The following is a 71633-nucleotide window of genomic DNA, read 5'->3' as shown; positions in this document are numbered from 1 at the left end:
GTGCAAAATCACTTTAAATAAAAACTCAAATTGGTTTTATTCAATTTTGGCATATATGGATCATCCTTTGCCACCACTTGGTTTGTTTTTGCAAATCAAACTCAAATCTCTATCTCTAAGTCAAACACACATGTTGAAGTATAAAGAGAGTCATTCCAAAAGAGATTGATCAAAGATTTCAAAAACTCCCCCTTTTTCCCATAATCAACACTTCTCCCCACAAGAAGCCAACTTTTGAAAATAGAGACAATAAGAGACAATAAAAGCTTTTGACAAAACAAAAACTCTATTCTACTATTTTCAAAATCTCTCAAGTGGTAGCTGATCCATTTATCACTTTGGCCTTTATTTTCTCCCCCTTTGGCATCAAGCACCAAAACGGGATCAATCTTGGCCCGTTAACCCCATTGCCTCACCAAAGTCTTCAATTAAGAGCAAATGGCAATAAGATTTCATGAGATGAACTTGGAATTAGTTACCCTCTCATCGGAGTGCAGTGGAAGTCTTTCATGGTCCAAGTCCACCTTTTCCCTTTCAATCCTCCTTCGAGACTAAATTATCAAACTCAAGCACATGGTTAGTCTCAAAGGGTCAAGTTGTAACACATCTCCCCCTACACATGTGCATCACTTTGCAACGGACTTGTGAGGTCCAGGGAGTGTTTGTACAACTTGAGCACCATAATAAGCAACATAATGCAAAAAGGAACATGATCAAAAGCATAACTACATGTATGCTACAATTCAATCCAGGTTCCGCGAATCTAAGACATTTAGCTCACTACGCAACCTGCAAAAGGTCTTCTCATCTAGAGGCTTAGTGAAGATATCGGCTAGCTGGTTCTCGGTGCTAACATGAAACACTTCGATATCTCCCTTTTGCTGGTGGTCTCTCAAAAAGTGATGCCGGATGTCTATGTGCTTTGTGCGGCTGTGTTCAACAGGATTTTCCGCCATGCGGATAGCACTCTCATTATCACATAGGAGTGGGACTTTGCTCAGATTGTAGCCAAAGTCCCTGAGGGTTTGCCTCATCCAAAGTAGTTGCGCGCAACACTGTCCTGCGGCAACATACTCGGCCTCAGCGGTGGATAGGGCAACGGAAGTTTGTTTCTTAGAGTTCCATGACACCAGGGACCTTCCTAAGAATTGGCACGTCCCTGATGTACTCTTCCTATCGACCTTACATCCAGCATAGTCGGAGTCTGAGTATCCAACTAAGTCAAAGGTAGACCCCTTTGGATACCAGAGCCCGAAGCAAGGCGTAGCAACCAAATATCTAAGAATTCGCTTCACCGCCACTAAGTGACACTCCTTAGGATCGGATTGAAATCTAGCACACATGCATACGCTAAGCATAATATCCGGTCTACTAGCACATAAGTAAAGCAAAGAACCTATCATTGACCGGTATGCTTTTTGATCAACGGACTTACCTCCTTTGTTGAGGTCGGTGTGTCCGTCGGTCCCCATCGGAGTCTTTGCGGGCTTGGCGTCCTTCATCCCAAACCGCTTTAGCAGATCTTGCGTGTACTTCGTTTGGGAGATGAAGGTGCCGTCCTTGAGTTGCTTCACTTGGAACCCAAGGAAGTAGTTCAACTCGCCCATCATCGACATCTCGAATTTCTGCGTCATCACCCTGCTAAACTCTTCACAAGACTTTTGGTTAGTAGAACCAAATATTATGTCATCGACATAAATTTGGCACACAAACAAATCACCATTACAAGTCTTAGTAAAAAGAGTTGGATCGGCTTTCCCAACCTTGAAAGCATTAGCAATTAAGAAATCTCTAAGGCATTCATACCATGCTCTTGGGGCTTGCTTAAGTCCATAGAGCGCCTTAGAGAGCTTACACACATGGTCGGGGTACCGTTCATCCTCGAAGCCAGGGGGTTGCTCCACGTACACCTCCTCCTTGATTGGCCCGTTGAGGAAGGCGCTCTTCACATCCATTTGAAACAACCTGAAAGAATGGTGAGCGGCATATGCTAGCAAGATACGAATTGATTCTAGCCTAGCCACAGGAGCAAAAGTCTCCTCGAAATCCAAACCTGCGACTTGGGCATAACCTTTTGCCACAAGTCGAGCCTTGTTCCTCGTCACCACCCCGTGCTCGTCCTGTTTGTTGCGGAACACCCACTTGGTTCCCACAACATTTTGCTTCGGACGAGGCACCAGTGTCCAAACTTCATTGCGCTTGAAGTTGTTTAACTCCTCTTGCATGGCCAACACCCAGTCCGGATCTAGCAAGGCCTCTTCTACCCTGAAAGGCTCAATAGAAGAGACAAAGGAGTAATGCTCACAAAAATTAACTAATCGAGATCGAGTAGTTACTCCCTTGCTAATGTCACCCAGAATTTGGTCGACGGGATGATCCCTTTGAATCATCGCTCGAACTTGAGTTGGAGGTGCCGGTTGCGCTTCTTCCTCTATCACTTGATCATCTTGTGCTCCCCCTTGATCAAGCGCCTCCACTTGAGGTACCTGTTCATCATCTTTGGTTGGGGGTTGCACCATAGTTGAGGAAGAAGGTTGATCTCGTTCATCTTGTTCCTGTGGCCGTACTTCTCCAATCGCCATGGTCCGTATAGCGGCCGTCGGAACATCTTCTTCATCTACATCATCACAATCAACAACTTGCTCTCTTGGAGAGCCATTAGTCTCATCAAATACAACGTCGCTAGAGACTTCAACCAAACCCGATGATTTGTTGAAGACTCTATACGCCTTTGTATTTGAGTCATAACCTAATAAAAACCCTTCTACAGCTTTGGGAGCAAACTTAGAATTTCTACCCTTCTTTACTAGAATGTAGCATTTACTCCCAAATACACGAAAGTACGATACATTGGGTTTGTTACCGGTTAGTAGCTCATACGACGTCTTCTTGAGGAGGCGATGAAGGTAGACCCTGTTGATGGCGTGGCACGCCGTGTTCACGGCTTCCGTCCAAAAGCACTCGGGGGTCTTGAACTCTCCTAGCATCGTCCTCGCCATGTCGATGAGCGTCCTGTTCTTCCTCTCTACCACACCATTTTGCTGTGGTGTGTAGGGAGCGGAGAACTCGTGCTTGATCCCTTCCTCTTCAAGGAACTCCTCCACTTGAAGGTTCTTGAACTCGGACCCGTTGTCGCTTCTTATCTTTTTCACTTTGAGCTCAAACTCATTTTGAGCTCTCCTGAGGAAGCGTTTGAGGGTCCCTTGGGTTTCAGACTTATCCTGCAAAAAGAACACCCAAGTGAAGCGGGAAAAATCATCAACAATAACTAAACCATACTTACTTCCCCCTATGCTTAGATAGGCGACGGGTCCGAAGAGGTCCATATGCAGCAGCTCCAGGGGTCTTGAAGTGGTCATCACATTCTTGCTGTGATGCGCTCCTCCCACCTGTTTCCCTGCTTGACAAGCTGCACAAGGTCTATCTTTTTCGAATTGAACATTGGTTAGACCTATCACGTGTTCTCCCTTTAGAAGCTTGTGAAGGTTCTTCATCCCCACATGTGCTAAGCGGCGATGCCACAGCCAGCCCATGCAAGTCTTAGCCATTAAGCATGCATCTAGACCGGCCTCTTCTTTTGCAAAATCAACTAAATAAAGTTTGCCGTCTAATACACCCTTAAAAGCTAGTGAACCATCACTTCTTCTAAAGACAGACACATCTATATTTGTAAACAGACAGTTATATCCCATATTGCACAATTGACTAACAGATAGTAAATTATATCCTAGTGACTCTACTAAAAGCACATTAGAGATAGAGTGCTCATTAGAAATTGCAATTTTACCTAACCCTTTTACCTTGCCTTGATTCCCATCACCGAATATGATTGAATCTTGGGAATCCTTATTCTTGACGTAGGAGGTGAACATCTTCTTCTCCCCCGTCATATGGTTTGTGCATCCGCTATCAATAATCCAGCTTGAACCCCCGGATGCATAAACCTGCAAGGCAAATTTAGGCTTGGGTCTTAGGTACCCAACTCATGTTGGGTCCTACAAGGTTAGTGCAAATATCCTTAGGGACCCAAATGCAAGTTTTGTCTCCCTTGCATTTTGCCCCTAACTTCCTAGCAACAATTTTCTTATCCTTTCTACAAATAGCAAAGGAAGCATTTAAAGCATAATAAATTGTGGAAGGTTCATTTGCTATTTTCCTAGGAGCATGAATAACATTCCTTCTAGGCACATGATGAATAGCATTTCTTTTAGGAACAACATTTCTCCTAGTAACATTTCTATCATACACATAAGAGGAACTAGGAGCAAACATGGTATGAGAATCATAAACATATGAATCATAAGCATCATGACTTACATTTCTAGTTTGTCTTCTATCATGATACAAAAATGCATGGTTCCTTTTAGCACTAGTAGCCATAGGGGCCTTCCCTTTCTCCTTGGCGGGAATGGGAGCCTTATGGCTTGTTAAGTTCTTAGCTTCTCTCTTGAAGCCAAGTCCATCCTTAATTGAGGGGTGTCTACCAATTGTGTAGGCATCCCTTGCAAATTTTAGCTTATCGAAATCATTCTTGCTAGTCTTAAGTTGAGCATTAAGACTAGCCAGTTCATCATTAAGCTTGGAAATTGAAACTAGGTGTTCACTACAAGCATTAATGTCAAAGTCTTTACACCTAGTACAAATTTCAACATGTTCTACACAAGAATTGGATTTGTTTGCTACTTCTAATTTAGCATTTAAATCATTGTTGACACCTTTCAAAGTAGAAATGGTTTCATGACAAGTAGATAGTTCAAAAGAAAGCATTTCATTTCTCTTAACTTCTAAAGCATAGGATTTTTGTGCCTCAACAAATTTATCATGCTCTTCATACAACAAATCCTCTTGCTTTTCTAAAAGTATATTCTTTTCATTCAAGGCATCAATTAATTCATTAATTTTGTCTATCTTAGATCTATCTAAGCCCTTGAACAAACATGAATAATCTACTTCATCCTCATCACTAGATTCGTCCTCACTTGAAGAAGCATAGGTAGAGTTGCGAGTACATACCTTCTTCTCTCTTGCCATAAGGCATGTGTGACGCTCGTTGGGGAAGAGGGTTGATTTGTTGAAGGCGGTGGCGGCGAGTCTTTCATTGTCGGAGTCGGACGAGGAGCAATCCGAGTCCCACTCCTTGCCTAGATGCGCCTCGCCCTTTGCCTTCTTGTAATGCTTCTTCTTTTCCCTCTTGTTCCCCTTTTCCTGGTCACTATCATTATCAGGACAGTTAGCAATAAAATGACCAAGCTTACCGCATTTGAAGCATGATCGCTTCCCCTTGGTCTTAGTCTTGCTCGGCTGTCCATTGCGACCCTTTAGCACCGTCTTGAATCTCTTGATAATGAGGGCCATTTCTTCTTCATTAAGACCGGCCGCCTCAATTTGCGCCACCTTGCTGGGTAGCGCCTCCTTGTTCCCTGTGGCTTTGAGAGCAAAAGGTTGCGGCTCGTTGATCGGTCCATTCAAGGCGTCGTCCACATACCTTGCCTCCTTGATCATCATTCGCCCGCTGACGAATTTTCCTAGTACTTCTTCGGGCGACATTTTGGTGTACCTGGGATTCTCACGAATATTATTCACCAAATGAGGATCAAGAACGGTAAAGGACCTGAGCATTAGTCGGACGACGTCGTGGTCCGTCCATCGCGTGCTTCCGTAGCTCCTTATTTTGTTGACAAGGGTCTTGAGCCGGTTGTATGTTTGAGTTGGCTCCTCGCCCCTTATCATCGCGAACCGTCCAAGCTCGCCCTCCACCAACTCCATTTTGGTGAGCAAGGTAGCGTCATTTCCCTCATGAGAGATCTTGAGGGTATCCCAGATTTGCTTGGCGTTATCCAAGCCACTCACTTTATTATATTCATCCCTGCACAATGAGGCTAGAAGAACAGTAGTAGCTTGTGCATTCTTATGGATTTGCTCATTAACGAATATAGGACTATCCGAACTATTAAAGTGCATTCCACTATCTACAATCTCCCATATGCTAGGATGGAGAGAGAATAGGTGACTACGCATTTTGTGGCTCCAAAATCCGTAGTCCTCCCCATCAAAGTGTGGGGGCTTGCCGAGTGGAATGGAAAGCAAATGTGAATTTGAACTATGCGGAATACGAGAGTAGTCAAAAGAAAAGTTAGAATTAACCGGTTTCCTTTGTTTGTCGTAGTCGTCGTCCTTTTGGGAAGAAGAGGACTCATCGCTGTCGTAGTAGACGATCTCCTTGATGCGTCTTGTCTTCTTCTTCTTCCCATCTCTTCGCTTGTGGCCCGAGCCCGAGTCATTGGACTTGTCATCCCTTGGCTCGTTGACGAAGGACTCCTTCTCCTTGTCGTTGATCACAATTCCCTTCCCCTTAGGATCCATCTCTTCGGGCGGTTAGTCCCTTTCTTGAAGAGAACGGCTCTGATACCAATTGAGAGCACCTAGAGGGGGGGGTGAATAGGTGATCCTGTAAAAACTTAAACTTATAGCCACAAAAACTTGATTAGGTGTTAGCACAGTTTATGCCAAGTGGCTAGAGAGGAGTCAAAACACAATAACCACAAGAATCCAATCACAGAGATGACACAGTGGTTATCCCGTGGTTCGGCCAAGTACAAAACTTGCCTACTCCACGTTGTGGCGTCCCAACGGACGAGAGTTGCACTCAACTCCTCTCAAGTGATCCAATGATCAACTTGAATACCACGGTGTTCTTGCTTTTCTTTTCTCAATCCCGTTTGCGAGGAATCTCCACAACTTGGAGCCTCTCGCCCTTACAAAAGATGTTCACAGAGAATCACAGAGCAAAGGAGGGATTAGCAACTCACACACGACACAAAGATCACAGCGAATACGCACACACAAGACCCAGACTTGAGCTCAAAAGACTAGCACACTAGAACGGAGCTCAAATCACTAGAATGTCGAACAAGTGCGCGAGATTGATGTGTGAGTGATCAAGAGTGCTCAAGGAATGCTTGGTGTACTCCTCCATGCGCCAAGGGGTCCCTTTTATAGCCCCAAGGCAGCTAGGAGCCGTTGGGAACAAATCTGGAAGGCCATCTTTGCCTTCTGTCTCGTGGCGCACCGGACAGTCCGGTGCACACCGGACACTGTCCGGTGCCCGATTTGTTTCCATAGAAAGCGAAGCCGACCGTTGCAGATCTGGCGCACCGGACAGTCCGGTGCACACCGGATAGTCCGGTGCTCCCTTCCGACCGTTGGCTCGGCCACGTGTCGCGCGCCGATCGCGCGGCCGACCGTTGGCCCGGCCGACCGTTGGCTCACCGGACAGTCCGGTGCACACCGGACAGTCCGGTGAATTTTAGCCGAAGTCGCCGGAGAAAAACCCGAGAGCGGCTGGTTTGCGCTGCGCTGATCTGGCGCACCGGACACTGTCCGGTGCACAGCGGACAGTCCGGTGCCCCAGCCCGAAGCAGCCTTTGGCTGTACACAGCCACTCTCCACTTCTTTTCTTTTCTTCTTTCTCCTGTTTCTAACACTTAGACAAGATGTTAGTACACAAAACTAATGTACTAAGGCTTAGAAACATACCTTTACTTGTGATTTACACTTTGTTCATCCATGAGCATATTTTCACATTTAGGCCCTTGTGTTTGCACTCAATCACCAAAATACTTAGAAATGGCCCAAGGGCACATTTCCCTTTCAACATGTCCGGTGCACCAGGGGGACTCAGGCTCAAACTCTCCACCTTCGGGAATTTCCAGAGGCACTCGCGCTATAATTCACCGGACTGTCCGGTGTACACTGGACAGTGTCCGGTGCGCCATGGAGAAGAGGCCTCAGGAACTCGCCAGCTTCGGGAAATTCCAAAGGCTAGTCCGCTAAAATTCACCGGACTGTCCGGTGTGCACCGGACTGTCCGGTGCGACTCCAGTGCAACGGCTATCTCCGCGCCAACGGCTCTCTGCCGCGCATTTAATGCGCGCTCTGCGCGCGCAGAAGTCAGGCGCGCCCATACTGGCACACCGGACAGCAAACAGTACCTGTCCGGTGTGCACCGGACACCCAGGCGGGCCCACAAGTCAGAAGCTCCAACGGTCAGAATCCAACGGCAGTGATGACGTGGCAGGGGGCACCGGACTGTCCGGTGTGCACCGGACTGTCCGGTGCGCCATCGAGCAGACAGCCTCCCAACGGCCACATTTGGTGGTTGGGGCTATAAATACCCCAACCACCCCACCATTCATTGCATCCAAGTTTTTCCACTTCCCAACTACTACAAGAGCTCTAGCATTCAATTCTAGACACACCAAAGAGATCAAATCCTCTCCAAATTCCACACACGCCATAGTGACTAGAGAGAGTGATTTGCTTGTGTTCTTTTGAGCTCTTGCGCTTGGATTGCTTCTTTTCTTTCTCACTTGTTCTTGTGATCAAAACTCCATTGTAATCAAGGCAAGAGGCACCAATTGTGTGGTGGCCCTTGCGGGGAAGTTTTGTTCCCGGCTTTGATTTGAGAAGAGAAGCTCACTCGGTCCGAGGGACCGTTTGAGAGAGGGAAGGGTTGAAAGAGACCCGGCCTTTGTGGCCTCCTCAACGGGGAGTAGGTTTGCAAGAACCGAACCTCGGTAAAACAAATCCGTGTGTCACACTCTTCATTAGCTTACGCCCTCTCTCGCGGACTCGTTTATATTTCTAACGCTAACCCGGCTTGTAGTTGTGTTTATATTTGTAAATTTCAGTTTCGCCCTATTCACCCCCCCTCTAGGCGACTTTCAATTGGTATCAAAGCCCGGTGCTTCATTAGAGCCTAACCGCTCGAAGTGATGTCGGGAGATCACGCCAAGAAGGAGATGGAGACCGGCGAAAAGCCCACTACAAGCCATGGGAGCACTTCATCGGAAGAGTCCCGCACCAAGAGGAAGGAGAAGAAGAAAGATCCCTCCAAACGGAAGGAGAAAAAGTCTTCCTCTTCTCACCACAAAGAGAAGAAGGAAAAATCTTCTTCCCACAAGCCGCATCGGAAAGGCGACAAGCACAAGAGGATGAGGAAAGTGGTCTACTACGAGACCGACACTTCATCAACATCGACCTCCGACTCCGATGCGCCCTCCGTCACTTCTAAGCGCCAAGAGCGCAAGAAGTATAGTAAGATCCCCCTACGCTACCCTCGCATTTCCAAACATACACCTTTACTTTCCGTCCCATTAGGCAAACCACCAACTTTTGATGGTGAAGATTACGCTAGGTGGAGCGATTTAATGCGATTTCATCTAACCTCGCTCCACAAAGGTATATGGGATGTTGTTGAGTTTGGTGCACAGGTACCATCGGTAGGGGATGAGAACTATGATGAGGATGAGGTGGCCCAAATCGAGCACTTCAACTCTCAAGCAACAACAATACTCCTCGCCTCTCTAAGTAGAGAGGAGTATAACAAAGTACAAGGGTTGAAGAGCGCCAAGGAGATTTGGGATGTGCTCAAAACCGCGCACGAGGGAGACGAGCTCACTAAGATCACCAAGCGGGAAACGATCGAGGGGGAGCTCGGTCGGTTCCGGCTTCGCAAAGGGGAGGAGCCACAACACATGTACAACCGGCTCAAGACCTTGGTGAATCAAGTGCGCAACCTCGGGAGCGTAAAATGGGATGACCACGAGATGGTTAAGGTTATTCTAAGATCTCTTATTTTCCTTAACCCTACTCAAGTTCAATTAATCCGTGGTAATCCTAGATATACTAAAATGACCCCCGAGGAAGTTATCAGGAATTTTGTGAGTTTTGAGTGCATGATTGAAGGCTCGAGGAAGATCAACGAGCTTGATGATCCCACCACATCCGAAGCTCAACCCGTTGCATTCAAGGCAACGGAGGAGAAGAAGGAGGAGGCTACACCAAGTCGACAACCAATAGACGCCTCCAAGCTCGACAATGAGGAAATGACACTCGTCATCAAGAGCTTCCGCCAAATCCTCAAGCAAAGGAGGGGGAAGGATTACAAGTCCCGCTCCAAGAAGGTTTGCTACAAGTGTGGTAAGCCCGGTCATTTTATTGCTAAATGTCCTATATCTAGTGACAGTGACCGAGGCGACGACAAGAAGGGGAGAAGAAAGGAGAAGAAGAGGTATTACAAGAAGAAGGGCGGCGATGCCCATGTTTGTCGCGAGTGGGACTCCGACGAGAGCTCAAGCGACTCCTCCGACGACGAGGACGCCGCCAACATCGCCGTCACCAAGGGACTCCTCTTCCCCAACGTCGGCCACAAGTGCCTCATGGCAAAGGACGACAAAAAGAAGGTTAAATCTAAATCCTCCACTAAATATGAATCCTCTAGTGATGGCAATGCTAGTGATGAGGAAGATAATTTGCGTTCCCTTTTTGCCAACCTTAACATAGCTCAAAAGGAAAAATTGAATGAATTGGTTAGTGCTATTCATGAAAAGGATGACCTTTTGGATTCCCAAGAGGACCTCCTTATTAAGGAAAACAAGAAACATGTTAAGGTTAAAAATGCTTACGCTCTACAAGTTGAAAAATGTGAAAAATTGTCTAGTGAGCTAAGCACTTGTCGTGAGATTATTGACAACCTTTGAAATGAAAATGCTAGTTTAAATACTAAGGTTGATTCACATGTTTGTGATGTTTCAATTCCCAATCTTAGAGATGATAATGTTGATTTGCTTGCTAAGATTGATGAATTGAATGTATCTCTTGCTAGCCTTAGATTAGAGAATGAAAATTTAATTGCTAAGGCTAAAGATTTTGATGTTTGCAAAATTACAATTTCCGATCTTAGAGATAAGAATGATATACTTCGTGCTAAGATTGTTGAACTTAATTCTTGCAAACCATCTACATCTACCATTGAGCATGTCACTGTTTGCACTAGATGTAGAAATGTTGATGTTGATGCTATTCATGATCATATGGCTTTAATTAAACAACAAAATGATCATATAGCAAAACTAGATGCTAAAATTGCCGAGCACAACCTAGAGAATGAGAAATTTAAATTTGCTCGTAGCATGCTTTATAATGGGAGACGCCCCGGCATTAAGGATGGCATTGGCTACCAAAGGGGAGACAATGTCAAACTTAATGCCCCTCCTAAGAACTTGTCTAACTTTGTTAAGGGCAAGGCTCCCATGCCTCAGGATAACGAGGGTTACATTTTGTACCCTGCCGGTTATCCTGAGAGCAAAATTAGGAGAACTCATTCTAGGAAGTCTCACTCTGGCCCTAACCATGCTTTTATGTCTAAGGGTGAGACATCTAGTTCTAGGCAACCAACCCGTGCTAAGTTGCCTAGAAAGAAAACTCCTAATGCATCAAATGATCATGCTATTTCATTTAAAACTTTTGATGCATCCTATGTTTTGACTAACAAATCCGGCAAAGTAGTTGCCAAGTTTGTTGGGGGCAAACACAAGGGTTCCAAGACTTGTGTTTGGGTACCCAAAGTTCTTGTGTCTAATGCCAAAGGACCCAAAACCGTTTGGGTACCTAAAGTCAAGAACTAAAATTGTTTTGTAGGTTTATGCATCCGGGGGCTCAAGTTGGATACTCGACAGCGGGTGCACAAATCACATGACAGGGGAGAAAAAGATGTTCTCCTCATATGAGAAAAACCAAGATCCCCAACGAGCGATTACATTCGGGGATGGAAATCAAGGTTTGGTCAAAGGTTTGGGTAAAATTGCTATTTCACCTGACCATTCCATTTCCAATGTTTTTCTTGTTGATTCATTAGATTACAATTTGCTTTCCGTTTCTCAATTATGTCAAATGGGCTACAACTGTCTATTCACTGATGTAGGTGTTACTGTCTTTAGAAGAAGTGATGATTCAATAGCATTTAAGGGAGTGTTAGAGGGTCAGCTATACTTGGTAGATTTTGATAAAGCTGAACTCAACACTTGCTTAATTGCTAAGACTAACATGGGTTGGCTCTGGCACCGCCGACTAGCCCATGTTGGAATGAAGAATCTTCATAAGCTTCTAAAGGGAGAACACATTTTAGGATTAACAAATGTTCATTTTGAGAAAGACAGGATTTGTAGCGCGTGCCAAGCAGGGAAGCAAGTTGGAGCTCATCATCCACACAAGAACATCATGACGACCGACAGGCCACTGGAGCTCCTACACATGGATCTATTCGGCCCAATTGCTTACATAAGCATCGGCGGGAGTAAGAACTGTCTAGTTATTGTGGATGATTATTCTCGCTTCACTTGGGTATTCTTTTTACAGGAAAAATCTCAAACCCAAGAGACCTTAAAGGGATTCTTGAGACGGGCTCAAAATGAGTTCGGCTTAAGGATCAAGAAAATAAGAAGCGACAACGGGACGGAGTTCAAGAACTCACAAATTGAAGGCTTTCTTGAGGAGGAGGGCATCAAGCATGAGTTCTCTTCTCCCTACACCCCACAACAAAATGGTGTAGTGGAGAGGAAGAATCGAACTCTATTGGACATGGCAAGAACCATGCTTGATGAGTACAAGACACCGGACCGGTTTTGGGCCGAAGCAGTCAACACCGCCTGTTACGCCATCAACCGGTTATATCTTCACCGAATCCTCAAGAAGACATCATATGAACTCCTAACCGGTAAAAAGCCCAACATTTCATACTTTAGAGTTTTTGGTAGCAAATGCTTTATTCTTGTTAAAAGAGGTAGAAAATCTAAATTTGCTCCTAAAACTGTAGAAGGCTTTTTACTTGGTTATGACTTAAACACAAGGGCATATAGGGTCTTTAACAAGTCCACTGGACTAGTTGAAGTCTCATGTGACGTTGTGTTTGATGAAACTAACGGCTCTCAAGTAGAGCAAGTTGATCTTGATGAGATAGGTAATGAAGAGGCTCCATGCATAGCGCTAAGGAACATGTCCATTGGGGATGTGTGTCCTAAGGAATCCAAAGAGCCTCCAAATGCACAAGATCAACCGTCCTCCTCCACGCAAGCATCTCCACCAACTCAAAATGAGGATGAAGCTCAAGTTGATGAAGTAGAAGATCAAGCAAATGAGCCACCTCAAGATGACGACAATGATCAAGGGGGAGATGCAAATGATCAAGACAAGGAGGATGAAGAGCAAAGGCCGCCGCACCCAAGAGTCCACCAAGCAATCCAACGAGATCACCCCGTCGACACCATCCTCGGCGACATTCATAAGGGGGTAACTACTCGATCTCGTGTTGCCCATTTTTGTGAGCATTACTCTTTTGTTTCCTCCATTGAGCCACACAGCCACACAGGATAGAGGAAGCACTTCAAGATTCGGATTGGGTGGTGGCGATGCAAGAGGAGCTCAACAATTTCACGAGGAACGAGGTATGGCATTTAGTTCCACGTCCTAACCAAAATGTTGTAGGAACCAAATGGGTCTTCCGCAACAAGCAAGATGAGCATGGTGTGGTGACAAGGAACAAAGCTCGACTCGTAGCCAAAGGGTATTCACAAGTCGAAGGTTTGGATTTCGGTGAAACCTATGCACCCGTAGCTAGGCTTGAGTCAATTCGCATATTATTGGCCTATGCTACTTACCATGGCTTTAAGCTTTATCAAATGGACGTAAAAAGTGCCTTCCTCAATGGACCAATCAAGGAAGAGGTCTATGTTGAGCAACCTCCCGGCTTTGAAGACAGTGAGTATCCTAACCATGTTTATAGGCTCTCTAAGGCGCTTTATGGGCTCAAGCAAGCCCCAAGAGCATGGTATGAATGCCTTAGAGATTTCCTTATTGCTAATGGTTTCAAAGTCGGCAAGGCCGATCCTACACTCTTTACTAAAACTCTTGAAAATGACTTGTTTGTATGCCAAATTTATGTTGATGATATTATATTTGGGTCTACTAACGAGTCTACATGTGAAGAGTTTAGTAGGATCATGACACAGAAATTCGAGATGTCGATGATGGGGGAGTTGAAGTATTTTCTAGGATTCCAAGTCAAGCAACTCCAAGAGGGCACCTTCATTTGTCAAACCAAATACACTCAAGACATTCTAACCAAGTTTGGAATGAAGGATGCCAAGCCCATCAAGACTCCCATGGGAACAAATGGGCATCTCGATCTCGACACGGGAGGTAAGTCCGTGGATCAAAAGGTATACCGGTCGATGATTGGTTCATTGCTTTATTTATGTGCATCTCGACCGGACATTATGCTCTCCGTTTGTATGTGTGCAAGATTCCAATCCGACCCTAAGGAATCCCACCTTACGACCGTAAAACGAATCTTGAGATATTTGGCTTATACTCCTAAGTTTGGGCTTTGGTACCCTCGGGGATCCACTTTTGATTTGATTGGTTATTCGGATGCCGATTGGGCGGGGTGTAAGATTAATAGGAAGAGCACATCGGGGACTTGCCAATTCTTGGGAAGATCCTTGGTGTCTTGGGCTTCAAAGAAGCAAAATTCGGTCGCTCTTTCCACCGCCGAAGCCGAGTACATTGCCGCAGGTCATTGTTGCGCGCAATTGCTTTGGATGAGGCAAACCCTGCGGGACTACGGTTACAAATTAACCAAGGTCCCTTTGCTATGTGATAATGAGAGTGCAATCAAGATGGCCGACAATCTCGTCGAGCATAGCCGCACTAAGCACATAGCCATTCGGTATCATTTTCTTAGGGATCACCAACAAAAGGGAGATATCGAGATTTCTTACATTAACACTAAAGATCAATTAGCCGATATCTTTACCAAGCCTCTTGATGAACAATCCTTTACCAGACTTAGGCATGAGCTCAATATTCTTGATTCTAGAAATTTCTATTGCTAGCTTGCACACATAGCTCATTTGAATACCTTTGATCATATCTCTTTTATATGCTATGACTAATGTGTTTTCAAGTCTATTTCAAACCAAGTCATAGGTATATTGAAAGGGAATTGGAGTCTTCGGCGAAGACAAAGGCTCCCACTCCGTAACTCATCCTTCGCCATCGCTCCAAGAAAAGGACCTTGTCTTTGGGGGAGAGAGTAAAAGCCCAAAGCAAAAGGACCGGACTTCGTCTTTGGTATAATCTTAACTCATTTACTTATGACCAAAGGGGAAGATAGTACTTCGATGGGCTCTAATGATTCCGTTTTTGGCGATTCATGCCAAAGGGGGAGAAAGTATGAGCCCAAAGCAAAAGGACCGCACCACCACCAATTTCAAAAACTTAGTGCTTTCCAAGAGTATTTATCAATTGGTATCCTATTGTGTTCAAAAGGAGGAGAAAATTAGTTTTTCAAAAATGTATATCAAAACCCTCTTGAACACTAAGAGGTGGATCTCATTTAGGGGGAGTTTTGTTTAGTCAAAGGAAAAGCATTTGAAACAGGGGGAGTAAATTTCAAATCTTGAAAATGCTTTGAAAACTCTTATTCATTTACCTTTGACTATTTGCAAAAGATCTTTGAAATGGATTCACAAAAAGAATTTGCAAAAACAAAACATGTGGTGCAAACGTGGTCCAAAATGTTATATAAGAAAGAAACAATCCATGCATATCTTGTAAGTATTTATATTGGCTCAATTCCAAGCAACCTTTACTCTTACATTATGCAAACTAGTTCAATTATGCACTTCTATATTTGCTTTGGTTTGTGTTGGCATCAATCACCAAAAAGGGGGAGATTGAAAGGGAATTAGGCTTACACCTAGTCCCCATTTAATTTTGGTGGTTGAATTGACCAACACAAATTATTTGGACTAACTAGTTTGCCCAAGTGTATAGATTATACAGGTGTAAAAGGTTCACACTCAGCCAATAAAAAGACCAAGTTTTGGATTCAACAAAGGAGCAAAGGGGCAACCGAAGGCACCCCTGGTCTGGCGCACCGGACTGTCCGGTGTGCCACCGGACATGTCCGGTGCACCAGGGGGACTCAGGCTCAAACTCTCCACCTTCGGGAATTTCCAGAGGCACTCGCGCTATAATTCACCGGACTGTCCAGTGTACACCGGACAGTGTCCGGTGCGCCATGGAGAAGAGGCCTCAGGAACTCGCCAGCTTCGGGAAATTCCAAAGGCTAGTCCGCTAAAATTCACCGGACTGTCCGGTGTGCACCGGACTGTCCGGTGCGACTCCAGTGCAATGGCTATCTCCGCGCCAACGGCTCTCTGCCGCGCATTTAATGCGCGCTCTGCGCGCGCAGAAGTCAGGCGCGCCCATACTGGCACACCGGACAGCAAACAGTACCTGTCCGGTGTGCACCGGACACCCAGGCGGGCCCACAAGTCAGAAGCTCCAACGGTCAGAATCCAACGGCAGTGATGACGTGGCAGGGGGCACCGGACTGTCCGGTGTGCACCGGACTGTCCGGTGCGCCATCGAGCAGACAGCCTCCCAACGGCCACATTTGGTGGTTGGGGCTATAAATACCCCAACCACCCCACCATTCATTGCATCCAAGTTTTTCCACTTCCCAACTACTACAAGAGCTCTAGCATTCAATTCTAGACACACCAAAGAGATCAAATCCTCTCCAAATTCCACACACGCCATAGTGACTAGAGAGAGTGATTTGCTTGTGTTCTTTTGAGCTCTTGCGCTTGGATTGCTTCTTTTCTTTCTCACTTGTTCTTGTGATCAAAACTCCATTGTAATCAAGGCAAGAGGCACCAATTGTGTGGTGGCCCTTGCGGGGAAGTTTTGTTCCCGGCTTTGATTTGAGAAGAGAAGCTCACTCGGTCCGAGGGACCGTTTGAGAGAGGGAAGGGTTGAAAGAGACCCGGCCTTTGTGGCCTCCTCAACGGGGAGTAGGTTTGCAAGAACCGAACCTCGGTAAAACAAATCCGTGTGTCACACTCTTCATTTGCTTACGCCCTCTCTCGCGGACTCGTTTATATTTCTAACGCTAACCCGGCTTGTAGTTGTGTTTATATTTGTAAATTTCAGTTTCGCCCTATTCACCCCCCCCCTCTAGGCGACTTTCAGCGGGCCAACCCCCAGCCGGAGAAATACGTCATCTGCCCCAGGGTTTCCAGCACCGCGTCGCCGACGACGCCAGGGTCAGGCCGCCATCCGCATCTAGTGGCGTCGGCCAGAACCTGGCTGCAGCAGCGATGCTCCTCCGCGCGATGCCGGAGCCATCCACCACCGAGGGTCGGCGAATCCAGAGGGAGCTCAAGAATCTCCTGGAAGGTGCCGCGGTCCGATGGGCCGAGAGCTCTGCCTCCCGACGGCAGGGATACCCCTCGGAACCTCACGCCGCGACTTCCCGATTCATGCGGGAAGCCTCAATCTACACCGGGCGCACGCGCAACACCGCGCCTGCGGCCCCGGGCCGCCTCGGCAACGAGCACCATCATCGCGACCGTCGGGCCCACCTCGACGAGAGGGTGCGCCGAGGCTACCACCCCAGGCGTGGGGGACGCTACGACAGCGGGGAGGATCGGAGTCCCTCGCCCGAACCGCCCGGTCCGCAGGCCTTCAGCCGGGCCATCCGATGGGCACCGTTCCCGACCCGGTTCCGACCCCCGACTACTATCACAAAGTACTCGGGGGAGACGAGACCTGAACTATGGCTCGCGGACTACCGTCTGGCCTGCCAACTGGGTGGAACAGACGACGACAACCTCATCATCCGCAACCTCCCCCTGTTCCTCTCCGACACCGCTCGCGCCTGGTTGGAACACCTGCCTCCGGGGCAGATCTCCAACTGGGACGACCTAGTCCAAGCCTTCGCCGGCAATTTCCAGGGCACGTACGTGCGCCCCAAGAACTCCTGGGACCTCCGAAGCTGCCGGCAGCAGCCGGGAGAGTCTCTCCGGGACTACATCCGGCGATTTTCGAAACAGCGCACCGAGCTGCCCAACATCACCGACTCGGATGTCATCGGCGCGTTCCTCGCCGGCACCACTTGCCGCGACCTGGTGAGCAAGTTGGGTCGCAAGACCCCCACCAGGGCGAGCGAGCTGATGGACATCGCCACCAAGTTCGCCTCTGGCCAGGAGGCGGTCGAGGCCATCTTCCGAAAGGACAAGCAGCCCCAGGGCCGCCCATCGGAAGATGCTCCCGAGGCGTCAACTCAGCGCGGCACCAAGAAGAAAGGCAAGAAGAAGTCGCAAGCGAAACGCGCCGCCGCCGACGCGGACCTTGTCGCCGCCGCCGAGTACAAGAACCCTCGGAAGCCCCCCGGAGGTGCCAACCTCTATGACAAGATGCTCAAGAAGCCGTGCCCCTATCATCAGTGGCCCGTCAAGCACACCCTTGAGGAGTGCGTCATGCTTCGGCGCCACTTCCACAGGGCCGGGCCACCCGCGGAGGGTGGCAGGGCCCGCGACGATGACAAGAAGGAAGATCACCAAGCAGGAGAGTTCCCCGAGGTCCGCGACTGCTTCATGATCTACGGCGGGCAAGCGGCGAATGTCTCGGCTCGGCACCGCAAACAAGAGCGCCGGGAGGTCTGCTCGGTGAAGGTGGCGACGCCAGTCTACCTAGACTGGTCCGACAAGCCCATCACCTTCGACCAAGCTGACCACCCCGACCATGTGCCGAGCCCGGGGAAATACCCGCTCATCGTCGACCCCGTCATCGGCGACGTCAGGCTCACCAAGGTCCTTATGGACGGAGGCAGTAGCCTCAACATCATCTACGCTGAGACCCTTGGGCTCCTGCGCGTCGATCTGTCCTTCATCCGAGCAGGCGCTGCGCCCTTCCACGGGATCATTCCCGGGAAGCGCGTTCAGCCCCTCAGACGACTCGACCTTCCCGTCTGCTTCGGAACGCCCTCCAACTTCCGAAGGGAGACTCTGACGTTCGAGGTGGTCGGGTTCCGAGGAACCTACCACTCGGTACTGGGAAGGCCATGCTACGCGAAGTTCATGGCCGTCCCCAACTACACCTACCTGAAGCTCAAGATGTCGGGCCCCGACGGGGTCATCACCGTCGGCCCCACGTACAAGCACGCGTTCGAATGCGACGTGGAGTGCGTGGAGTACGCCGAGGCCCGCGCCGAGTCCGAGGCCCTCATCGCCGACCTGGAAAGCCTCTCCAAAGAGGTGCCAGACGTGAAGCGTCATGTCGGCGACTTCGAGCCAGTGGAGACGGTCAAGGCCGTCCCCCTCGACCCCAGCGGCGACGCCTCCAAGCAGATCCGGATCGGCTCTGGGCTCGACCCCAAATAGGAAGCAGTGCTCGTCGACTTTCTCCGCGCGAACGCCGACGTCTTTGCGTGGAGTCCCTCGGACATGCCCGGCATACCGAGGGATGTCGCTGAGCACTCGCTGGATATTCGGGCCGGAGCCCGACCCGTCAAATAGTCTCTGCGCCGATTCAACGAGGAGAAGCGCAGAGCGATAGGCGAGGAGATCCACAAGCTGATGGCGGCGAAGTCCATAAAAGAGGCGAAAGGCATCAAGCTCAACCCCGAAAGGTGGGTCCTTGGGGTGCCCCAGGGCATGGTCTTGGGGTTCATCATCTCCAAGCGGGGCATCGAAGCCAACCCGGAGAAGACCGCGACCATCGCACAGCACCCCGAGCCCTTGCTGGGGGCACCCGGGGGCTACACGCACCCCCGGGAAAGGCCGCTTGTCATCGCCAAAGTTCTGGAGCTCAGAACGCACAAGCTGGCCGGCGGTCAGGGCGAGGTCTATGGCAACGCTTGGAACATCCGACGGCTACGTCGCTTCTACCCTTAAGATGTTTTCAAGCTGTTCGTATACCTCGCTCCCACAAAAGTCTCAGTCGTCAAGGAAGGGTCAACCTCGCCTCGGCAGAGCCCGACCCTCCCTCGGGGGCTAAAAAGGGGGGAACCCCTCTGCGTCAAAATTGGGTGTACCTCTCCGTGTCCAAAATTTTCGGTCAAAAAGGCTTTTGCGTTCTCCTGGCTATGTCAGTGACAGGGCCCCAAGGAGCGAACGTGGGTGCATGTAAGTGGCAAGGCCGACTGAGCCGATGAATTCCTATGCCTCCGGGTTAGGGACACCTTCACTCATCACCCGCCACGAAAAATGACCCCTACTCGGGAAGCCACCCTGTTATTGACAGGCAAAGCCGGACACGCAAAATAAAAGGAAGAGGAGTACGACTTCATGCAATGGAAACAAAGTGTTCAGGCCTCAGCGGCCGCAGAAAGACACACGTGCATCCAACAGAAACTGTTCCAACGGAGTCAGGCGTCGCCTCGGGAAGGAGCCGCGCCTTCAGCTCCGTCCCCGCCTTCGGTAAAGTCCATCTCGGCTTCCGGCGACGGCGCAGGAGGGAGGATCTCCGCCTCGAAGGTGGTCGCCAGCACTGCGCTCGGACCCGCGGCGACCGTGTCGAGCCGCTGAACTTCTGCCAGGGCAGCTTCGTCTTCATCAGGAAGACAATACCCCTCACTAACTCGCTCCAGGTCCACAACGTAGTGGGAAGCGAGCACGACGAAGGCCCGCCTGACGCCGTGGTGTAGCGCCTCGCGGAGTCTGCCGCGCACGTGATCACCCAAGGCTTGAAGGCGACTTTGAGGGGAGCTTCCTGAGGGGACGTCGCCGAAGTCAAGGATCCGATAAACGTCCGAGACGGCTTCGGACATGGCCGCATGGTCGGCCTCCCTCTGCTCGGCCGCCCCGGCAAGCGCCTCGGCAAGCGCCTTGGCGGACTCATCAAGGGCGGACTCGAGCTCTGCGAACAGCCAGAAGAAAGATCTCAAACACAAGCAAAGGGAACAAACGGGAACGAGAACCAAGGATGGCCAAGGCGTACCTCCGGCTCGGGCACGCTGCTCCGAGGCCGCGACCTGGGCTACGGCTAAGTCGGCTGCAAGGGTTTCAGCCCGGCTTTCGGCCTCGGCAGCCCGGCCCCGAGATTGGTCCCGCTCCTCGACGACCCGGTCGAACTCCGACCGTTGCCGTTGCGCTTCTGCGCGCGCCGCGGCCGCCTCCACGCGCGCCGCGGCCGCCTCCGCGCGCGCCGCTGCCGCCTCGGCCCTCAGGTCAGTACAGAGCAACTGGAGGTCCGCTACCTCGGCACCCTGCTGAGAAAGGCGCGCAGTAGCCCCAGCGAGCGAGGTCCTCAGGGATCGCAGCAAGCCCCAGACGTCGACCTCGCGGCGGATGAACGACGACTTGGCGGCGCTCCGATCCGTCAGATCCTGAGGGAAGGAAGCGGGGCATCACGAAGAACGCCTCGGTCACGGAAGAGAGAAGGTATGCCTGAAACCGTTACCTGGAGGATTTTGGGGACGTCCCTGCAGAAAACCTCCAGCGACGACCGGAGCGACCCCACCGTTGCTTCAGCACACTCGCGGAGCTCATCCCAGGACTGGTCCTTCCGTTCATCGTCGAGAACGAAGACGGGGTCCAAGGCCTCGCGGGTCCGGAACCGGAGCAACTGGCGCCGGCCCTCGGAGCTCTGCCGCGGAGCGACGAGGCTGCCGCCCGGCAGGACGGATCACGCCTCCATGCCCTCCTCTTCCGAGGCACCAAGCGCCGACACATCCGCCGTCTCGACGTCGGCAGCAACCGATCGCTCTCCGGCTGGGACGGCGGCGACTTCGGTAGCGGCAGGCGCCGGCATGGCCGGCACGACCGGTGGGCTCGGGACCACGTCAGCGTCAGCCGCCTCCCCTATCACAATGGCCGCCTCGGCAGAGGAGCCAGCCTCGGGAACCTGCTCCACGGCGACCGGTGCCGCCCGAGCCCCCTGAGGTGGAACGCCTTGTGAGAGGGTCGGCTGAACGGCAAGGCCCGGAGCGGCGCTGGCCGCACAGGCCGACGTCGTCTTAAGGGCCTTCCGGGGTGCCAGGTCAGTCAGGCCATGGCTTCGCTTGCTGAGGAGAAAAGAAAAATCACGACCGGGACATATGAATGGAAAGCCAGGACGAAGACATTCCGAGATACTTACCCGCTCCGGGCCATGATCCACCGTGCCTGGGGGGAAGTCTCTTGGATCCCGGCCCCCGGAACCGCCGTCGAGGTCCGCTCCGCCGGCAACTTCGGCACCACCCTCGCTTTGGACGGCCGGGGGGCAGATTGACCAGGCACTGTCACGGTGACCTGAGGGTCGCCTCCCTGCGCTGCCGGCGCGAGCGGCGGCTCTCGGGGAGCAGACGCCCTGGCCTGGCCCCCTGGGGTCACCTCAGCTCCTCCAGCCGAGGGGTCAGGTGCCCTCTCGGGTTGCCCCCGCCCCTCAGGCCGAGACCCCGACGTCCCGACTCCGGGGACTGACAGCGTCAGCCCGCTCGGGGGCTGGCTTGACGGCTCCTGGCCAAACCCCAAGCCGGGGCTGAGGCCAAGGCGGGCGGCCATGTCGTCCTCCTCGTCATCATCTTCATCATCATCGTCGTCGTCGGGCGTTTTCGGCGATGGCTCCCTTGGGAGCCCCTCCCTCTCCTGCTGGCGACGGAGCTTTTCCAAGGCGTCTCGAGCCCGCCTCCGCTCGCGGGCCCGGGCCTTCTCCGCGTCCTTCTTCTTCTTCTTCTCCTCCGCAGCGACCCGCCGCGCTGCTCGGTCCACCGCGTCCTGCGGGACCCGTGGCAGGGAAGGCTTGTGCCACCCCACCTCCTGAAGAAGGGGGGAAAACCCCGATCGTAAGAACCAGGAGCAACCTGATGTATGAAGAAGGAAGAAGCGGACACTCACCAGAGTCACGCACCCTCGGTCGGGGCGCATCAAAAGCTGGGAGAAGGCGTGGGGGTCCGGCTTTCCCAACGCAACGGACACCCGCCATTGGAGGGCGTCGAAGGGAAGAGGATCAGGGGACATCCGCGAGCCCTCCCAGTCAGCCTCCGGGGTCATCTCCCAAAGCGACAGCCGTCGCTCCGCCAAGGGAAACACCCTCCGACGGTGGATGGCGGCAATCACTCCCGCAGCGGTGAGTCCCCCCTTCCGCAACGCCTCCAAGGCCTAGAGAAGGGGCTCGAGGTTCTTCTGTCTTTCGTGCGGGGTCCCGTGGTGCCAAGCGTCGGTGGCAGCGGTGACTACTCGCTGGGAGAACGGCGGGAGCAACTCGCCGTCGTTCCGGAGGTAGAACCACCGGCGCTGCCACCCCTTGTTCGAGGACGCGAGGATGGCAGGAATATACAGCGACGCCCGCGACTGCCTCAGCAGGAGGGTGCAGCCGCCGGCCCGCACCGCTGCGCGGACTTTCCTCTCCCCCGTCGGCGAGGCAAAAAGCTCCGCGAAAAAGAGATGGGTCCACAAATCCCAATGGGGGGCGATCCCCAAGTACCCCTCGCACACCGCTACGAAGATGGCGGCCTGCGAGATGGAGTTAGGGGTGAGGTTGTGCAACTCCACCCCATAGTGGTACAGGATCGCTCGCATGAAGCGGCCCGCCGGCACACCAAATCCCCGCTCGTGGAAGGAGACGAAGCTCACGATGTACCCCGGCGGTGGGGACGGAGCGGCTCCGCCCACGGGAGGAATCCACTCCGATCGCTGCTCATCGGTGAGAGGACGAAGCAAACCCTCGCCGACCAGATCCTCCAGGTCACTCGCCGTCACCGTGGAAAAGGGCCATGGATCGCGCGGCGAGATGATGGTCACCCGGTCAGCCATCACCGAGCGGAAGGGATGGCGGCGCAAGGGGCAGGAAGGGCGGTTTCCTCTTCTCTGGCTAAGTCTCTCGGGTTGCGAAAACCTAAGAGGGAGGCAGGAAGCGGAGCAAAGAACCGTCACCAGACCCTCTCCCGGGTATATAAAGACCAAGGCGAGACAGGTTCCAACGCTCCGCCCGGACCGGACGCGGGATTCAAAAACGCGAAGCGAAACAGCCGTTCCTCGAACGGCTCGCGCACGCGCAACGGCCGCCCTGCCAACCACTCGCCCCGTCGCATTAACTCCGCGGCGGGACAGGCGGCGCTTCTGGCAGGAAAAGCGGGCGACGCTTCGCCTTCGCCGAAATAACCGCGCCAAAAAAGGTACGCCGCGTCGTTCGATTTCGTATCCTTTTCCTTTTTTTCCTCTTTCTCTCTCTCTTGCAACAGGGACCGGGAAAGGGGGATACCCCGAAAAGGATCCTTCCCCGTGAAGGAACCAGGCTCCGAGCCTCCCTACTGATCAGAGGTTCGAAGGTTGGCCCCCCGAAGGGTTCGACAGCCGCCTCAGATCGCGTGGGCCCTACACCCACTACTGGTTAGAGGTTCGAAGGCCGGCCCCCCGAAGGGTTCCACGGGCGCCTCAGGCTACTCGGGCTCCGCGCCCATTACTGATCAGGGGTTCGAAGGCTGGCCCCCGAAAGGTTCACAGCCGCCTCAGACGCCGAGCGAGGGATGACCATGGGTACGTTCGATACATAACCAAGGCTCGGGCTGCGCTCCCGAGGTACCCTAGGACATTTCCGAGACCAGCGGGAGCGATCTTGTAACGGAATCCCATTAGAGGGAGGCATCGAGACCTCGGACCCCGTCGCCAGGGGACCGGGTCCGGCAGATCACCTGCAGGTACTTTTGGGCGTGCCTCTGGGCCCCTAGCCGACCCCTAATGAACGGGGCACGAACGTCCACTCGGATTACCCGCTTGCAGCTCACCGGAGACACCATGTTCGGCGCCCATCGAGGGCAACATGGCGCTTCCCCCCCTCCTCCTTGTGAAAAGGCGACGCAGGGGCGTATGTAAAAAAGCCGAGTTTGTCCCTGATCGCCCTCTCGCCCTGTGCAGAGGCTCTGGGGCTGCTCTCGCAAACCCGGCTCCGGCCGAACCGTTGACAGCGTCAACATACCAGCTCGAGAACTTGGGACCCGACCGTACACCCGGGCTATGGCCAGCTCGCACGAGGGAACAACCAGACCAGTCGAAGCATTACGCAAGGCATTAAGACCTCGAAGGAGTGAAACCACTCCTCCGAGGCCTCGGGGGCTACACCCGGCGGGTGCGCTCACGCGCACCCACCGGAACAAAATGCAACCGAGAAAGGCTGGTCCCCTTGCAAAAAAAGTGCGACGAAAGCCTCCAAGCGAGTGCTAACACTCCCTTCGAGGCTCGGGGGCTACTGTCGGGGACCATAATTAGGGGTACCCTCAAGGCTCCTAATTCTCAGCTGGTAACCCCCATCAGCATAAAGCTGCTAAGGCCTGATGGGTGCGATTAAGTCAGGGATCAGTCCATTCGAGCGACTCGATCACGCCTCGCCCGAGCCTAGCCTCGGACAAGGGCAGCCGACCCCGGAGGATTTCCGTCTCGCCCGAGGCCCCCCTCCAACGGCGAACATATTTCCGGCTCGCCCAAGGCCCTGCCTTCGCTAAGAAGCAACCCTGACTAAATTGCCGCACCAACCGACCAAGTCGCAGGAGCATTTAACGCAAAGGTGGCCTGACACCTTTATCCTGACGCGCGCCCTCCGGCAGAGCCGAAGTGACCGCCGTCACTTTGCCGCTCCACTGACCGGCCTAACAGAAGGACTGCGCCGCCTACGCCACTCCGACTGCAATGTCACCTGACAGAGTGAGACTGACAGGCAGTCAGGACCCGCCAAAGGCACCATAGGAAGCTCCGCTCCGCCCGACCCAGGGCTCGGACTCGGGCTAAGCCCCGGAAGACGGCGAACTCCGCTCCGCCCGACCCAGGGCTCGGACTTGGGCTAAGCCCCGGAAGACGGCGAACTCCGCTCCGCCCGACCCAGGGCTCGGACTCGGGCTAAGTCCCGGAAGACGGCGAACTCCGCTCCGCCCGACCCAGGGCTCGGACTCGGGCTAAGTCCCGGAAGACGGCGAACTCCGCTCCGCCCGACCCAGGGCTCGGACTCGGGCTCAGTCCCGGAAGACGGCGAACTCCGCTCCGCCCGACCCAGGGCTCGGACTCGGGCTCAGCCCCAGAAGACGACGAACTCCGCTTCGCCCGACCCCAGGGCTCGGACTCCGCCCTGGCCTCTGCCGACGACCTCCGCCTCGCCCGACCCAGGGGCTCGGACTCGGCCCCAACCATGGAAGACAGACTCAACCTCGGCTTCGGAGGAGCCTCCACATCGCCCAACCTAGGGCGCAGGCTAGCCACGTCAACAGGAGGCGCCATCATCACCCTACCCTGAGCTGACTCGGGCCGCAGGGAACAAGACCGGTGTCCCATCTGGCTAGCTCCGCCAGATAGGCAATGATGGCGCCCCGCATGCTCTGTGACGACGGCGGCTCTCAGCCCCCTTACGGAAGCAAGAGGACGTCAGCAAGGACCCAACCGCTCCGACAGCTGTCCCTCCGCCAGGCTCCATCGCTCCTCTGACGGCCACGACATCACACCAGTTGGGTGCCAAAATCTCTCCGGCTGCCACATCGGCATGTACTTAGGACGCTAGCGCTCCCCCGCTAGACACGTAGCACTCTGCTACACCCCCCATTGTACACCTGGATCCTCTCCTTACGCCTATAAAAGGAAGGATCAGGGCCCTCTTAGAGAGGGTTGGCCGCGCGGGGACGAGGACGAGACAGGCGCTCTCTTGGGGCCGCTCGCTTCCCTCTCCCGCGTGGACGCTTGTAACCCCCTACTGCAAGCGCACCCGACCTGGGCGCGGGACGAACACGAAGGCCGCGGGATTCCCACCTCTCTCACGCCGGTCTCCGGCCGCCTCGCTTCTCCCCCCTTCGCGCTCGCCCTCGCGCTCGACCCATCTGGGCTGGGGCACGCGGCGACACTCACTCGTCGGCCCAAGGGACCCCCCGGTCTCGGAACGCCGACACTCGTGATGCATTCTGCTTGATAAATTGTAGGGTGAAAACTTGTGTATTTTGTTGTGTGCAAGTTGATGTGGTTATTTCCCTCCAAATATGTAAATTCCATATATAACTATCCAAACAAGATATTGAATTTGATTCATGGAAAAGAATTTCATTAGCATCCAAACAAAAAAATTGAATTGAATCAAATTCTAAGGAATTACTTTCTTTAGGAATCTAATATCTAGAATGTTATTCATGGAATGAGTTTCATTTCCAAGGAAACAAACGGGCCCTTAGAGTATTTGCCCGTTTGCGAGGAATCTCCACAACTTGGAGTCTCTCGCCCTTACAACAAGGATCACAATGAAGGAACAAAGTAAGGTTGGGAGAAGCAACACACACAAGACTCAAATACGTAGCACACCCACGCACACAAGTGAAGACTCGAGCTCAAATGACAACACAGGGAGTTCGTGACTCGAATGGAGCTCAATTCTCTAACACAACAAAGCGAATGCGCGGGAGCAGAGTCTGAATGCCTTAGAATACTTAGTGAATGCTTGGGGTAGCTCCTAGGGGTCCCTTTTATAGCCCCAAGGCAGCTAGAAGCCGTTGGAGGCCAACTTGGAAGGCCAAACTTGCCTTCTATCGGGTGGTGCACCGGACAGTCCGGTGCACCACCGAACAGTCACTGTAGCTGTCTGGTGCACGATTTCCTTCCAATTTTGGCGCATCCGATCGTTGGTCCTCTGGGTCGGTTGGCGCACAGGACACTGTCCGGTGCACACCGGACAGTCCGGCGTGCCCAACCGACCGTTGTTGCGGGCCACGTGTCGCCCGCGGATTGCACGGCCGACCGTTGCTCTGGCGACCGTTGGCTCACCGGACAATCCGGTGAATTATAGTCGTACGCCGCCGTCGAAACCCGAGAGTGGCGAGTTCACCACGGACCAGCCTGGTGCACCGGACACCGGACAGTCCGGTGTGCCAAGCCGAGTTGGAGTTTGCTGCACATAGCCAACTCTTTTTCCAATTCTTTTCTCACTGATTCTAGCACTTAGACAAAACACATTAGTACTCAAAACAATGTACTAAGTCTAGAAATGTATCTTTTTCTTTGATTTGCACTTCTCACTTTACTTGGCACATAAGAACTTAAATAAACGTGTTGGACACTTAATCACCAAAATATTATGGAAATGGCCCAAAAGCACATTTCCCTTTCAGTAATCAATCAAATATACTTATTTAGAAATTAAAGATACAAGTCTATGTCTATCTGTAAACAAAATTAAATTAATCTTCCTAAATTCTTGGCAAGAGTGACGATTTTCTTTATTGACAACAGAACAATTATAATGATAGTTCTTTATTTAACCATATTTGTTCTCGTTTAGAACTTTGCTAATCGATGTTTAAAACTTTCCCACCACGTGATCTAAAAATCACCACTTAATTACTAATAACGTTACCATATTAATTGTTGTTATATTTTTTCTAATGCTTGGTAACATATATATGTTGTAGTTAGGGAAAAGGTAGTGTTCAAATCATTGCAATGCTTTTCTTGCTAAATAGCAAAGTTTTATTTAAACACACATTTGATTTATATGCGTGAGTCGAAGTCAACCCAAGAGAGAAGTTTTGCAATGCCATAAGTACCTAGCATTGTAAATCATCGAGCATGTGTTTACAGGTACAAACTGGAACGATTCTATCAGCCTGTTTCTAGCATCACCGGATAAAGCGGCTTATAACGTCAAATATTAGTACCAATTAGGTTGGAACCAACACCGACCTAATCATTAGTATTGGTGATCTTGTGTCTTGGCATACTTGGCCAACATCTTGAGGATATCGTAGTTGGTATTTTTGAATTTGATGCCTTCTAATCGTTGCTAGTTGCTTGCCTGGTTGCTAAATATTAATGTTTTCTCTATTAATTTGAACATAAGTTTTAGCTTGTTTTGCGTTGTTCAGTGGTGCTTGCTAGACATTGCTGGACCTTTAGGTAACCACTGAAAAATCAATACCTTTTTTCACTGCAACTTTAATGTTCACCATCTATTGCATTCCAGCTTGCTAGGGTATTCCAAAATTAGTTTTCGAGTGAGTGATGCATGCTTTAATTCTTGACATTAAATTACTAGATCATAAGTAAATAAAAACAAATTGCATAACCAACAAGATTCACAAGCATTTCTATTGCTTTCTATTTTAATTTGAACAAAAAGAAATAAATATCTACTACTTATTAAGGCTGTAAGGGTAGCCTACCTTCCCATGTTCTGCCTTCAATCAATCTGGACTATCTGTGCCCACGCTAACGACACACCGCGACCACACCTTCCCCTCGAGACGGTCGCCTTCCTCCCTATCCCCGCGTGGTCGTCAAATAGGGAAAAGAATAACCTCCCATCCTGAAACCTTCGTGTCCATGTCGGTCGCTTCTCCTTCGTGCTCGGCACCGTAAAGGGGCACCGACTGGGGCTTGGTCAACAGATGCGGCTGGGCGTGGATGAAGCATGTGTGGGAAGGCGGCAATCTCGAGCAGGGACGGATGTTTCCCAAATGGAATATGCATGGGCCTCACATTAGGGTAGCCTTCCTGCTGCGCAACTCTATGATCTTTCTTCTGCACGACATCATGTCCGTTCTACATCTTCCAATCGACTCTTCCCCACCCTATACAGTTTCTGGCCATGGCGTCACGGGATGTGCAATGTACACACCACGTGCCCAGAAGCGAGGCGACGCGCGACCGCATGAGTGGGGGTGACGCTACATACGAGGGTGAATTGGCGAAGCAGGCGAGGCTACGCCTTTGACCTGTGCGCGAGCAATTGGTCGGCACTTGCAGCCGCCTCTCTCGTCGTCGCCTCGTGGGTCGTTGTGCTCGTGCTCCACTCCCTCGTCAGACACAGTGATGGCCAACGAGGTATATCCTCTTCCTGTATCTTGCCCCTACGATTTCTCTATCGGTCTTGAAGAGTTAGTCGTGTGGCTACTTTTGTGTTTGTGATCGTGACACGCAAACCGATGCCCTGGTTGTCCTATGCAACCGATCAGACTCCAGTGGTGCCAACAAAGTCAGTCATAACTTGATAGATCCGAGTGCCTCGCTGCATTCCTTCGTAATACATATCAATGTTGTTAGACTCCATGATGAACTCCCAACATCCTTGTGTCATTGAGCTGCTAATTTCTCTTGTATTTTAAGATGATGGAAATTACACTTGTGTTATCTGGTTTTGTGCAGATGGAGGAGTTTCTGCATTCTGTTGATGATCTTACTGTTGTAGAGCCTACCTTAAATGTTGGTCTTGTTAATCTAATTTTACAGAAAAAACATGAAGTGGATTTGGATATGTCAGGTGATACATGTGTTAATTCTGACGAAAATGTTGTTTTTCAGAGGATACACTATGAAAGCACATCAGTTGTGTTTTAGTGATGAGGTGCAGAGTGAGAACACAAAAGTCTATAACCATAGATAGTCTAGATGAGCTTTAGGGAGATCAAGGTGGGTATTTTCATCTGTCGAATGTTGATTCTAGAGTTCAACCAGGGGAGAAGGCGGATAGTGAAGATTTGCCTAGACCACCAAAGTGCAAATTTCTATAATTGCCTGTTTCAATTCCTCAATTCCTGGGTACCAAACAGGGTATGAGATTTATCTAGCTTTTTACTCTTGCAGAGGAAAGATGGGTGCTTATATATTCTTTTTCATATGGATATATTTGTACAGAAGAAAGATCTGATTGGGTAACTAACCTGGTTATTTTGAAGTTAAATCATGCAACTTTATATGTTGGTGGATCCCAAAAGGTTAGTTAATTACTTTCATATTTCTGTCACATCTGTACATTTCCCCACTCTGATGGTGAAACGAAACAATTAACCAAGCGCACATGCTCAAGTAACTTCCATTCCAAGTGCACATAACCAGTTTTCTAGCATTTTTTGTATGTTCTGGCATCTATACACCTTTTTGCAATAATTGTTTATTCGGCTAGAAACAAACTAAGACAAATTATTATTGATTTTCTGGTAAGTGGTTCGCTCAAATCTTTCCTTGTGCACCTCAATCTTCTAGGAAAATACACAACTTTTCCTATACTTGAGTCATCATTGTGCATACCTATACCACATTGAATACGTAGCACAAGGAATAACCCTTGCAACTACCCAACTTATTCTTGCATTAATTATCTGCAACACTACTGGGGACTGAATACTATATCGCGTTTGGTGTTTGCAACCTGTATTATGTCTTACTAAGGATTAAAACGTTGTAATACTTGCAGAAATTTAAAATGTTTGCTTATGTCTTTGTGATCAAATTTGAGTGGTTCTGTCTTTGCACGAAAGAAATGTGCCATGTACAAATGTGACATAAATAGGAAGGGAATTAACTATTTGCAACACTACTGGCAAGGGATAAGGTTAGTCGTTTTAAGCATTTGAAAAAATGATGCTGCTATTAATGGCTAAAATGTTTTTTTGCCAAACCTGTTATCAACGATTGGTTAAATTAAAAGAACTTTATGATGGTGAACAACCTCTGAGTGCAGAGTTGGGTGAAGAGCTTGGAAAGACTCAGCCACTCGGGTATCCTTCCAGTCTGAGTCATGTGGTTTTACAGTCTTAGCAAATATGTTTTATTTTGTGTATAATTATCTCATCTTTTTCAAATTATCTGTCACTTGGGCTATGGCATAAAAAAATGAACAACTGGGAGTTGATATGAAGGCTAGGGATAAGGTTACTTGTCTTAAGTAATTGAAAAAATGATGTTGTTATTAACAACTAAGATGTTTTTTGTGAAATCTGTTATCATCAATTTGTTAAGTTAAAAGATCTTTATGATGGTGAATAACAATTTAGTGCATAGTTGGGTGAAAGGCTCAAGTATCCTTCCAGTATGAGTCATGTGGTTTTAAAGTCTTAGAAAATGCAGCAGCAGATGTTTCTTTATTCTCCAAATTAGGTTAGGGATCTTAACTATTTCTTAATATCAATGATCTTAACTGGATCACTCTTTTTCTGTGACTGTTACTAGATATGGTCTCACTTTAGTGGGTACTATTCCTCACTGCTTACAGATGACAAACACAGAATAGAAGATGGGAACAGGTCGATGGTGTAGAGGTTTAGATCTCAACTGACCCATTAGATGGATGCCTTGCATAAAACCATATCAAGTTCTGTTGCAGTTCTATCATGCAACAGAAGGACCATCTTAATGAAATGAAACATGAAAGTGGTTAGAGCCAAAGGTCTTGTTGAAAGGTACATTCCCTTAAGAAACTCTATTAGTTTGTCAGATTATCTTGTGTTTAGGATAAAAGTACCAGTTACAAAAGATCCAGTAGAAATTTTCTCAATAAAGCTATTTAACAAATCAATGTATACATCAATTTTTTGTTCATTCAATTTCATATTGCGCTAGAAAACATTTCTATGTCAAACAACTGTAGTTATCATAATGAACTCAAGTGTTAAGGTATTTATTGGACTGTCAATTTGTATTTTTTGATAGGTTGCAAACTGTGTGCATGACCATCTTCTTTTGCACCTCTTGTTTATGCAGCAACTCCATTATGGTCTGATAAGGGAATAGATAATGGTAGCCATTCTATCTTGGTTAAAATGCATATTGGCCTAAACCTTTTTATAGATTACCTACAGACCCGAAGTTAAGCTATCAAAATGTCACTTCTATAGTTACACTATCCTGAACTTATTTATGTGCACAAACAATTAGATTTTATGAATGTTTAGGCACTAACAAATATACATGCACTGAATGTTAATATATTAAGCCAAGATGCTCATGCAAAAGCAAATAATCACTAATAGTATATGAGCTCATGGGCATGCAGAAACAAACAAATACTAATAATGTATAAGCTTATGTGCATGCGCAAAGTAAACAACTGGAGCACGTTGAGGTGGGCTCCATATTTGACAACCCACAAGCAGTTTGAGCAGTAGGCGTGGACTTACCTCTGACTTGTGATCCTCTATTTTTCCTGGATGCATGCAGGTGTTGTCAGCATATTCTTTTTTGTTGTAATAGCAAGCATGTCAAGTATTGTGTGTGCATCAGTGAATTTATCTTCAGCACTATTTTTTATAAAACCACCATGATTCACTCTAATGAAATAGTTAGTAGTTCTTTACTCGATTGCAATTTCAAAGTGAAACATAACTTGGACTGTTAATTTAACTTCAGTGCCTTTTTAACTGAAGTAACTTGTTTATTAATTTGATGGATTACCCTGCCAATGAAATCTGAAATACCTCACTTCAGTGCCATTATGGTTGATTTTATATTGGAATATATTTCAGAACCATTTTGGGATCAATGGTGTCGCAACCAGGTTCGCCCTCGATTCGAGAACCAAGGTACTAATGAGGCCACCTTCGAGTGTCCAGGTGAAACCTCGGATTGCTTTGTCGTTCCGGATACCGATGGTCTGAAGTATGAACACATTCCTTAATTGCTATGTAGTGTTTTCCTACAAATTATCTATATATCATTCAAATACTCATACAAAATAAATGGTTTCTTTTGTTATATATGTATTATTTAATGTTGGCTGCATCCATATGTTGCATAGGTTAAACACATGCACTGGTACAGTGTTGGAGATAAAGTTTCAACCTGTGAGTGTTGATATAGTAGGGCTCGATTACCACCTATCAGGTATACAAAATTTACTATGCTGCTTGTGTGCCCATGTTGCACTCATGCTGGATTTGTTTCCTGTATTAATCGTACCATGCAATTTAGTCCTTCCAAACATGATTGGCCTGATTCTCTCTACCATTTTGTTGCTTCAGTGATGTAGTTGCTTGGGTAGACAAGTAGGAGCAGCGGTTCAAATTTTGGATCTTGGCATGGGCACCTTTGGGATGGACTGGAACCAGTAGGCCTCTGTGTTGTGGGACTGGGAGATTTTGCTTGATGTTTCTCTGGGACCTCAGAGTTTTTTATTTGGCAAAATGATGACTTTTTACTCATTCTCTTCATTTTAGTGCTTGATAAAGCATGTAGTCAAATAAAGAACTGAGCATTATAGATACTATCTTTCCTGCCTTTTACCATGACCATGTTTAGTCATTTGCTTTTGGATTCCTAACAATTCATGAAATGTAGTTATATAGTATTATATGGAAAGAAATGTATATGAAGAAACTCATTGTAGGTGTTCACATCACATTAGAACCAGTCAAGTATCCCCTCACCTCCACTCCCCTATCGCAACACACGTGTATTGTCCTGTCATATATAGAATTATGCTTGATATTGATGGTTGCAATGTAGTTGTAAAATAGCTAGATTAAAATAACAAATTTTATGTAGGACTAGGATTACAAAACCTTTTATAATAACATTATAACACACATTTATATATAAGTTATCGTGGTATTATATGTTCCGTTGCAACACACGGGCACTCACCTATAACATTATAACACACATTTATATATAAGTTATCGTGGTATTATATGTTCCCGTTGCAACGCACGGGCACTCACCTAGTATGATATGATAATATCAACTATATTGTTAACCTTAGGCTATGGTCACCGGACCGTGCAAAACAATGTTCTGCGCTCTAGACTTCACTGTTTATGTTTATATAGTAGAGTTGAAATAAAATATGTTTTGAGTAATGATGTTGGAGATATCCTTACTCTAATGCTATGACTAGCATATTGTGTATATAGTTGTATAAAACATTTTTTATACTGTAGAGTGAGGTTTAAAATAAAAGACAATAGACTAAAGGCCTGTTTGAATGCATTGAAGCTAATAATTAGTTGGTTAAAACTTTATAGTGGGATTTAGTAGCTAACAAATAGCCAGCTAACTATTAATTAATTGCTAAAAATAACTATTTTCTCCGTTTTAAAATATAATTCGTTTGACGTCTTATTTAAAAAATCATGGAAAACTAAAAAAATTAAAGTCATATGTAAAAAATATTTGGTAATAAACAAAACCACAACATTTTTTCCCACAATCTTTTAAATAAGACAAGCTAGTTAAACTTGTGATAAAAAGTCAAACGAATAATAAATTAGGACCAGAGGAGTAATAACCAAACTATTAGCTACTTCCCCCGCTCATAAATATATGACACAATTGATTTTTTTAAAAAATTGACTACTCATCTTATTCAAAAATAATAATGAGTTATCATTTATTTTTGTGATTTGTTTTTATCATTTAAGGTAGTTTGTGCTCGACTTAAAATTTTACGTTTTTAATATTTTTTTTGAATAAAACGAGTGATCAAAGTTTTCGAAAAAAGTTAACGGTATCATATATTTGTGAACGTAGATAGTAGATTGTTTAAATATATACTAGTAACTTAAGCGCGCGTCCCGCGCGCGTAGAAAACATTTAGTAATCCTGTACAGTAATCTTGTGTAGCAAACATATAGAAAGCTTGTGTATAGAACATTTAGAAAAAATAGCAATTATGTCTATTTTAAAGAAATAAGCGGTTGAAGTAAGTCTGGTTGAAAAACAAAAGAAACTTAGAAGCATGTAGACCTGTAAGGACAAAATAAAAGTAAGTTAGGTTTAGTGTTACCTTAACAAAACTTATGGAGCTGGGATTTCATCTTCAAATCAGCTTTTCCATAATCCTATGAGCTATAAAAAAATAGCTCTGACAACTGATTTAAGCACCAAGTTGAGCCCCCTTAATTGCATAAAGATCTTGGAAAAATTTTCATTTTGGAAAGACATGGAACACTAGGTACACCCTATTGAACAAGACAGCCATTCTTTCCAGCATGTTCCTTGCTAGACCCTTCTAAATGGACATGGATCACAGGATACATGGCTTTTTTCAAAACACAGATTATTTCAGAACTGGAGACACATCTGGTCCAACCGTCCAATAAGCCTTTGGCACCTTTTTTCACTTTGTGATTGGGACTGTGTTACTCCGATTGAAAACAAATTGTTGTACCATACCTGATACCAGTTTTGCGACCAATAACAGGTCAATGTGAATATGTTCTGCGACAATCAATGCCAATAATAGATGATCACCGTGAGTTATTATGCCTGTATGAGATTTTCTCTCTGTTTTTTTGTCTGTGTATTTTGTTTTATGTGCCAAAAATGGGCTGCTGTCGGAATTCCAGTGAACATGTTTCTGAAACATTGCTGAATAGCCTGCCCCCGATTTGACTTCAGTGTAAAGGAATCCAGTGTAATCACATCATAAGTTATGTCCAGAAGACAGTACCTAATGAGATAGAGAAGCCACACCAACAGTAGAACAAGCATAGCTGATAACTTCTTGTGTGGTTTGGTTTCCCCCATATACATGGAACCACTTCTGTCCTGGATTAAAATTCTACATGATACAATGCTGGCTACCATATTGAAGGGGAAAAAACTAGGCATCTCTTTTACTTCATGGCTTAGTCTCCTCTTAACTCAAATATCTATAGAAACTAAACTCTGCAGACCTGGAAACAAATAGAGTACCACAGGGGCTAATAACACATACAGATCCCAAGTGTTATTTTATCTTTTACCATAGAAGATTGGATCAAAATATCATACATGCATTGAGAAGCTACAGCTAGCCTAGTAGATCTGTTCTCTTCTACCACCCCATCATCGCCACCTACAGCAAAAAAAGCACATATAAAGCAGCGTTAAAAACCATAGAAAACAAACAGGCATAAAAGCACATAGATTCATGTTTTGTTTTGGTCATGGGATTGTTTACTGCCCAATAAGGTTATCTTCAGCGGTCCTACTAATCACATCTCCTATTTTAAATTTTACTCTACAAACAATAAGAGGCGATAAATGGGAAAGCAGAGAGAGTAAACAACAGAACTCTCTATCTTAGAGTACCAGTAGTCCCAGCGTGGGTTTATCTTGGACGTTTGGTTTACCCCGTATGGGTACTGGGACCGGGAGTGGCGAGCGTTCCTGAAGGCACAACACCCGCATGAGCAGATGCAGACGAGAGCGGCGAGCACGGCGACGTCGAGCACAAAGATCTTGTGCCAGTCTTGGCGCACCTGCTCCATCACGCCGGCCCTGCACGAGTCGCACCGGTAGCAGAGGATGTCCGGGGCGTTCCACCGGTAGCAGTCCTCGTCCTGCGCCCCGACTGGCATGCCTCCGCTGTACTGGCACGCCGTCGGCGGCTTGCAGCAGCCGGACTGCTCGTACGGCCGCCGGTCCTTCTGCTTCTCCTCCTTCTCCTGCTCGCGCTCGTCGGAGGCTGCGCCAGTCGAACACGTACGACTGCCGGTCCTTCTGCTTCTCCTCCTTCTCCTGCTCGCGCTCATCCTCCGACGAGCCCTCGCCGCTGCGGTCGTCGGCCTCGTGCCTGCTCCGCTCTTGCCGCTTCTCCCGCTCCTCCTCCCTGCACTGCTCCAGGCACCGAGGGCGCTGGTGCCAGGGCCGGTCCTCGCACCGCCGCACGTCGTGTGAGGGGGAGTAGGGGAAGGGGATGAGGTGCAGGGAGCGGAGCGTGCGGCGGCTCCCCAAGGCGTCGCTGCCCAGAAGGGGGAGAGGAAGCGTCGTATCAGGGGGGGAAAGGGGATGAGACGCTGGTTCTGGAAGTCGTATCAGGGGGGAAAGGGGATGAGGCGCTGGTTCTGGAAGCGTCGCGGAGGCCAGTTTCCGTCCGTGGAGCTTTGAGCGGAGAGCTTTACGAGCGAGATGAGACATCAACCGGTGATTGACGATCGGACGGTTCAAAAAAATTTTGACGACGTGGATGGCCTCATCATTGCCGTTTCTGTTCGGCTTTAATATATAGGAAATATCTAATTTTAATAACTACTTTTAGACATGACCAATGCCCTATGCACAATATGCTGCCACAGTCTAAGCTGGTGCATGCGCAGCGATGGCCGACGGAAAGAAAAATAAGGAAAAGAAGCAAACCAACGCGAGCGTGTGACCCAGACTGGCAGACTCCCAGTCGCAGAGGCCGCACGAGAGATTAGGATGGTCTGCCCATCCGTATAAAAGGCGCGGCCGGCGATTGCAGCCCCCTCCGTCCTCGTTCTCGTCTTCGCGCCGCCTCTCATCTTCCGTGAGCCGAAGCTTCGGCGGCGGCGGTAGGTTACTCTCACTTCCCAACCAAATCCCCTTTATATGAACGCTGTTTTGATCGAATCCATCTTGGCTGGGCGTCCCGCTGAGGTGGAGGAGTCTCGATTGGTGAGAGGGTTTAGGGTTTTGATCCTCCAGCAGATCGTGAGTTCGGCTGATATTTTGTTGCGTTGTGGTTATGTAGAGCTGGCGATGTATATCTCTCTTTAGAGAGCCATGGTGTATGCTGTTATGTGAATTTGTATTTTTTTGGCCTAATTAGATTTGTTGATGTCGGTTTCTGCTTAAAGCAGGAATATGGCGGGGAAAACCAAGGGTGGGAAGAACAAAGGAAAGGCGCAGGGCGCTGGTCAGTCCGCCTCTGCTGAGCCAGAGGTGCCGGCGACTGACGGAGCCGAAGTGGTGAATCCAGAGAATGGGGAAGTAAACGAACCCCCCGTCACGGAGGATGGTGTGAAAAATGTTGAGAAAGGAGACGGGGATGCCCTGGAGGTTGTGCAGCCTGCAAGAAAGCCAGCTGAAGGTGAGGCTATGGTTTCTTTACTTATTCACTGATCACTGACACTGACATGCTGCAGTTGTATTGTATTGCTTGAATAGTAATATGGTGAACACGTTTGGACATTGTGTTTTATCTGGGTACAGTTGGACAATATACTTTTGATCTAGTATGTTCTTTGGCTGAATTTATGCTGATTGCTGAATGAGTGACATGTCTGCTCCTTTGTTGTTTTGTATGCTGTGCTTACACTAGTGATTTTGGATAAATGTATTGAAAATACTAGTGCTTTGTAGTGATCTAGTTTTTCTGGCCAAGCTCAGTTAGAGTAATCATCTACATCAGATTACACGTTTCAGTTGGACTGTTAGAACTTTCATATATGTAATTTAGGATGCTGTATTGTTGTTGTTTTGCCTGAAAAACCTTGCCTGCATGCTTTTAAATGGAGAAAATTCCTGTGAATGTGCTGCTGCTTTAACAATTAATCATTCAAGCAGGAGAGCTTCATCTATACGCTGTTCCTGTCAGGACACAATCAGGTGAAAAGCTTGAGCTGCAGGTAACTGTAAATAGTTTTCTTTCCTTGTCTATTCAACTTTACTAGTTCTGTGTGTTTCATGGTATGCTGTTATTTACAGCTAAGCCCAGGAGATTCTGTTATTGATGTTAAACAATTCCTTTTGGATGCTCCTGAAACATGCTTCTATACATGCTACAATTTGATATTGCATACTGAAGATGGGTCAGCTCATCAGTTGGAAGACTACAATGAAATATCTGAAATAGCAGATATAACTTCTAGTGGATGTTCACTGGAGATGGTTGCTGGTATGTAACAAGTTCCGGTTTCTTCTCTATTGTCATATATAATGCTTATTTCGTGGAGCTAAAGTAAATGTTCTTTCAGCAATATACGATGAGAGGTCTATTAGGTCACATCTCCGACGTGTGAGGGAGCTACTATCTCTGTCTAGTCTTTATGTTTCCCTATCAACATCCTTAGCTCTGCATCAGGAGTCTGCTCAAGGAAAATCTGCAGGTACATCAGGTCTAATGTTTTTTTATTTGCAGTTGTACTTATACCTTCAATATTTGGTGTAAACACCTCAAGTGATGTTTATAGTACTATATGTATTCATGCAAGTGTTAAACCAACCTGCTGTTGATTTTGACCTTACTTGATTCTACCCCTGCTCAACAGGTCCTGAAAAAGGCCCTATTCAGGAGCTTGATGGTTTAAATTTCATGGAGGATAGTGCTGGCGCTCTCACTAATTTATTGGCTTCTGCACCAGCAGAGATAAAATGTGTTGGAAGCATTGTTTTTTCGTCTTTCAATCCTCCGCCTAGTTATCGGAGGTAATGCTGCTGTCTTGCATTACCATTATCATATTATTCTTGAGTATCTTCAGAATCATTCTTACAAAAACCAGTCTGCTAGGCCTATTAATAAGTGTGGCACAAGGAGTACTTATCACCCTGTTTCCATTATAACCAGTCAATGTGGTCTGATCCTCCCATTTTCACTATAATCAGGCTGTTATCAAGCCATATATTGAGTCTTGTTTGACACAGCTTCAGCATCCAGCTCTGAGGTCCACATTAGGTCTTGAGTTTGCAAGCTAAAATCAAGAACCTTAAGACTTATTTGTCTAGAATTAGAAAACAAAAACAGTTCAAACAAACAACTTAGGTGTATCCACAGCTAAAGCTCCACAGATTTTTGGAGCTAGAAATACTCAGCTCTAAGAAATCTATAGTTTTTTTACTGGAGCTGGGAACTCTCCCAAACAGGGCCAAAGTTCTGAAATAGGGTTGCCTTTTCAATAGAGTGCTGGAACAAGTATATTTGTTTTTTTTCCAAGTTTGTTGCTATAAATAAATATAGGTAGCACTCTAGTGCTCTATCCTTTTGATGGGGCATGCACAAATCAAGTGCTTGATGGGTTAAGTGCAATATTCTTTGCCTCGTCTGCTTGTGCTTTAAAATGTCATTAGTTCAAAGAGGGCAGCATAGAGGCACCACCCATTATTTTCTCAGGTCTGGTAAGCTGTGACTAGGGGTGGGCACTTTTTTTTTTACCATAAACCGAAAACCGAGTTTGGTTCGGTTTCGGTTTTTGCATCCATGAAGTTCAGTGTTCGGTATTGTAATCGGTTTTCGCTGTATACCGAACAGAAATACCAAAAACTGAACTGCCAAACTCTATCTGTTCTGAAATTTGACTCTTTGATTATGTGAACTAAATGTGTGCTGCAATGAACTTGTTATTCACTTATTTGTATGTGATGTATGATGAATCTCTAAATCCTTGTGGCTATATATATATATGTGTGTGTGTGTGTGTGTTATCTATCAAACGAACTTTTCTTGATTATAAGTTTGATATTCGTTTTTTTACCAAAAAATCGAAGTAAAAAAAACCAAAACCGAACCTGTTGGTTTTTCATTTTTTAGTAAACCGATCGATTCCTGTTGCCTGTAAAACCGAACCGATTCTTCAAAAAAAACCCCTGAATGCGTAGCCTTAGCTGTGACCATTTTTCTTAGAAAGGTCGTTTTTACCTTAATATATATTGCTTTGCCTATACTTGGGCTATGCTAATATTTTTTATGCTAGTCATAAGCTGTGATGCTGAAATTCTGGATAATGGTATTATTGTTTTTCTGTGTATTTCTTATTAAGCATAGATGTATATATTCAATACAATGGGCTTGATGCCCAAATTCTGTAACATTGTTTTTTTTTTCTTAAACGCGCAGGAGAGCTGCGCATCATTAAATTAAGAGAAGAAAACAGTCCAAAATGGACCAAAGTACAATGCCAAAATAGGCAAAACTGTCATGGACCTTCGGTCCATGGGGATAGCTGTCTTCTCCGGCGAGGTTATACCCCTCTGTCGCAGGCTTGGTTCTAGGGTAGCAGCCCTAGGCGCTTGAGAGTCATTGGTAGAGAGAGAGATTGGTTTGATAATATATTCCTTATTCCTTTGTCTCCTGCGTACAGGCCTATATATAGGCCACCGGTTGACCAACTAGGCAACCACTAATTAGGCAAGTGACTAATTGAAATTATCTCCCCTACAATTTAGGTCTATCAATTTAGCCACCAAATCAGTCACTTTCCTTTGCCATGCCTTCCTTGCGCGCGCTTTCCTTTGTCATGCCTTCCTTGTGCGCGCTTTCCTTTGCCATGCCTTCCTTGCGCGCGCTGCTGCCAGCGTCCGTGCCTTCCTTGCGCGTGCTGCTGCCAGCGCCCCCTGCGGCCTCTCGCTTTTGGCGCGCATAGGTGCGGCCCCACATGAGTGACCGCTCCCTATGATGCCCATGACAAAAACACAAAACACAAAACCACCAACTTCTGCTGCGCACAAAACTGCAGCCTCCATAAATGCGCCTGGAAACAGCAGCACGCAATAGGAGACCGAACAGCAAAAAGTGCAAGCAGACCACACACACCTGCTCTTCATTAATCACCCAAAAGAACCCTTGACCTAAAAATTCCAGCACCAGGAACCAAAGCCTCAAGATGGCTAGCACCGGCAAGCCTCCAGAATTCAACTTCATCAAAAAAAATTGCCTTTATGCCAATAATTGAAGGACTGACACCATCAAAAACCACCTTATTACGATGAAGCCATAAACACCAAGCCCCCAAGATGATGATACTGTTAAAGCCTCTTCTTTTGGATTTGTGCACTTGCTTAATTACTTTCGCCCACCAGTCAGCAAAAGTGGACTCATTAGAGTCAGGAGAAAGATTAGCCATCCCCAACGAAGAAAGAATGTAATACCAAAACTGCCGCGAAAAAACGCAAGTGCAAAGGAGGTGTTGGATATTTTCCGGCTCTTGATCACACAACGGACAGACCTCAGGATGGTCTAACCCTCTTTTCTGCAGTCTATCAGCTGTCCAACATTTATTCCTTATTGCCAACCAAATAAAAAATTTGCATTTGGGTGGAGCCCAAGACTTCCACAGCCTCTTCCACGGTTCAAAAGTAATCGAACCCAAGAAAAAAGCCTTATAACATGATTTAGAAGAGAACTGTCCAGAGGAAGAATGAATCCACACATGTCTATCAGCCTCCTAAGTCAGCACCACTCCCCTCAATGTGTCCCAAAGGTTCAGATATTGCTGCAGCCCAGACAAATTAAGAGGGGTCACAATGTCGCTGACCCACTGCCAGTTCTCAAGAGCATGGGCCACTGTCCTGGAAGAAAGGGCCCTTTTTCCAACATTAGCCACCACGGCAGGGGCAAAATCCTGGATACGAGACCCATCCACCCACCGATCTGTCCAAAATAGAGTATTACACCCATTGCCAACCATGGTAACAATTGAGGCAGAAAAGAAGCTCTTGACATGCTGCTGAATAGGAAATTCCAGACCAGACCATGGTTTGTTAGGATCTGTTTTTTGCAACCATAGCCATTTAGCTTGCAGCGCCCAACTTTGGTACAGCAGATTAGAAATCCCGAGCCCACCGAGATATAAAGGCCTTGTGACAATGTCCCATGAAACAAGGCAACTACCACCATTTACCTCCTTTCTTCCTCTCCAAATAAATCCTCTCCTAATCTTGTCTATGGAATTGATCACCCACTTGGGGATTTTCATAGCAATGAGAAGATAGACCGGGATGGCTGAAAGCACAAAGCGCACCATAGCTGTCCTGCCAGCAAGACTAAGCAACCGAGCCTTGAGCTTGTCAGTTTTGAGTTGGGATTTTGTGGAATTAACATTTGATAGTGGTTTCCTCAGGTTACATGGAGATCTCATTTATATTGATGTTACAACACTAGAAGGAAATAAATACTGCATTACCGGAAGCTCCAAATTTTTTTATGTTAACAGTAGCAAAGGAAGTATATTTGACTCGAAACCTACAAAACAAGGACTGGAGGCCAGCACTCTCATAGGCCTACTACAGAAGATCAGTACCAAATTTAAGAAAGGTCTGCTATTGATCTAAATTTTATCCTTGTTGGTTGTACTGCACTATGTTTAATCTTTGCTGACCTTTGGACAAATCTTTTGAAGGTTTTCGTGAACTCTTGGATCGCAGGGCATCGGCTCATCCATTTGAGAATGTTCAGTCTTTGCTTCCAGTGACTTCTTGGTTAGGAGCTTTTCCTGTGCCAGGTAATTTTGTCAGTGACTATATTATATATTCAAAAGCAAGCAGCTTTGGTGCCATGGCATGTTTTTTGGTTTTTTTTAATGCTTTGGTGCAAGTATGACTCGACCATGCTATATATTACCGCCTAAAATTAGTTTGCCACACTTCTGTTGCAAGAAAAAAAATGCCAGATAGACTTATGTATTCTGTAGCTAAAACTCTGGTCTCTATTAAGTGTTCCATGATGCTAAAACTCTTGTCCTATTGGCTTCATAAGCTACAAAGGCACTGCACAACTGTTTCATTTTGCAGCTGGTTCTTACCTTGGCTCAGAAACTCATACCCTTCTAATTTTATTTTTGATGATATTTGATAATGATAGAGTACTAACTGAGTTGATTAGGTGGATCCCTCGATCAAGGGCCTCTTGTGATATCTTGGCTCAGGAGGATTGTGATAGCCTGGTCTAAAGATTAATATGATTGTTAGAATACTCATACCTCATACCAACAAGGTGCATCTTCTTTTTCGGAAGCCTACCTCGAAAGAACTTCTGGGTTAAGTGTGCTTGGCCCAGAGTAATCTTGGGATGGGTGACCGACTGAGAAGTCTTCTCGGGTGCGCATGAGTGAGGACAAAGTGTGCATAAAAGACTCGTGTTAGTATGTGGGGATGGTCTATGATTCTAGAGGGCTACCAAGTAGGGTGTAAACGGTACAGATATTATCCGAGCATCCGACCGACCGAAGAGCCTAATTATCCGACTTGATAATTTTTTCGGATATCCGCAGAATTTTTGGATTTCGGATTCAGATTAGGATAGTACAATTTAGATATCGTATACAGATATGAGATGACTGATATCCGTCGGATTTCGGATATCCGTGTATCTTCTCGGATACCTGTTCGAATTCAGATTTCGGATATCTGGACATCTTCCCATATATCTTACCAGATTTCAGATTTTGGATATTAGGATAGTTACATGTGGAATCGCCCTAAATATCCAAGTTTCAACATAATCAATACTTCACTTTATCATTTTCATATTGAGACTTGAGGTTATGTTCTTATATAATGTTTATTGGTCCTGGTAACCTATTTGCATTTTTGAGTCGTTAGTGGAATATTTTATGAATTTAATTGCATTTTGATAATTTTATGTAGAAATAATAATAATAATAATAATAATAATAATAATAATAATAATAATAATAATAATAATAATACACAAATAGTCTCAGAAATTTATGAAATTTGAAGGAGGGGCAATATATGCCCATATAGCATCCTCAAAAATGTTTGGGCCATAAAATCTAAAGATTGTCAGCGTTTCTTTCAATTCACTTTCACTTGTTGCGTGAGTTACATGTGAAATCACCTTAAGTATCCAAATTTTAACATAATCAATACTTCAATTTATCATTTTCACATAGGGAATTGAGGTTATCTTATATGATTTTTTTAGTTTTGGTAACTTATTTGCAATTTTCGGTTGATATTAGAATATTTTATGGATTTAAATGCATTTTGATGATTTTCTGCAGAAAGAAATTAATAATACACAAATAGTCTCAAAAAATCATGAAATTTGGCGTAGGGGCAACATATGTCCATATAGCATCCTAAAAAATGTTTGAACCATAAAATCTACAAGATGTCAGCAATTATTGCATTTCATTTTCACTTATTTGTGTGAGTTACATGTGAAACCATCATAAACATCTAAATTTCAACATAAACAATACTTCACTTTTACCATTTTCATGTGGGTACTTGATGTTATATTCTTGTAGAATATTTATTAGTCTTGATAACTTATTTGCAATTTCCGGTCGACACTAGAATATTTTATGAATTTAATTGCATTTTAACGATTTTCTACATAAAGGAATTAATAATACTCAAAATAGCCTTAGAAATTCATGGAATTTTATGGAGGCGTAGCATATGTCCACATATAATCCTAAAAAATGTTTGGACTAAAGGAGGGGCTAAATGATTACAACTATGATATGTGTGGAATGGTGTCTTACACGATATCCGACAAAAATATTTGTTACCAACGCTATCCGTGTTCGACTAGTTTCGTATTCGACCCACGACTAACCGTATTTGTATTCGAGAACATCCGTATTTGTATTCGTATTCGAAGCTATCCATATTCGAATTTGAATCCGAATAAAAATATGAAAACAAATATGATTTCATTGATATTCATCCGTATTCGATCCGATTACATAGGGATGAAAACGGGACGGGAAATTCCCGTACCGTCCGGTTTCGAATACTGTTTTTTCCCGATCGTTTTCGAATTGTTTAGAAACCGATTAGAAATTATACGAAAACGATTTAGCTAGTTTTCCGATTGTTTTCGTATTTTTCATTTCCGAGTCATGTTGATACCACTTTTTACCGTTTTTATATAATATGAGATACATCTAGCATATAATTTATTCAGGTTATAGACTTTTATTGTGTTCAAGTGAATGAATAAGAGAAAAACAAAAGTTATAAATACTCTAAATAATACGAATGATGAAAAAAAGTTGTTTGTGTATTTTGATATCTTAAAAAATAAACAATATGTCACTTTATTATGTATTTGTGGAAACTACAAAACATTTTTCTTTCCGACTAGAGTTTATTGTTTTCGATCGTTTTTGAATAACTGACAAATTCGATCCCGTATTTCGACTGTTGGTTTTCGTTTTCGTTTTCGACCCGGTTAAAAAATATGAAAACAAAAACAATTTAGCTGTTTTTTCGATCGTTTTCGACCGTTTTCATCCCTACGATTACACCCCTACTACCAAGAGTAAGTACCGCCAGTGGGAGTGGATGGGCTGTTACACCTTTAGCTAAGTTGGTCAAGTGGTCTGAGTAGCACTTCTCAGGTCTCGGGTTTGACTCCCCGTGAGAGCGAATTTTAGGCCGGGGTTAAAAAAATTCCATCGGCTGTCCCGCACAAAAACACAGGTCTAAGACCCGTTCTCAGTTGCGGTCACGGTGCCACTATGTATATGTGGATATGTGGGGCAGGGGTTCAGGGGTTCTGTCCTGTGAGTCTTCTTAATACAATTTTCGGGGGCTGTCTTATCCCTGTAGGTCGAGTTTTTTTTGTATAAACTTGCCATTGACAATCTGTTATGAGAATTGAAGTCACTCCATATTCTTATTTGTATTAGAGCATAGAAGGGATGAAGCCAGGGCTGAGGACTCGGTTGTGTTGTCGTATGGCACCGAATTAATTGGCATGCAGAGAGACTGGAATGAAGAATTGCAGTCCTGCCAGGAGTTTCCTCATGGCAATCCTCAAGAAAGGTTTTTTAGTTGTTATCACACTTACTGGATTGCCTGCTTTATACCTGTAGTAACTCATTATTTTTGGCTGTGCAGGATATTGCGTGGCAGAGCACGCTATAAAGTAACATGTGATTTTGTGGATGCTGCAGTAAAAGGTGCAGTTGGTGTCATTAATAGATGCATACCCCCAATAAATCCAACTGACCCAGAATGTTTTCATATGTGAGTAAATATAATGCTTATCTTTTTGCTTTAAAATCAGAGTAAACAATGTCAACAGGTTCTATGTTGCATGATCATTTGATTGTAAGGTTATATCCATTACTGTGGCTATGTATGCTTATTTCATACCATTTTTGAAGCTAATGTTTTTTGGAGTTTATTTGAAGTTGAAGGGCTGACATGGATGGAAAAGCTGTGTCTAGGGATTTTATTTTAGATTAATACATGGTTCAACTTTTCACACTCTGAAAAGCCTAAAACTTATAAAAACAAACAGTTGCTTAAATTTGGGCAAATATTACTTCTAAAGGAGCTATGATCATTTGAAATTGTTAATTTCAAAGTTTCAAACCTGTGAAGTTTATATCTCTTGCCGACATGTGGTTTTAGGCACATCATGGAAACTTAATTTGTCTGCATCTGATTTGAATTCAGCATGCTATTTTTAAAATGCTCATGCATTTCTTCTTCTTGTCCATTTGAAATTAGAACATTCAAATGTCGTCACATGGACACTTCAAAACTTCAATTACATGACAGTGATGGGTTCTGCACTTATTAGTAGACAATATTTACAAATCTATAGTTGAACATAGTTACCATGGGACCGACCAGGCCTAGTTGTCCATATAGTCGTCCTATATTTTTTGGGACATATATATGCCATATATGTACCAATATATATACTATAGCGTACACAATAAAGCAAGCATGAAGACTGCATTAGTGGTTATTGGTGACTTTGTGGAAGTTGATTTCTGCACTGTGCAGAACTCCATATCCGTCCCAGCGAGCGAGTAGCAAATGGCAGCACAGTGTAAGAAACTGGGACTCCTTGTATTGCATAGAGGATGGTTGCATATATATAGACATAGGAACCCTAACACTAATGGGCCGATAGGCCAACAGTGGTGCCAACCCACCTACACATACGTATAGGAACATACACTCTAACATCCCCTCGCAGTTGCAACGGGAGCACCACAAACGATGAGACTGGAGAGCAGGAGCCGAAGGTAGGAGCCGAAAGGGTTGAAATCCCCCTGCAGTCGCTATGTCGTGAGGGTGTGAGTGTTGTGGTTGGAGTATAGACTGGTTGAGGTGGTGCGCTGTTGCGGCCTGGAGACACACAACAATAACCTTGTTCTGGGGGGGGGGGGGTCAACGTTTGAGCGTCAACGGTCGGCGGGGCGACGCAAAAGGGACAACAACAGCCTCGTGGGCCTTCTTGCTTCTTTCTGTGTCCGGTCGGCAAGGAGCCCCGCCAGGGAAGCCAGCGACAACGCACGTGTCTGCGCTGGTCAGGGTGGCCGTGCCCACTAGAGGGGCCGCGCGGTGGCGGCGAATCAGAAGGGGTAGTGGTGGATTCGGCCAGGAAGGCCACGACAACGATAGATCCAGCCATGAAGACAACAGATCCATCTGGGAAGGCCGCAACAATGATGGATCCGACTGGGAAGGCTGCGACATCGACAGATCCAACGGTGGCAGCGACGAAGAAGGGGGAGGGCGGCAGGGCGGGTCCAACTAGGCAGGGGGCTGCGCTGGTTCTAACCAGGTAGGGTGGACAACGCCAGTGACGGAAGAAGCTTGAAGAAGAGGGAGGTGCTGTTGGGGCGGCTCAGGCTGGGACAACACAGTGCCAACCATGGCAGGGGAGAGGTCGGCCCTGAGCGCCAGTATCCTGCTCGTCGGAGCAAGAAACATGGTGGCGGTGGCCGGGGGAAGACAACACTGGCAGCCGTGGGTGGAGGAACATGCAGTGCCATAGGAGGGGCGACGCCGGTCAGACCCCAGGCAGGCGCAACTGCGGTCGGGGTGGAGGCAGCAACTAGATGCATGTCGGCGACGCTCCGGAAAAGGGGGCTCGCCACCGACGGCGTAGAAGAGAGGGGAGGGTCGTAGTCGGTCGTCGTCGGCGCACGCAGATGGGGGAGCCACAAGGCCACGCCCGAGGGAGAGGAGGTGCTAGCGTGATCCCTTGTGTGCCAGTCGGGGGGAGCGGGCCGTGGGCCTATTCGTCGCGTGGCATGGTGGGGCTTGGAGAGGTGCCGCCATGGCCAGCTGCAACAACATGGACCCAGGACATCTCGACTTGGGCTCCTGCAATTCAGACGCGTCCTGTCGCCACGGTGGCTTGTCCGAGGAGGTCTAGGAAGGGTTGGATTTGTTTATTATGGATTGTTTTCTTTTTCTTTGTTTTAATAAATCTCCTTAGGGGAGTTTTTTTTGTACTGCGGTCTATTTTGGACCCTCCTTTTCCTTCTACTTAATATAATGATGCGCAATTCTTCTGCGCTTTCGAGAAAAAAGGAGGTCTAGGAATGAGTCTTCCGGGGATGACGACACGGAAGATATGGGGAAGGAAGCCGTCGGTTGTAGGGGTGCTGGCGGCTAGGAGTTGGGAGGGAGGAGTGAACCTAGTTGATACCATGTAAGAAACTGACTCCTTGTATTGCACAGAGGATGGCTACATATATATAGATCTAGGGAACCCTAATGGGTCGGCCGACAACCCAACAATGGTGCTAGCTCACCTGCACATACATATAGGAACACACACTCTAATACATAGCAAGCATGCAGACTAGTAGAGAGGTTGCAGAGTGAGGAGAGAAGATGGAGGAGATAAGATGGAGGAGGAGCTCATCACGAAGAGCAGCGTTGATTTGAACTGGCAGAGGGTGTCAGTGGCTTGACAGTTTCATTGGAGAGGATGAAGATGCGCATGAGACAAGGAATGGAGTGTGAGGAAGGAATGACACATGGAAGGAGAGGAATCGCCATCACGCGTGGGTGGAGAGGAACCACACAAGAATGATAGGAGTCGCTTGCAGGAGGAATTTATGGCCAGTGCCTGGGAGGATTCCAGTGTGCCTCCTACTGTGCGTTTTTGGGTGTTCCTATGCTAACCTTAATAGGCCAAATTGATAGCCCAATAGCCCACATCTAAGCTTGATTAAGCAGGCCCATGAAAAACAGTGACCAACCTAGTCGCCTCCCTCCTAGTTGAACGACTAATCATGATTAAGCAATGACTGATCGAACAACTAGGTTTTAGGTCGAACTAGCTGCCTCGGAGCCCCTAGTCATTCTCCTATGATTGACTAGGCTAGTTACTCATGATAAATAGGATGACTTGCAAACATGGCTATTAGATCTCTATCAAGGTGCTTATTTATAAAATATCTTGAGTTAATATGTCTCTGCTCAGACGCTTGACTGATTGTAAAACTTATGCTGAATTATTGGTAGTAAAATAAAAATTAATATCAATGTCTATCTCTATCTCTACCTGTTTAAAGCACGAGTTTCGTACGTCGTATGTCGTGTGTCGTGCATCACGCATGAAGTGCGTAGATCTGTTTTTTCTCCCCCAAGTCTCGCATAACAAACAAATAAGATAAGCCTTACCTCTTGCATGCCGTCGCAACACCATGCGCCTATCTCCGCCTCCCTCACCCAGATTCTTTCGCACCACCATAGAGCACATCGACCTTATCTCGTCAGCAAGCGCCTCGAACCGTTGTCGCGACTCTCCGCTGCCATTGCCTCTGCAGGTAGCGGGGCATGGAACAACCACAATGCAATGCGCCTTTGCAGGCAGTGGGGCAAGAAAAGCCGAGGGAGAGGAGGAAGCGACGCTACCGGCGATGCGTGGCTGAACAATTGAGGGAGAGGTGTCTCCGCCTCACTAACCCAGATTCTTCCGCACCACCATAGAGGACATCGACCTTCCCCTGTTGGCAAGCGTCTCAAACCGCCGTCGCGACTATTCGCCGCCATGCGCCTTTGCAGGTAGCGGGGCAAGAATAACCGAGGGAGAGGAGGCGCTGCTGCCGGTGATGCGTGGCTGACAGCTGAGGGAGAGGAGGCGCTCCTGATCCCGACTTTAGTTTTGTATTGGTTGTTGGCAAATAATTTGTCAGATATTAAGGTCGATGATAATATATGTGTTGCTCGTTTTCATGTAATCGGTGTGCGCTGATATTTTATCGAGTTATGTGCCGTCGCAAGACATGGGCATTGTACTAGGTAGATTACAAGCATTACCATTTTTCTATTTAAAGTACGTCCTTTGTCACCAACTCGTACTTCCTGGAGTTGGTTCCATGACACATTTAACTACCCTGCTTCTATTAATTTGATGCTAGACTATTGTTCCAAGTTTATTTTCATTAATTGTCATTTATGGGACTATAATTGATTTTTTGTTTTTCGACACCCGCATTATTCTGATATTTTTTACTTTTGTATAAAGGCATGATGAGGTAATTTGTGCACTGTCAATTAAAGTTCAATCTGTACCCTATTCCTTCTACAACACTTAGTGTATTCTTATTTGTGCTCTTGTCCTAGTTTAGTGAAGCCTTTTAATTTAAAAAGTTTGTCTTTGTGATTTTGGTATTAGCGTATTGTTGAGTTACTTCTATTGTAATTAATATGGATTGGTATGGCTACAAAACTGTTAGGAGCTTATCATTTTCTTGCAATGTATACTTGCTTGGTCAAGTCTTATATGAATTTCTTGGCAAGTTTGTTTTAATTTCAATCCTTCCAAAGCTTACCCCTGCTATCCGTACCCCAGGTATGTTCACAACAATATTTTCTTTAGTTTTGCTGTCGACGCCGACTATGAATACATTTCAAAGGACCACAAGCCAGATTGCCAAAATGGGTCCAGCAGAAGCACCAAGGTTTCCTCCCCAGATGTGATCACTAAGCCAGACCATGATGAATCTGCTGAGGTAGTTGACTCAAAATCCGAAGAGGCACAAATCACAGATAGTGAGCAGGCAACATATGCTTCTGCCAACAATGACTTAAAAGGAACTAAGGCCTATCAAGAAGCTGATGTTTCTGGCCTTTACAATCTTGCGATGGCAATAATTGATTACAGAGGTCACAGGGTTGTAGCTCAGGTCTGTATGGAAATTATATTTCGTGGTAATCTGGTATATATAGCTCTTTTAGAATCTTATGCTGTTTTTATTATGTGTTCTGTAATTTGTTTTACACTCAGCATCTTTTTGTATATTATTATGCCAAACTGTCACAAATGGTAAGCTAAACTCCAACTTGTTCCAACTATAATGGACTTGTAGAGTATCATACCTGGTATTCTTCAAGGAGACAAGTCTGATTCTCTTCTGTATGGCTCTGTTGATAATGGCAAGAAGATATCTTGGAACGAAACATTCCATTCAAAGGTCAGTTGTAATGAAGAGTAAACAATTTTCTCTGCTGAAAGAAGTCTGAAAATTGTGTTTATATTTCTTTACAAGTGGCTAGTGTAAACCTCAAAATTTAATCCAGTTCAATACTTGTTAACTGGTTCTGCAATGCCATCTTGTGGGGACTGAAAGGTTTTGGTGCAATGTGAAGTATGAGGTTCGTTTATAGGAATTGGTTTAATGAGGCAACTTGAAGTGCATGCTATGCTAAGTATTCTGTACTCCCTCCGTACTCAGAAATAAGGACGTCCTGGCTGTATAGCTGGTTTTCGTATTTGGAGGCGTTCTATGTTGTGGAGTCGTATTCCGGACTGTTTTGCCCATACGGACTTTATTGCGTCGAGAGCTCCCATGCAAGAAAAACACGCCGCCAGCTTTTGGTGCTTGCTGTTGCTCACTTTGCTTGCCGCATGCGAAAACGCAACCGGAAAAAATCAAGTGCGCACAACCCCAAAAAATGGTTCTGTGGGGGATCGAACATGTGACCTGAGCTACCAGCAGCGAGCAAACAACCAGGCGGACAGGAACATAATAATGTTCAAAATGGACCGATACCTTATTTAATAGGGGCATACACAGGATATTACCATGCAATTAATCACTCCTTGGTATCACAAATGATGTCCTAAACGACCTTAATTCTGAGTACGGAGGGAGTACTGAACAAAATTGTTGTTAGTGCACAACTGATATTTCTGTCTTAGTTTTGGAGTTTTTACATTTCAGGGTTTGCCTAGTTTTTTTATGTTTTTTGTTGTCACTTTGAAGTTCTTCATTACAATTTCATTTGCATTAGAATATTTCAATGATTACACTCGATTCAAAGTCTTGGTAGGAAACTTGCAATGATGAAGTTAATCCATCTGTCGCCACATTAGTATTTTATGCTATGTACTCAACTTTTGGCAATAATTATCTGGGCCAGAGTTTTAATAGAACTCAAAAAGTCAAAACTTATGTTGACATTAATTCATTTTCTTTTGCAATTCAGCTTGTTCTCAGTATTTGGCTTGCTCTCCAACGTAGCTAATGTTAGTGCTATTCTGTATTGCTGTTTTAGGTAGTCGAGGCTGCAAAGCGGCTCCATTTGAAGGAGCATGTGGTTTTGGACGGTTCTGGCAATCCTGTAAAATTAGCTGCTACAGTCGAATGCAAGGGCATTGTTGGGAGTGATGACAGGTAATTTGATTCTGGAAGTTTACACACTGGGGTGTGTTGATATCTAGTACAAGTAATGAAATCACTTGCTTCCATTTCATTTTTTTATTCAAAGGCTCATCATTGTACTTTATATTTTTCTGTGCACGAAAGCAATGAGCATGTTTTGAGAATCATTAGTAAGCACGTGGTGTAACTGTGTTGCTGGGTTCTTGCGATCCTGTAAAGTTTACATGAACTGTAAAAGCCTTTAAAACAGTTCATAATTTTGTTGTGACTGTTTTTCGTCCTGATCCATCCTTTTCCTTTTACTGCAATAACCAGGGATTTTGTACTTGTTGGTATATTTAGCACAGTTGTTTTGGTACTTACTATCATGCAGGCATTACATTTTGGATCTGATGAGAGTGACTCCTCGAGATTCTAACTACATTGGACAAGGGCACCGCTTCTGTGTGCTGAGACCTGAACTTATAGCATCATTTGTTGAGGTCAGCTTTTCATATTTTTAACCCTATTTGCCAAATTGCAACATGGTTTATTTTTGGAACATTTCAATTGCACATTATTGTATTTTATAATTTATATTTGTGCAGGCTGAATCCATGAAACAATCGTTGAAGCAGAAGGTTCCAGATGCTCCAGTTGCAAGTACTTCTGATGCTAAGGTTTGTGTTGATAGCAATCCCTGTGCTCTTGCTATTTGTTCAGAAGCATATACATAAATAAGCAACTAACCATTGATTTTTATGCCACTTCAATAATGCAAAATTGTTGAACTTGTAATTTTTGTGTGTGTCATTCATATGTTCCTAAGATTCAGTTGCATGATCCCTAATTTGATTACTTAGAATGGATGGCTTCAATCATGTGGTATATATCAATTTACTGTTGCTAATTTATTCCTCATGAATATTAGATTAGTTTGTGCACCCATAGACCAATGGTGCTAACAGAATGAATAGTAAGACTGAATAAAAGGAGGTATGATATTTCACATTTGTAATCCGAAAACTTATTCCTGTTGTTACAGGCTACCTCTGTTGAAGCAGATGACAAGTCTGAAGAAAGCTCTGTTCATACACACAAGGAAAATGACAACTCAAGCTCCGAGATTCTTTTCAATCCAAATGTGTTTACGGAGTACAAGCTTGATGGCAGTCCAGAGGTTTTCAAAACTACTCTTTGTATAACTAATATCCATATATATCTATTCGATAACATTGTACCATCTGCTATTCCTAGGAAATCGCTGCCGACGAAGAGTTGGTAAAAAGGGCTGGTACATATCTTATAGACATAGTGATCCCAAAAATTGTTCAGGATCTATGCTCCCTTGATATCTCCCCTATGGATGGACAGACTTTAACCGATGCATTGCATCTCCATGGGATAAATATTAGGTATCTGGGCAAGGTGAGTCTATATGTGGACCAGCTAAAATTGACATTACATTTCATCTGTTTTGTTCATTATATGATTCTTGTTTCAGATTGCAGGCATGGTCAAACATTTACCACACTTACAGGACTTGTTTTCTGCTGAAATAATAGTTAGATCTGCAAAGCATGTTATCAAGGTAGAATCTTAATTGTGCTAGTGATTGAGTCTGTTTCCTGATTGTGTGATTTATTGCAATTTATGAAAGCCTACGAATATGTAAATTTATAGTGAAGTGCAGTTAGGGTTTTTTTTACTACCAATCTGGAAATGAGTGGTCCTACATGTGATTTTAAGCCACTCTTTTTCCACAATTGAAACCAAATTTCATTATTGGGCAGCAATAAAATTTCAATGAGTTTAACAAGTTTTGCAATGCATTTGTGACCGTAACAGGTACTTGCCCACACCTATAAACACAAAGGGTTTAGCGGGTTAGGCAACACTACCCCTTAATGATACAAATACTTACTCTTCAGAAACGACTTGAGCTAAAAAATTCTTATTAGAAGTGACATGAACTAAAGTACTGGCTAAAAAGTTGCTTTTTACAAGGCACTCAACGGCTGACACAGCACATAGGCTGAAGGTCGAGCCACCAATTCCAAATCACTACTTGATAATTGCCTTGGAGATCTCCGGTCCACCCTTCTCTTTGATGGAAATGAAGCACCATTTCCTGCAGAACCTCTGTGTCTTCCTTCACTTGTTGCACAAACTCGTGGTTATGAAGCCCTGCCCAGTATTCAGGACAGAGCAGATTAAACAAATAATCTCGGGAGGAGATTTGATTCTTTTCCTTTCAAAACATGTAGAGTTTCTTGTTCTCCAAATCGTCCAGCACACCACCTCAAGGCCGACCTTGTACACTCGTTTTTCGTAAGGCAGGCTCCATTTATCCAAACCTTGTTATTTTAATCCAATCAATTCACATCACCATATTATTAGACAGTTATTCATGTTTGGTTTCTGATCCTTCAAATCGTACAGCACACTGCTGCAAGGCCAACCATGTACAGTTGTTTTCCGTAAGGCAGGCTCCATTTTATCCAAACCTTGTTGTGATTTTAATACGTTCAATTTGCATAATTGTATTATCATGTAGTTGTTCATGTTTGGTTCCTTGTATATTAACTAAATTGTTTGTTCTCACTCAAGGATATACTGAGGCAAAGTTTGGATCATGATATTGGGCCAGCTATTGCTCATTTCTTGAACTGTTTCATGGGGAAAGTTTTAGGTGCTTCTACAGAGGGTAGTCTAAGTGACATGCAGTCAAAGACTCTGAAGGTATGCCTTCGCAGGCTTGGTAATCTTTTGGTTTTGATATCTGCATTCTGCCGCAAACACCACTGCTGAATTTTGTGATGTTGCAGTTTCATTTTTTTATTTTGATTTTTAGGGCCATGAAAATAGCCAAACTCAAAAGTCTACTAAAGGCCATAAACTGAGCAATGCTGCTGCTTCAAGAAAAAGCTTGTCAGCTTATTCTCATCTAACCTCTGATGGAATTTGGTTTAGCATTAAGGAATTTGCAAAATCAAAATATCAGGTACTTGTTATGATTTCTGCTGTGTTTCTTTGATGTCTTCACTTTTCTATTTGAAGATCATCACTAATGGAGTTTATTTTTTTAGTTTGAAGTGCCAGATGATGCAAGGCTTTCAGCCAAAAGGGTAGCTGTTCTCCGAAATCTTTGCCAAAAGGTTAGTATCATTCTGCCTTGCATGCTACCTGTTTATAGCATGATCGTTGGTTTATTTGCTACCAAAAAGTATTGGTAGTTTGTGTTTGGTCTGAGCAACTTCTATTGTGCTTATTTTTATAATAATGGCCTGCATGTAGTATTCATTTTCTGTCGTATAATAGGCCGTGCATCCATTAATTCTTTGTCACTGCCTCGTACATGTAACAGGTAGGAATAACAATTGCTGCACGTAAATATGATCTTGATGCTTCAACTCCATTTGAAGCCTCAGATATTTTAAATCTCCAACCAGTCGTCAAGCATTCTGTTCCAACCTGTACGGAAGCAAAAAATCTTATGGAAGCAGGGAAAGTCAGGATGGCTGAGGTATACAATTCTAATATTTTTTATTTCTGATATAATATTGTCGGTGTGAGGTCTTATCTTGTTTTCTACAGACACATATAATGCTCCATACTTTCTGTTTTTTTGATACAAGATGCAAATTTTATTAATGCATTTGAGCATTTCAGGGAACATTGAATGAGGCATATGCATTGTTTTCTGAAGCCTTTTCACTGCTTCAACAGGTATATATACAAAAGTTGTTTAGCTTGAAATATCTGCAGAACTACTATTTACTTGACTTCTGATTTGAAATTACAGATAACTGGTCCCATGCACAAGGATGCTGCAAATTGTTGCCGGTAAAATGCTAACTTCTTTACTTGCCTATTGTGCTGGTCTTACTTTTATAAGGAAAACACATGAGAAATTGAACAATCTATTGGATATATACTTAGCCACATTCTTCCATTTTAAATCATGGCATATGCTACTCATAACGTGTACATGGTGTTCAAGAAAAAATACACATAATATGTATATGACTTCACTGTGGGGGATGAGACAGCGCCCGAGTATTGTATTAAGAAGAACTCACAGTCTCACATAGGTCGAAAAAACCCCCAAACCCCTGCCCCACCCATACACAGCGGCACCGTAGCCCATGTGAGAACGACCGCGACTGGGGCCGAGCCTTAGACTTGTGCTTTGACGTGAGACAGACGCGAGGATTTTTTTAACCACAACCTGAGGAGTGTTACTTAGACCACCTAACCAACTCAGCTAGAGGCCCTTTCATTACTATGCACGTGTATGTAAGAGGAGCATTACATCAGGGATTTGATGTTTAGTCAGATGTTCAGTTATGACATGCAAAGTTTGTTTAGGAGTTGAGCATTTTTTTGTCATTGACTCCATTCCAAATTCTTAGACATTTTAGCTTTTGTCGATACCTGGCTTTTGCTATGCACTTAGATATACACTATGCCTAGATACGTAGTATAAGCAATGCATTTAAAAAACCAAAACGTTTTATAATTTAGAAAGGAGAGCTTCTGTTTTGTACATTCAGATTTAAATCCTCAGAAAAAAGAAAATGTTTATTCTTTGTTATAGGTACCTTGCTATGGTTTTGTACCATGCTGGTGATACAGCTGGGGCAGTTGTGCAGCAACATAGGGAACTCATCATAAACGAGAGATGTCTTGGTCTTGATCATCCAGACACAGCCCACAGGCATGTATTTTTGTTTAAAAAAATGTTACTGCTAAATTTTTATATTATCCTTAAATCTGACATTGACATTAAACCTGATATTATCATTGGAAAATTAATCGCCTATGCTAAATTCCTTCTGTTATATTAAAATTGTGAATCACCAGTGGAAAATTCATCTAAATATTTTCTATAATGCTTGTTTTAAAGAACAGCCATCTTACCTGATGCAGAACTTGCAGAAGATTTGAATATGTAGGTTAGCTGCTGAGCTTGTGTTTTTGTACTTGTGCAAACATTTTTTTAGCTTATTAATCTTACAGCATGTCTTGAATTCTACTAGTTTCAAGTTAGTTAAACAGAATCATATTTTATTTTGTTTTTATTTGATTTGTCAAATGCATTTTACATTTTCTGTTTTTATTCAGCGTAATTTTACTATCCTTTAATACCCTTTTCTTTTTCAGTTATGGTAACATGGCCTTATTCTATCATGGGCTCAATCAAACTGAGCTGGCACTGCGGCACATGTCTCGCACACTGCTGCTGCTAAGTTTGGCGTCAGGACCTGATCACCCGGATGTTGCAGCAACTCTTATAAATGTTGCAATGATGTACCAGGATGCCAGTAATATGAATACCGCTCTCAGGTATCTTCAAGAAGCCCTTATGAAGAATGAGCGACTTCTTGGGCCTGTCCATGTTCAAACAGCTGTGTGCTATCATGCTCTAGCCATTGCATTTAGTTGTATGAGCTTATATAAGCTTTCAATTCAGGTTAGTTCTGATAAAAGATACTGATGGGTTAGTTATTTCAAACTCTTGACATGTTAGTGTTTCATGACAGCATGAAAAGAAGACATATGATATACTGGTAAAACAATTAGGGGAAAATGACTCACGGACTGAAGACTCAAAAAATTGGTTGAATACATTTAAGCTTCGAGAAGAGCAGGTATATTTTTTCCCTATATTTGTTGATTAGCAATTTACTTTACAGAATATTGCAAGGGATATTGTGTAATTATCTTGATAGAACAATAGATTGTGATGTTTGCTGAATGGGTTAGTCTATTTATTTTATTTAGCTTTACAGCCAGCAAGAAATTTTACTGGTTGATTCACTTTTGGCCCTGAGACTCTTGTGTGTCCTTATTATGTGCAGTTATTACCCGCTTCAAAGTCTGTGCATAACATTTTTTTTTCATTCTGCTCTATTACCTCTGCATATCCATCATTCTTTCGTGGCGAAAGTTATTTTATCGTCAATCTGCACAGGTCAACGCCCAGAAGCAGAAGGGCCAGGAAGCTAATGCATCCGATAACGCTGTTAAATTCTTGAAGGTAATCTAAAATGCAGACCTTCTATACCAGCTTAAATTCATCCAACTTTAATGGCCCACAGAGAGCTTACTTTGGTCAAAGTACTGTTGGATCATAGTTCTCTTTATGATGCATTTTACTGTGCTTTTATGCTACTTTTTGGTTGTCGTATATTGTCTAAGTTCTAAGGCTATGGCCAGCAGAGCTCATATGGTCGTGCAAAACATTGTTTATAGAGTGAAATTAAAATAGGAGATCAGATGAGTAACAGAGATAGCCTAAGAGTTACTTGGGCTGAATATTAACTTCTATAACTGTATGGCTATTGATATTTATATCTGCAGCAGGGTTATTGGATTTAGGGCTGCATTGAATTCTTACCGACCTTTTGCTTTTTCAGGCAAACCCTGCAGTTTTACAAGCAATGAAGGCTGCTGCGATCCAATCAGGTGGTGTGTCAGCAAATGTCAACAGGTCGCTCAATGCTGCAGTCGTTGGAGAAGGTGTACCACGACTGAGAGGAGTGGATGAGCGAGCTGCTCGAGCGACTGCAGAAGCACGGAAGAAAGCTGCTGCAAGAGGCCTTAATGTCCGTAATGGCCCTGTGGCAAACCATGCGTCTGATGAACTAGCTCAGATTCTCAAACTCATCAACGCTGTTTCGGGGTCTTCCACTCCTGGCTCTGCAAAGACTGAGGTATCTGCCTCTGAAGGGCAGGCAACGAATGGATGTATTCAAAATGGAACTGACACTGAACCGAAGGCTGCGGATACCAACGGGCTATCTGCATCGGTTAAGTCCACTGTCAACGCACCATTTGGACTGGGGACAACATTGGAGTCGAAGAAGCAGAAATCGAAGCAAAAGTCGTAGAAAACCTGTGCTTGGAATTTCCTTTAGCAACAGTTTTGGACTGTAGAGTGATTTGGGTTTTTGACCTTTATAGGATTGCCACGTTCACGTGGTGGAAGAGTTCATTTGTTTTTGTTGGAGGTTTTTTAGGAGGTCTCAATAATCATTACAAGAAAGAAGACAATTGTTTCGAATCATCATTGATAGACCACTGATGAGATATTGGCTAATCCTTAAGTTAATAAATCTTCAGTCGATACAATACCTGTTTAAAGCATCCTTGTGATGGCTGCTATTGTTTGTCGTACGGCATATGCTGGTATACCGTTAATGTAGTTCTTGATCATCGTATCTTTTTCTAGAAGGTATACCCGTACAATGTTGCCAACTATTTTATTATTGCTATCGATAATTATTGAACTAGGCTGAGCGCTGTTGCTTGGCCTGGCCGTGAATTATTTCTAGCATCACTTTTTGACAGACATATTCGTTCTGACTCTAGATTAACGTAGACTGGCTCTCCATTACATTCTTCCATCGAATAACGCTTGAATCGTTGGATGTTGAACATTGAAAGAATATGAATGTTCATCAGTACCGAATATTGAGTAATGGATCCCTCCTAGAGGGTCCTGTACAGCAACACATGTATTTGTCTAATTGAGTATTTGTGTTTAGTGTTGAAAATAAGGTCCACCCCAGAATCATGTACATAGAGTTGGTTGAATCACAATCCAAATGTCCCTTCACAATTTGTTTGAGCCATTAACTAATTTTAGTTCAAAAATGAATATAAATAGTGCTCAATCTCAATCCTTTAGAACCTATTATTACCCTTACCTGTACATGACTGCATATATATTTATCATCCTCTTAAATATTTAATATATATTTATTTTTATTTAAATTGTTGTTTAAAATTATCAAAATAGACAAAGAAGAGAAGAGAGAATCTCTCTGTATCGAGAATGGATAAATAACCCATATAAGAGGGTGCCGATCATATTGAGGACGAAACCCTAATTTTGTGGCTGCTCCACACGAATGGGTATCGCGAGGTGGAGGGGAGGGGGCGGGATCACCGTCCGGCTGCGCCTTGCGCGCGGAGGATGGCACGGGGTGCGGGGACCGCGTGGGGAGGGGAACACGGTGAGGGCGCCGAGCGGGTTCCATGCGCGGGCGTCGGGAGGTGGCGCCCGGGCGAAGGTAGGCGGGGCCACCCAGGATGTGGATGCCTTCATTGTACTCTTAATAAAGTAATAATTTATGCCTTGCGGTTTAGGGGCATACCTTGTGGTAGGTGGTGCCGTCGGGCTCGACGACTTAGCCGGCCTCGTTGCATAGCGCCTTGAGCACCTTGTTAATGTCGTAGTGCTTGTAGCCACTGTGCGTGCGGAGGCCTACGGAGATCTTGGCGGCGACACTCCCGACGGTTGTTGTTCTCGCGCTCCCTTCATGTGGGCACCCGACCCGTCGCGGGGGGAGGGGGGCAAGCAGTGAGGGCCCGGCTGCGCCTCGGCCGCCTAGGATGGCATATGGGGTGCGACGACGGCGGAGGGGGTGTCGATCATATCGAGGACGGAACCCTAATTCTGTGGCTGCTCCACACGGATGGGTATCGCGAGGTGGAGGAGAGGGGGAGGGAGGGGGCAGGATCACCGTTCGGCTGCGCCTTGCGCGTGGAGGATGGCATGGGGTGCGGGGACCACACGGGGAGGGGAACATGGTGAGGGCGCCGAGCGGGTTCCATGCGCGGGCGCCTGGAGGTGGCGCCCGAGCGAAGGTAGGCGGGGCCACACAAGGTGTGGATGCCTTCGTTGTACTCTTAATAAAGTAGTAAAGGTATTAAATCTATACCCTTCATTCAAGTGAGTCTTTTACAAACATGCATCTAACTATCATAGAGAAAAGTTTTTCGTAAAATATACCAATCGTTGATCGTGGACAAAATTTCTAGATTTAATGTATGCATGAACGCGTTATGTGCACATGATACATTCTCTTAATTCAAATAGAGTCGGCATCACAACAGTCAAAAACAAGAATGGACATAGAATTGGAGTAATAAAATTGAAATAATATAAATGGAAATAAAGGTCACAAACTAAAAGGTAAAACAGAAACTATCCTATAGCATATTCTGTAATCTATAGATGGCAATATGGTAATGTCCATTAGATCTTACTGCTATATCCTCACCAAAATATAATGATAGCATAATAAATTTAGCTGCCAATAGCATTTGAGTAAAATAATGTTGATGTTATATAAGTTTTTGCATCCATAAATAACATTCAACAAACCAACTAGCAATATAGTTAAAGTCCGAGCATCTTAAATCAAACGCGATTGAAATACTAATAGGCTGATGACCAAGCCTCCCCTTTCCCCCTAACCCAGATGAGCGAGGGAGCAAACAGTGGAGTGTTGACGTTGTCTATGGGCCCCGTGCAGATGCGTGTGCTTTCCTTTGGGGTGAGCGTTGTTGGGACGAAGGCGCAACGCCCCCTCGCTCGATCGACTACATGGCAAAAACGGAACATGTCGGAGGGAAATCAAGCGAAGACTGAAGAGCGCGAAAACTGAAAAGTGAGAGCCCCACGATGGAGGGAACACAAAGAGCGAGCGAAGGCTTAGGTGCTCCCTCCGTCCCGGCGGGTCGTGACGAAGGCCGCCACGACTTCCGAAGGCTGAGCACGTGGAACGCGAAGACCATGTGTCGTTACCCGCTCGTTATTGTAATGGAGGGCCTATATATAACCGACACGTGCTACAGGGTGCCACTTGTAAGCCACTGTTGGGGCAGAGTTGTTAGTGTGTCTGTCAGTGCGTATACTTAATCACACTGTAATGACCCGCGATAACCCCCCAAAGGGGAATATTCCAGAGATAACGTAGGTAACCAAGGGCACACCCGTCTTTGACAGGGTGAAACCGTCCCTTGGTTACCTATAAATACCCCCGTACAACACCATTACAGGACACAGAAAAAAACACTGTTGCCCTAATACATTGTGTTAACCGGCATCAAATTATTTTCTGTCCTCCCACTGTTCGAGCTGATCTGGCCATGTGTTAGTAAGTTCCAACAAGTGTGCCACCGTTGAGTAGCCTCTCGGCAATGTCCTAAGGGATGTGTGTGGTGTCACGCTCTACATCATGGCACCACCTATGGGCCCACCGCCAATGCGTGAGCTTCCTTTAGGGTGAGCGTGCCACAATTGAGCGGCCTCTCGACGGTGCCCTAATAAGGGCATGTGTGTGGTGTCACGCTCTAGACTGACGATCGAACCACCCTCTATCCTAGTCGATGGTAATCGGGTAAGCTCTTACCCCTTTCTCTTTTTTTCGTTATGTGTGATTGGGATAGCTAGGGCTAGGTTTAGAGTTCGAGGAAAACATGTGAGGGTTCTTTGTTCCTCGTCTTTCTCTTGCTTTCTGTTGGATAAATTGAGGCTTTGAGAGTTTGCTCGAGTTCATCCAAAGGATTTAGTTACATATAGGGTTAAGGTTCAGGCACCAATCTTGCTCCAATACTATTTTTAGAAGATTATATGATCTTGTACATGAGCCCTAGCTATATGTGTAAGAACTTGTAAGTATATCTTTAGAGTTGGACGACGACACTACTAAGGTGGTGTAGCTTCACTTCGAGGCGTTGAGGTAGGGCGTTACTTTACTAACCGTGTAGGAGAGAGTAGATCCCATTAGGCTATCCGCAAGCGTTACCCCTAAATTTTTCCCTCTATATCACTTGTTTGGGTCACATCATCAATATTTCACCCCCTATTTTTTCATCTCCCGCAGCGGATCCCCCTAAATACTCCCATATACCCCACTACAACTATAAAAATATAATTTTCTATATCTATTATCAATTTTTTATCTACTAACAATTACTCGTGGACCCACAACACAGTGTTTGGGGATGAAACAGTGACACGCTATATCTAGGAGGAGAGAGAAGGGGGCCGGCGCGTAGGGGGCGCTGCAGGGGGCAGCGCTGCGGCTGTAGAGTGCCCCCCTGCACGCGCCATACAAGGGGAGGGGGATGCTCAACGTTCACCGCTGCGCACAGCCTTAGAGTTGTACGAGAAGAGGAGACTTATAAATGTTGGTGTTAGGATTTATGGGCTTGGCCCAATTAAGTTATTCAAATAAATCCCAGAAAAATCTCAAAAGCCCATATAAGTGGATGGCAAAGGGATAGGTGGAACCAATAGCACCATATTGCTAGCTCTTGTGGAGTAGAGCTAACTTAAATATGGAAGCCACACTCACTCACCAAGTCATGGATGAGAGGAGAGAGTGTGGAGAGCCACACGCGCGCGCGCTCGCTCGCCTCGCCTGGCCTGGCCGGGCCGGGGCGAAGGGCGCGGGCGCACGACATGCGCGTGAATGGTCCGCCGAAATCCGGCCCCTCGCCTTGCGGGGGCGCGGCTACCTTTTACCGTTTGATTTTTTGGTTTCTTGGCTGTTACGCTTATCCTAACCGATCGCTACAAAATCTCAACCGATTGCGAGATTTTCGTGGGTGGATAAGCACGGGGGTCGCGGACTCGGCCCTATAAAAGGAGCCCGGCAGCCAGCCTCCAAATCATCCCCAGATCCCAGTTCGCTTTCGCCTCTCTTCATAGCTGAGCCGCCTTTTAGTTCTCTTCGTCCCGACCGCAGAGGTGCATCTGCGATCAGGAGAGCAGGTCTCCGGAACCCTTCGTCTTCTAGATCCTGCACCGGGAGAGGGCGAATAAGGTTTTTGGGAAGCGTCTTCACGCGACTGCTCGTGATCTGCTGACCTCGTTGACCCTGCTGATTTCGCTACTTCGACATCGTCGATTCTGCTGATTCCGGCGCGTGCCATCGATCAGTAAGTCTAATCAGTACGCATCATCTGATTTGGCTTGTTATTTCAGTTCTTCTGATTTGGTCATGATTTATATTCGGAATTTAGATTGGAATTTGTCTAATTACTCAACAATCCAAAAACCTTATTGTAGACAATTTCCTAGTTTTTCTATGGCTGCTTTTGCCGACGCGCTGAAGCCAGAAAAGTTTAATGGTATGCACTTTAAGAGATGGCAAGTCAAGGCCACGCTCTGGCTTACTGCTATGAATGTCTTCCATGTTAGTAAAGGCAGACCTGAGGGTCCACTGACTCCTGAACAGGAGAAAGAGTACGACCATGCCAATACTATGTTCACGGGAGCCGTTCTTAGCGCCCTTGTTGACCGTCTGGTTGATGCGAATATGCAGTACACAGACGGGAAAGAGTTGTGGGATGCACTTACTACTAAGTATGGTGCATCAGATGCTGGCAGTGACCTGTATATCATGGAGAGCTTTCATGATTATAAGATGGTTGATAATCGCTCTATTGTAGAGCAAGCTCATGAAATACAGTGTATAGCCAAGGAGCTCGACCACCTTAAGATAGTCCTTCCTGACCGATTTGTGGCTGGGTGCATTATTGCAAAGTTGCCTTCTACATGGAGGAACTTCGCCACAGCTCTGAAACATAAGAGACAGGAGATATCAGTTGAAAATCTGATAGCATCTCTGGATGTTGAGGAGAAAGCTCGGGCTAAGGACACGGGATCTAAAGGAGGCGAGGGCCACTCCAGCGCCAACATGGTTCAGAAGAACCACAACAAGGGCAAAGGGAAGCCAAAATCTAACAAGCCCAACAAAACTACCAACTTCAAGAAGAAGAAGAACAAGGCTGAATTGACATGTTTCGCATGTGGCGAGGCGGGTCATTTTGCCAAGGATTGTCCTGATCGAGCGGATCGCCGTGGCAAAAAGGGCAATGTCAACACAGTGGTCGCTAGCAATGAGGAAGACAAAGGGTATGGTAATTTATCTTTTATCTTCTCAGTATTTCAATCACCTAGCTGGTGGCTTGATACTGGTGCTAATGTTCATGTGTGTTCTGACATTAACTTGTTCTCTTCTTATCAGGGCGCCCGGGATTCTTCCGTGCTAATGGGGAATGGGTCACATGCTTCTGTTCATGGCACTGGCACAGGGGATCTGAAGTTTACTTCGGGAAAGATCGTGCAGCTGAAGAACGTGCATCATGTCCCTTCTATACACAAGAATCTCGTTAGCAGAACCCTTCTATGTAGAGATGGGTTCAAGGTAGTTTTGGAGTCCAATAAATTAGTTGTGTCCAAGTCTGGACAATTTATTGGTAAAGGCTATGATTGCGGAGGCCTGTTCCGCTTTTCTTTGTTAGATTTTAATAATAAGTCTGTGAACCATATTTGTGCTAATGTTGATGATCTTGCGAGTATTTGGCATTCTCGTTTGTGTCATATTAATTTTGGCTCTATGTCTCGGCTTGCAACCATGAGTTTAATTCCGAATATCACCATAGTCAAAGGTTCTAAGTGCCATAGTTGTGTGCAGTCGAAGCAACCTCGAAAGCCTCATAAGGCTGCTGAGGAGAGACACTTGGCACCGCTAGAACTCATACATTCTGATCTTTGTGAGATGAATGGTGTGTTGACAAAAGGTGGTAAGAGATACTTCATGACATTGATTGATGATGCGTCTAGATTTTGCTATGTATACTTGCTTAAAACTAAAGATGAGGCTTTAGACTACTTTAAAATCTATAAGGCTGAGGTTGAAAACCAACTAGAGAGAAAGATCAAACGTCTTAGATCAGATCGTGGTGGCGAGTTCTTTCCCAAAGTCTTTGATGATTTCTGTGCAGAACATGGCATTATTCATGAGAGGACTCCTCCCTATTCACCCGAGTCAAACGGGATTGCTGAAAGGAAAAACTGTACGTCGACTGACCTGGTGAATGCCATGTTAGACACTTGTGGTTTATCTAAGGCATGGTGGGGGGAGGCAGTCCTGACTTCATGTCATGTTCTGAATAGAATTCCTATGGGCAAAGAAGAGAAAACCCCTTATGAGAAGTGGGTTGGGAGAAAACCATCACTTTCATACTTGCGCACTTGGGGGTGCATGGCGAAAGTCAATGTACCAATTAATAAAAAGCGCAAGCTTGGTCCAAGGACAGTGGATTGTGTCTTTCTTGGATATGCTTCGTGTAGCATAGCTTATAGATTTTTAGTAGTTAAATCTGAAGTTCCTGATGTGTATGTTGATACTATTATGGAATCACGTGATGCTACTTTCTTTGAGCATATATTTCCAATGAAAGACATTCATAGCAATTCTAGATACTCTTCTGAGATAATTCCTGAACATAATACACCTATTGAGAGTTTTGAACAGCCACATGAAATTGTCCTAGAGGAGGATGACAATGATGCTCCTAAAAGGAGCAAGAGACAAAGGGTTGAAAAATCCTTTGGTAATGATTTCATTGTGTACCTTGTGGACGATACTCCTACTACCATTGCAGAAGCATTTGCATCTCCAGATGCAGATGATTGGAAAGAAGCAGTTCATAATGAGATGGACTCCATTCTTTCAAATGGTACGTGGGAAGTCACTGATCGACCCTATGGATGCAAACCCGTGGGTTGTAAGTGGGTGTTTAAAAAGAAGCTCAAGCCTGATGGTACAATTGAAAAGTACAAGGCTAGGCTTGTGGCTAAAGGCTATACTCAGAAAGAAGGAGAAGACTTCTTTGATACTTACTCACCTGTTGCTAGAATGACCACTATTCGAGTACTACTTTCTTTGGCTGCCTCGTATGGTCTCCTTGTTCATCAGATGGATGTAAAGACAGCTTTTCTTAATGGAGAGCTGGACGAGGAAATATATATGGAACAACCTGATGGATTTGTAGTAAAGGGTCAAGAAAGCAAGGTGTGCAAGTTATTGAAATCTTTGTATGGTCTGAAGCAAGCACCAAAGCAGTGGCATGAGAAGTTTGACACGACTCTAACGTCTGCAGGCTTTGCCATTAATGAGGCAGACATGTGTGTATATTATCGCTGTGGTGGGGGCGAAGGAGTTATATTGTGCTTATATGTTGATGATATATTGATATTTGGCACAAACATTGATGTGATCAATGAAGTCAAGTCTTTTCTATCAAAGAGTTTTGATATGAAAGATCTGGGAGAAGCTGATGTGATTCTAAACATCAAGCTGATTAAGGCAGATGGTGGGATTACTCTCTCGCAATCTCACTATGTTGAAAAGGTTTTGAAGCGATTTGGCTTCTCTGAGTGCAAACCTTCTCCAACACCTTATGATCCCAGTGTGACACTGCGAAAGAACAAGAGAATTGGTTTAGACCAATTGAGATACTCTCAGATTGTCGGTTCACTCATGTATCTTGCTGGTGCAACAAGACCCGATATCTCGTTTGCTGTGAGCAAATTGAGTAGGTTCATGTCAAACCCCGGGACTGATCATTGGCATGCACTTGAGCGGGTTATGCGCTACCTGCAAGGTACAATGAGTTATGGGATTCACTATTCTGGTCAGCATGCAGTACTTGAAGGATATAGTGATTCGAACTGGATATCTGATGCAGACGAGCTTTATGCCACCAGTGGTTATGTCTTTACTATTGGTGGAGGTGCGGTATCATGGAGGTCATGCAAGCAGACCATTTTGACGAGGTCAACCATGGAAGCCGAGCTAGCTGCACTTGACACAGCAACCGTTGAGGCAGAATGGTTGCGTGAACTCTTGATGGACTTGCCGGTGGTTGAGAAACCAATACCAGCTATCCTTATGAACTGTGACAATCAGACAATGATCGCTAAAGTGACGAGTTCTAAGGATAATGGAAAGTCATCAAGACATGTCAAAAGACGATTGAAGTCTGTCAGAAAGTTGAGAAACTCCGGAGTTATAAGTGTGACTTATATTTCAACAGATAAAAATCTGGCAGATCCTTTTACCAAGGGACTACCACGTAGTGTGATAGAACTCGCATCGAGAGAGATGGGTATGAGACCCGAATAAAGTTGCCATGGTGGAAACCCAGTCTATGTGATCGGAGATCCCGTGAATTAGGTCCTGGGAAGAACAAGCCATTGGTGAACTGAGGAGAGTAGCCTTTGACCCTCTCTAAGTAAAGATGCAATACTCTCAAATGCTGTAAGGCAGGTTGGCTTTGTGCCTTAATGTGTTCTGTTGGCTTGTATTAGCGAAGATGTTGTCCTGCAGAACATTCTTTGAAAGAACACACCTATATGAGTTAGACTGTCTAACGTCGCAGTCTATGAGATCTGGGTGATTTCTAGTAAACTCATGAAGAGACCTTGGAGTACGACGTATATGCTCCACCCGAGAAGGGGACTACTGGTAGCCAAGTACTGGTCATGACTTCAAATGAAACCCATCCACGCAAAACTTGCAATTCAAGGCATAGTCCATTGTCCAAGTTGTGGGTTGGTGTAACTTGGAGTTCTAGGCGGAAGTTCAACTTAACAGTCTCTGCTGAAAAACTAGTATATTAAACAGTAGTGAACAGTGGCGAAAACTGCAGATGGGCATTTGAGATCTGGTGGGGGATTGTTAGGATTTATGGGCTTGGCCCAATTAAGTTATTCAAATAAATCCCAGAAAAATCTCAAAAGCCCATATAAGTGGATGGCAAAGGGATAGGTGGAACCAATAGCACCATATTGCTAGCTCTTGTGGAGTAGAGCTAACTTAAATATGGAAGCCACACTCACTCACCAAGTCATGGATGAGAGGAGAGAGTGTGGAGAGCCACACGCGCGCGCGCGCTCGCTCGCCTCGCCTGGCCTGGCCGGGCCGGGCCGGGCCGGGGCGGGGCGAAGGGCGCGGGCGCACGACATGCGCGTGAATGGTCCGCCGAAATCCGGCCCCTCGCCTTGCGGGGGCGCGGCTACCTTTTGCCGTTTGATTTTTTGGTTTCTTGGCTGTTACGCTTATCCTAACCGATCGCTACAAAATCTCAACCGATTGCGAGATTTTCGTGGGTGGATAAGCACGGGGGTCGCGGACTCGGCCCTATAAAAGGATCCCGGCAGCCAGCCTCCAAATCATCCCCAGATCCCAGTTCGCTTTCGCCTCTCTTCATAGCTGAGCCGCCTTTTAGTTCTCTTCGTCCCGACCGCAGAGGTGCATCTGCGATCAGGAGAGCAGGTCTCCGGAACCCTTCGTCTTCTAGATCCTGCACCGGGAGAGGGCGAATAAGGTTTTTGGGAAGCGTCTTCACGCGACTGCTCGTGATCTGCTGACCTCGTCGACCCTGCTGATTTCGCTACTTCGACATCGTCGATTCTGCTGATTCCGGCGCGTGCCATCGATCAGTAAGTCTAATCAGTACGCATCATCTGATTTGGCTTGTTATTTCAGTTCTTCTGATTTGGTCATGATTTATATTCGGAATTTAGATTGGAATTTGTCTAATTACTCAACAGTTGGTTCCCTTATCAATCTCCTTCTTTATTTTTTATATTTTTTACACGGTATGGAAGAGACCACGTGAATACGTGATAGACATTCCCTACACAATTTCTTAATGGAGCCCGATAAAATCAACCCAACGCTAAGCCACTCTGTTGCCATTCTTCACATATATCTATGGCCAGGGATTTCAAAACCGCTCGAAAATTGTAAAAATCGGTTTGGTTTCCCGTTACCGGACTAGTAACGATTTCCAATCGTTTCAAAATTTTAAAAAATAAAAAAATATGATAAAAACTACATGTTTTCCTAGTATATCCTATATTTATTTTTTATTTTGCTTAAAAAAATAAGCAACACTTTTCGGTTAAAAAACAACGAAAATAGATACAAAGAAACCAGTAAAAACAGTGTTTGAAAATCTGGAAACTGTTTTATTTGAATTTGAAAATATAAAATGGACAATTTTTTTGGAAACTGACTAAACCAGTTTCTATGTTGAGAAAACCAGTTTACCGCTCGTTTTTGGTGATTTACCGCGGTATGGGTCGGTTTACCGGTTTTCGAACGTTTTTAAATTTAAAATCCAAACCGTTTGGTTTTGGTGAAAACCGTAGGTTGTAATCCTTTCCCGGTGACTACCGGTTTTTGGATTTCAAACGGTTTGGTAAACGTGGTGAACTCTGTCTACGGCTAGCACTCAAGCTGGGAGCTGCTCTGGACAATGACGGAGCGCGTCCGTCAAGCGAGACCGCATGTGCCCAGCAGCGCGGGCCGCTACGGCAGAGGCAGGCGGCAGGCCAACCACCGCGCCGCCTGGGTGTGGGTGGCAAAGTGCCGCTGCTTTTGCCAAAAAGCCCTCTGCCGACCTTGTCCCCCGTGTCGGATTAAAAACAGAGGAGATGGTGGATGCTCTGAACTTGCGATAAGGTGATCCCCAAACCGATAGGCATCGAGTCCTGTGGCACTGCCATTCCGTTCCATTTCACTCCGGGTGTCAGGATCACGACATATTTTGTTCTTGTGTTCAAATCAAATGACGAAAGATCAAATTCAGTTTCCTCAGAAAAAGGAAGGATTAAATTCCATTAAAACTTGATGCCTTCCAGTCTTACGAAGCCTGAAACAACTCATCAAATTGAACTGATATTTTATTCATGCACTACAGATCTATAAAGGCTATTTGCCGCATACATGGATACGAATGATCATATCTGAGTACAATCCAAGTTCAGCTAAATGTACTCAGATATGGTAAGTGCAGATCCTTATCC

General features: G+C 45.7%; 2 protein-coding genes across 5 annotated transcripts; one reads left to right on the top strand and one right to left on the bottom strand.

The window, feature by feature from the left end:
• Positions 1 to 35753: 35753 nt before the first annotated feature.
• On the bottom strand, positions 35754 to 37321 carry LOC103653996 (tetraspanin-6). Of its 2 annotated transcripts, XR_004857869.1 has the most exons (3): positions 36414 to 37321; positions 36114 to 36177; positions 35754 to 36016 (listed from the first exon to the last, which is right to left on the bottom strand). XR_004857869.1 is itself a non-coding variant. In XM_008680819.3 (2 exons), exons 1-2 carry the CDS (start codon positions 36854 to 36856, stop codon positions 36168 to 36170), a joined length of 453 nt encoding a protein of 150 aa, XP_008679041.2. In that variant the 5' UTR covers positions 36857 to 37321; the 3' UTR covers positions 35754 to 36167. The 2 variants fall into 2 exon arrangements, 1 of the variants encoding a protein (XP_008679041.2); XM_008680819.3 differs by having other exon boundaries at positions 35754 to 36177.
• Positions 37322 to 37354: 33 nt separating this feature from the next.
• Positions 37355 to 60339, top strand: LOC103653997 (clustered mitochondria protein). Of its 3 annotated transcripts, none has more exons than XM_008680820.2 (29): positions 37355 to 37636; positions 37925 to 38154; positions 38631 to 38692; positions 38772 to 38961; positions 39041 to 39172; positions 39335 to 39491; positions 42899 to 43092; positions 43178 to 43279; positions 46445 to 46580; positions 46656 to 46784; positions 51373 to 51706; positions 51890 to 51994; positions 53079 to 53197; positions 53559 to 53667; positions 53773 to 53844; positions 54210 to 54344; positions 54422 to 54592; positions 54669 to 54755; positions 55775 to 55906; positions 56019 to 56168; positions 56254 to 56322; positions 56532 to 56690; positions 56837 to 56893; positions 56970 to 57010; positions 57765 to 57884; positions 58331 to 58640; positions 58711 to 58818; positions 59142 to 59207; positions 59587 to 60339. In XM_008680820.2, the coding sequence occupies exons 2-29, from the start codon at positions 37929 to 37931 to the stop codon at positions 60058 to 60060; spliced, it is 4146 nt and encodes a 1381-aa protein (XP_008679042.1). In that variant the 5' UTR covers positions 37355 to 37636; positions 37925 to 37928; the 3' UTR covers positions 60061 to 60339. The 3 variants fall into 3 exon arrangements, with proteins under 3 accessions (XP_008679042.1, XP_008679044.1, XP_008679043.1); XM_008680822.3 differs by having other exon boundaries at positions 37379 to 37636; positions 42992 to 43092; positions 59587 to 60325; XM_008680821.2 differs by having other exon boundaries at positions 37427 to 37636; positions 37922 to 38154; positions 59587 to 60325.
• The last annotated feature ends 11294 nt before the right edge of the window (positions 60340 to 71633 follow it).

This window comes from Zea mays, chromosome 4, assembly GCF_902167145.1.
Source record: "Zea mays cultivar B73 chromosome 4, Zm-B73-REFERENCE-NAM-5.0, whole genome shotgun sequence".
Lineage (NCBI taxonomy): Eukaryota > Viridiplantae > Streptophyta > Magnoliopsida > Poales > Poaceae > Zea > Zea mays.
This window is presented reverse-complemented; position numbering and strand designations above follow the sequence as displayed.

Excerpts from the sequence above, each read along its gene's own strand:
- LOC103653996 (XM_008680819.3), bottom strand. The coding sequence starts at position 36,856 with ATGAGCGCGAGCAGGAGAAGGAGGAGAAGCAGAAGGACCGGCAGTCGT.
- LOC103653997 (XM_008680820.2), top strand. The coding sequence starts at position 37,929 with ATGGCGGGGAAAACCAAGGGTGGGAAGAACAAAGGAAAGGCGCAGGGC. Across the intron at positions 46,581-46,655 it reads CATGGCAATCCTCAAGAAAG|GATATTGCGTGGCAGAGCAC; the intron begins GTTTTTTAGTTG and ends TTGGCTGTGCAG. Across the intron at positions 53,668-53,772 it reads TTATAGCATCATTTGTTGAG|GCTGAATCCATGAAACAATC; the intron begins GTCAGCTTTTCA and ends ATATTTGTGCAG.